The sequence below is a fragment of the Schistocerca serialis genome, chromosome 3 (assembly GCF_023864345.2).
Source record: "Schistocerca serialis cubense isolate TAMUIC-IGC-003099 chromosome 3, iqSchSeri2.2, whole genome shotgun sequence".
Lineage (NCBI taxonomy): Eukaryota > Metazoa > Arthropoda > Insecta > Orthoptera > Acrididae > Schistocerca > Schistocerca serialis.
In genome coordinates this window covers 299,992,307-300,064,395 of record NC_064640.1, presented here as the reverse complement: position 1 = coordinate 300,064,395, position 72,089 = coordinate 299,992,307, and the positions used below count along the sequence as shown (strand labels likewise).

At 41.8% G+C, this 72,089-nt stretch overlaps 1 protein-coding gene across 1 annotated transcript; it reads left to right on the top strand.

The window, feature by feature from the left end:
• Window positions 1–27,226: 27,226 nt before the first annotated feature.
• LOC126470091 (innexin inx1) lies at window positions 27,227–55,283 on the top strand. Its single transcript, XM_050097638.1, has 2 exons — window positions 27,227–28,011; window positions 50,416–55,283. The coding sequence occupies exons 1-2, from the start codon at window positions 27,499–27,501 to the stop codon at window positions 50,986–50,988; spliced, it is 1,086 nt and encodes a 361-aa protein (XP_049953595.1). The 5' UTR covers window positions 27,227–27,498; the 3' UTR covers window positions 50,989–55,283.
• Window positions 55,284–72,089: the final 16,806 nt, after the last annotated feature.

The window sequence follows — 72,089 nt, the reverse complement described above, 5'->3', positions numbered from 1 at the left end:
CACCACCCGATGGCGCAAGTCAAGGAATTTGCAGCCTACACGGCCACAGAATTGCCTGAGCCTCCGATTCAGACCCTCACTCGGCTCTGCACCAAAGTACCACAGTCGGTTCTGTCGACTATGCTGCAGATGGTGATCCCCGCCTCAATCTCGCAAGCAACACTGGTGGTCAACCATTTCCGCTAGCCGCCTGAAACCAGAGAGAATCGCCTCCGATTCAAAGCGACACACGTCATTGGTACGGACATGGGCCACCACCTGCAGTTGTCTGCACCCCGTACTCTACATGACATCCGGAAGCATCCTTTCCACATCCGGAATGGCTCCCCCCGGTATGCACACGGAGGGCATTGGAAATTTATGGATTGTAGGACATATGGTAAAATAATTAATCAACAGAAACGCGGAAGCATTTCCAGCGTCAGTGTATGTTCATAGGAATTCTGAGGAATTTCAATAAAATGAATAACGTAAATTAATACTGGACAGTGGCTACATTTTACAAAAGCATACATTCACAACACTACAGCGTAATTTCATGCCACATACGTGTTTAAGAACGTTTTCATTTTGGTTAATTTCAATTGCAACACCGTAACCCGATTTCTTGTCACTCGCAGAATAACATATTTTCATACACCAGGAAAACCGAATAAGTTTATTTCATTTCATAATTTTTTCATGGAGACTGCAATTCCAGCTTGAAATGACAAAGACTTCGACTTTAAATCTGGTGGAGCTATCATTAAAACACCTAACTAGTGTTCTGGAGGATCAGAGTACACCAACTAATGTGAATGACGAGTTACATCCTCTGTGAAGGTTACGGCTAATTTTCTTGGCCGTCCTTGTCCTGTTCCTCCTTGTGGTCCGTCTCTAACGACCACATCGTAGACGACAAGTTAAACGCAAATATTCATACCTTATTTCATGCCCAGTGGACGAATTGGCCTTGCACGTAGCTATCAGACTGAGAGGCACCCACATGCCTCGCTCATACTGTGGCATCAAGCAGTCAGGCCTGCAAGATGAGTGGTCTGCCAAGCGAGTGGACTCATTCTTATTTATCGAGTAACATGAACTCTAGTACTCACAATTAAGTTACAAGTTATTCTCCTGTTTGAATATTACGCAACGGAAACGCACATCTGACTATTAGTAATTTACACAACTCTGACTGTTCACTACGCACTGGCAATACCACATTTTCTTTTTTATTTAACGGCTTTGATCAACACGTGGCCATCGCACACATTATAAATTTTGGATATCATGACAACATACAATTCGAAGGAAAAGGCCACCAATCTTTTTCTTTTCACTATCTTATTTATTCCGATAAATTCTATAACCTAAACACACAAATTCTATAACCTACAACAATAACACATGAGAAATTCCGCCCAGAGGGCAATGCCTTACATTGGTGATTCTCCATCTTATGGTCTCGTAATTATTTAACGCTACAGTGCACTTTCTGGATAGGATGGTGGATCTTTTGCTATATCTCACACTTCGACTCTCACAACCATCATCACGAAACTTTCCTCCAGACCGAGCGGTACAAAAGGAACATGCATAACCCACTACCTCTGAAACTACCTTGCTACTCTCCCATGCAAACCACACATACTTAAATTACATGACACACATCACACTGCAACGTGGAATACAACACAAGGAATAGTCACAACATTATAATCACATCACTTTCAGCTTTCCCACTTCAATTAGTATTCATCCCAGTTTCACATGACACTGCCCCACTTCGTAACTTTTCTTTCCTACTACGAACTCTGGAGGATATATGCACGTCTTCCTGTGCAATGCAAGCCAAGTGGCGTTGCTGGATAGACGGCTGACTCACCTTGCTTCTCTCTCAGAGTATTATAGTTTGAATCAAGCGTCACACGGAAACATGACACGCAAAGTAATATTAACAACATATTCATCACACATGCGAGTCCTCAACTGATACCATGGACAAGTACTTCTCTTTATCCTTTGTCTCATACACAGATTGAGACTCACACAGTACTCACCACGTGGAAGTACTCGTCTCTAATTTCAAGTCCTGCATACGCCATTTCTTAAATATTTCCAACTTATAGTACACACGCTAGTAATTCAGCTTAACTTAAGCACTCGGAAGTATTTCAACTTATTGCTACAAGTGGTTTCATTGTGACCGTTGGTCACTTCCGAAGATTACTACGATCCCCTTAATATTTAATTCTCCCCACAAAAGTTCCTGAAATAGAGAAATTATTATTCTAAACTACTCTTAAGTATTTCACATGCATACCATATCTCCACTCTTTTGTCTTTACGGAGCACACCTAAGACAGGTCTTACCAACACTAGATCCAGCGGCGGAGTGCTGAAACATGGCCGTTCTTCAGGTCCTCTCGCACCTCTGACGAAGTGGGGGAGCACCTTGCTACCGTATTGGTCAGCCACATTTCAGGCGCTCAAAGCTCCGGTAAATTTCATCTCTTTGGTTCCACCAAAGGTGACCAAAAGATCGTCTGAAAGATGATCATATATTCACATTCAGTATCTGCGGTTAGCAGACGAACATACACTCATTCATTTCACAGATCTCACCAAACTGGATGTAGGGATTTATTTTGTGGGAGTGCACATGTGATCAATTAAATAAATAAATTGTCATTCTTTCCCACACTGGTATCCGGTTTCGCTGTATTAATTGAAAACATCACACTGAAAAATATTTTTTGGAATGTAAATCGTAAGTCACAATCATATATTATCGTGAAGTTACAACTCGTCCTGTACTTTGCTGACACGGAAAGTATTAGGTTGCTGCATAGATCCTAGCGTTTTGTTTTGAATGTTGGTGTTCTGCATTCCACGGATTTATTTATCGATCGTCATTTTTTATTTGCAGTTCACTGAAGCTGTTCGATTTTACACATTGTTATTTGTCATTTGAGATGTGGACGCTATAAATGGAGTGCATAGTGATCAAATCGGAAGATTTCCGACGTATTCTTCCGTTTGAGTTTAACAGAGGAACAATTACAGCACAGGTAGCCATACATATTTGCGCCTTGTTTGAGAATAAGGCCATTGGACAGAGCACTGTAAAAAAAATGATTTTCTCTTTTTAAGAAGGAGTCCTTTGACATTAGTGACTCTCGACGTTCAGGTTGGCCTTGAGGATTTGATGAAGATCGTTCAAACGCATTAATCCACAGTGATCCACGTCACTGTACTCTAGAACTGGCAGATAAGATGGTCTGTGATCATTCCACCATCGTGCGATGTTTGCATGTAATGGGGAATGTTCAGAAATCGGATATATGGGTTCTGTATGCTCCAATCCAAAACCAAAAAATTCAGTGGGTGGCCATATGTGCATCTCTAATTGCTCGTCATCAACTGGCTCGTGAACAACACCAACCATTCCTATCATGTATCGTTACTGCTGACGATGAATGGTGTCTTTATCGTAATGTAAGGAAAAAGAAAGGAATGGTTGAGCCCAACCAAAGCAGCCCCTCCATGTACAAAGACCCGCATGCATCCACATATGATATTGTTAGTAGTAGGGACATGGGGTTGCAAGGATTCTTTTGATATCAAATTGATATGCTAATTAATTAAATTGATCAATTAACTATCCCCCCCGACCACGCACAACCCCACCCCTAGATGATGTAACGTGTTTTTATCAGCCTGCACGTGGGCCCCAACTCCCTCCCGACACTCCACCCGCCCCCTCTCCCCCACCCCCCACGTACCCAATGGTTGGAATCTCGAATTATGGCGGGAATTCCTAATTTTTGGCGGGAATTTTGAATTTTGGTGGAAATTTCTTTGTCCCTGGGCTGTACTGACGTCCCACTTCCCCCCCCCTCCCCACCCACCCCCACCCGTGAAATGGCGAGAATTACAAACGGCGGTGCCCTTTCTGGGACTTGAACCCTGGTCCTCCTGGAACGAAAGCCCAAGTGCACCCTCTAACACAATAATACTACCCAAGGCGCTTGGAATTGGGGGAAATTAAAAATGGCGGTGCCATTTCCAGGACTCGAACCTGGTCCTTCTGAATGGAAAGCCCGAGTGCACCTTCCAACACATGGAAACTGTCGAGATGCAGGAGAGTAAGGTTAGGTTAGTGTACATTATTTATTTTGGTTGGGAAACTGACTAAAGATAGATCCTAATTACATAATTAATCATAAAGATCAGGACTAATTACACAACTATACACATTGTGCTACACATGGACTGCATAAAATCTATATACAACTCAAAAATTGACGATATCATACAACTGGTGTTATCCTGCTGGGGAAAAAATTTCACAATACCACTCGAAACTAATGACAGACACAGCCTTCACCTACGAGCTGAGGGGAAAAAGGCAGGGGTGTAAGGTACTACCTTTATTCTTTTTAGTGGGAAATACATTCAGCTGATGAGATGCTGGTGTTGGACAAAGAGGAGTTTAATAAGTATATTACCTGTAAGCATACAGCTGATCATCGTTTGATGTCAGATTTCACTACAGGCGCCTGCTCAAAAATCACCCTGCAGCCCAGGTAATCGAAGCTAATGCACACTACCACAACTGATGGAAAGAAAGCATCACAGATCTAATTACATTTCGAAATTGTCGTGGAAAAGCCAGCACTTGTAATGAATGGGTCATAGCGCAACACATGTACTTGGGAAAATTGTCGTCCCAAAAGACTGCAGAGGGGGCAGTAGTTTAATGTGCATTCTCCTCAAGAGGTCATCACAAACTGCTGAAATTCAAAGCCCTCTTATCTCCCCTCATCCCTCCCCCCCCTCCCTCCCTCCCTCCCTCCATCAATCCACCTACAGGGGGGGACACAGGATTTTTCCAATGGCCAGCTGCTCCACTGACATTTGAAGCTGACCACAGAGGGATTCTACAGCTCACAACATACATCTCGCGTAACGACTGCACTATTAAGAACACAATCATAATAACTATGTTATCTTCACATTGCATGAAAAGGAATCTTGAGTCTTCAAGCACACACGACTTGTTGATAGCGTTATACTTTCTGGTAGAAATGCTGTCTGTGATTTGGAATCAAGTCTATCCATTCAACCACATACTTGCATTGGATCCTGTAGATACATCTTTTAATGATTACAGCCACTAGTGAATCATATTTGTGCCATTGCTATATCTCGAAACGAGTCACGTTTTTTGAAGCTATTTACTGAGGACCCCATACAGCAAAAACTCGAGCGCTGTTTTTTAGACAGTCCCTCTGCATCTTGTAACTGCTCCTCAGTCTCTGCCCTGCCCTCCCTGCAGCTTCATCCAAGTGATCGTCCAAATTTAAGTCGGACCTTAACGGAAGTCGGAGAGCGCTATATCCAAGATCTTCTGCATCCTGTGGAGAAACAGGACGAGCTGAGTTAATGCGACAAGACCGCGTTTTGAGTACTCGGTGGAAATGGGAACATGTAGCTCCGCCAACCGTTTACAGTAAATAAGGCCAGCGCTAAACGAAGCTTTCCCTTACAACACGAGGCAGTAGGAAAGATAGTATGAGCCATTACGGTGGTGCTTCTTGTTGAGAAAATTCGGAAGACTCCACATCATACAGGGCATGGAAGAAGGATGAGGATTTTGCTTCTGCATTGCGATACATCTCCAAACTATATACAGATACTGCAGTCTGAAGGATTTCTGCGTCTCTCACAGTGCGGTCATGTCTGTCACCAAAACATTCTCTCCCACCTCGGTATTTTGTACGATTTGACAGAGTAAACCTACGAACTATAAAAACTCCATTAGAGAACTCAATACCAACAACAATAACACCCACGAAGGACTGTCTCCCTCCATGTGATGGATATCTAACACACAAAATAGTGGAATGGGGATGATTATAAGCCAATGGCGTGAAAGATCGTATTTTCTAATGTTATTTCACGTGTCTGGAATGTTTGTAATACACACATGCATGACAGTATATTTACAGACACTGAATTGAACGCGAGAGATGCTCTCAGGTCGTATAATTTGTCCATCGACCTGAAAGAAATTGTTTAACATAGATGTTTTTCCTTCAGAGTTTAAATTCTCGCTTTTTCTTTACTCCAAGGATGGTTTTGAAATAACGAGGCATTCTGCAGTGATTGGTAGTTTTCGCATCAAAATAGTGGAAGTTTTTTTCCCGATTTTGTGCAGGGTTGAAATGTCTCTGCTGATCATCTGTAATCGGTGCCTATTTTGGTGGAAACAGGGCATTTATTATAGTCGCAATTGTGATTTCCTTTTTTAATAGATGCTTGATTATACGAGATGCATTGACGTCAAGTTGAACTGTTCTCCATCGCAGAACAGCAGGCTTCTGTGGGCGTGGGGGCCGTGTCAAGTATGGGTGGTTACCAGACACAACCGCACTTCGACGAGGGATGGGGTGGTGCTCCAAATTTCCCTTTTGTGTTGGGGAAGGGCCGTCGCCTCAAGGCAGGCCGTGTACCGCAAACGACGACAGAGGATGGCGGAATGCGTGGTGAGACCAGTGACCGCAGAGGTGTGGCAGTGGGCCGCAGAAAAACAGCGAAGCGCTTGGTGGAGCAGCTAGCTGTTTGAAAAAGGGACCTGGAGCATTCTCTGGAATTTCGATGTTGTTTCAGAGGGGTCCGGTCTTTCCGAGAAACACGTTTAACACATTGCAAGAAAGAGATGCATTGATGTTCAATACAATTATTCTCAATCACAGAACGGCAGACTTCTAGGGGTGAGGGGGCCGTGTCTACTGTTGGTGGTCGCTGGCTACAACCGCACTCTGGCCAGAGGGCAGCGTGTGGGGGCTATGTCACTATATTTTAGACAAACAAGTTGCACTTGGGGCAGCCATCTGTTTAGATGACTATACATGCTTTTGTGTTGACAAAGGACCGTCGCCTCAAGGCGACCGCAGCCAACTCATGCCGCAAGCGCTCAGCGGAGCAGCTGGCCAGTTGAAAAAGCCTGTCCCCGCCCTCCGTAGATGGATGGAGGGAGGGAGGGAGGGAGGGGAGGGATGAAAGAAGGTGAGAGGGCTTTGAATTTCGGCAGTTTGTGAGCGCCTCTCGAGGAGAACTCACATTCAGCTACCGCAACCTCTGCAGCCTTTCGGGAGGACAATTTTCCTTAGTAGGTGTATTGCATTATGACCTGTTCATTACAGTTCTGGGTTTTTCATGACAATTTCGAAGTGTAATTAGAGCTGTGACGCAGTTTTTCCATCAGTTGTGGTAGTGTGTATTGGCTTCGATTACCTGGGCTTCAGGGTGATTTTTGAGCAGGCGCCTCTAGTGAACTCTGACATCAAACGATGCTAGATACTGTCCTCAGCTGTATGCCTACAGGTAATACACTAATTAAACTCCTCTCTGTCCAACACCAGCATCTCATCAATTGAATATATTTCCCGCTAAAAAGAATGAAGGTAGTACCTTACACCCCTGCCTTTTTCCCTCACCTTGTAGGATAGAGTTTGGGTGTGTCTGTCATTAGTTTCGAGTGGTATTGTGAAATTTGTTTCTCAGCAGGATAACACCAGTTGTATGATATCGTCAATTTTTGAGATTCATTGCGATTTTAGGCAGCCATGTGTAGCGCTATGCGTATAGTCCTGATATTTATGATTAATTACGTAATTAGAATCTATCTTTATGTCAGTCTCTCAACCAAAATAAATAAAGTACGCTAACGTAACCTTCCTCTCCTACATCTCGACAGTTTCAGTGTCTTGGGAGGTGCACTTGGGCTTTCCATCCAGAAGGACCAGGGTTCGAGTCCTGGAAAGGGCACTACCAGTTTTAATTTCCCACGAATTCCAAGAGCCTCTCGTGGTATAATTGTGTTAGGGGGTTGCACTTGGGCTTTCCTTCCAGTAGGACCAGGGTTCAAGTCCCAGAAGGGGCACCATTTGTAATTCCCGCCATTTCGTGGGTGAGGTGAGGGATAGGCTGGGACGTCAGCACAACCCTGGGACAAAGAAATTTCCACCAAAATTTGAAATTCCCGCCAAAAGTTAAGAAATTCCCGCCAAAATTCGAGATTTCAGCCATAGGATATGTTGGGGGAGGGGGAGGAGGAGTGGGAGTGTGGAGATGTGGGGGAGGGCTGGGGCCCATGTGAAGGCTGAGAAAAACACATGACATCATCAGGGGTGGGGGCGGGTGTAGTTGGGGGAAATAGGTCAATTTGATTAATCTGCATATCAATTTGATAACAAAAAATTGAGCGGTTCCATGCCCTCTTTTGCATGTCTCCTCTCATTTTCATCAATTTTATTAATGTTCTATGTCATTGCACGGTAGTAACAGACCGAATAAGGTTACTGTAATGAGAGTATTTGTACTGAGAGCTCAAAAAATACTTTTCACTTGATTCCTAAACATATTCTTTTACTTCCCTGGATGGCCTGTGCGAGGTGAGCATCGGAGGACGCGGCACACTGCGTTTCTGGTTGGGAGCTGCAATTTCCTGAATTCTGAGGGGTTTGTACAATAGGCTTAAGCGCCTGGCGGAAGGACTGACGTCGGTCGAGTTTCGCCTATTGTATGCAGGGCGAAACGACCTGCGAGACGTCTGAGTGTCGCCGCAAGTTTACGTGTTTAGCGTTGCGGCGCGTCCAGAACGAAGATTCCTGGCACCGACTGACTGCATTGCCCTCTTGATTCTGAGAATACTTGTGGACTGTGTCCTGCTGGGTGCAACTGTCTGGCAACTGCAACTGTGTGGTCTAGGCAGGTTGTTTTCGTAGCCGTTCAAAGGGCAAGTTCAGTGCCCTCAGTTGAATAGCAGAGGCATGATTGATCAACTTAAACTGAGGCTAGTTGATGTCATAAAGCCATGATCGAAATTGGAGGGAATGGTCGCTATTGGCGCGAATGATGTTCTCAGACAGTGTGGGGGAACTTTGGAATTAGAACTGAATGCAGATTTGCAGTTTTTCGAGGAGAGTAGGGAGTTGAGCAATGCTGGCTTCGCTCTTGCATCGCATCACAGAGGGGATTTAGGATCTGAACTTCCTCGGAGTCAGACGGTCTTGCGACTTGGTCGCTCGCTTTCGGAAGAACTTAGAATTCTCGGACAGCCTTTGCGGCCATGGGTTGACGCAGAGTTGCTGCACGACAGAAGTCGGCGCCTACATCATCAGGACCCTGACTACCAACGACGTGCTGCAGATTTCAGCACTGGTACAGTATTTTGCGGCTCCGGCATTGTAGGACCTTATCAATTTTATACTGAATCCCTCAGCAGCTCCCGCATTCGCTTTGCTACAAGTCCACCTTGCTTGTTTCTCCAAGTGATCCCATTTGAACTCTCACTACTAATTGCAATACTGCTATATACACTCCTGGAAATGGAAAAAAGAACACATTGACACCGGTGTGTCAGACCCACCATACTTGCTCCGGACACTGCGAGAGGGCTGTACAAGCAATGATCACACGCACGGCACAGCGGACACACCAGGAACCGCGGTGTTGGCCGTCGAATGGCGCTAGCTGCGCAGCATTTGTGCACCGCCGCCGTCAGTGTCAGCCAGTTTGCCGTGGCATACGGAGCTCCATCGCAGTCTTTAACACTGGTAGCATGCCGCGACAGCGTGGACGTGAACCGTATGTGCAGTTGACGGACTTTGAGCGAGGGCGTATAGTGGGCATGCGGGAGGCCGGGTGGACGTACCGCCGAATTGCTCAACACGTGGGGCGTGAGGTCTCCACAGTACATCGATGATGTCGCCAGTGGTCGGCGGAAGGTGCACGTGCCCGTCGACCTGGGACCGGACCGCAGCGACGCACGGATGCACGCCAAGACCGTAGGATCCTACGCAGTGCCGTAGGGGACCGCACCGCCACTTCCCAGCAAATTAGGGACACTGTTGCTCCTGGGGTATCGGCGAGGACCATTCGCAACCGTCTCCATGAAGCTGGGCTACGGTCCCGCACACCGTTAGGCCGTCTTCCGCTCACGCCCCAACATCGTGCAGCCCGCCTCCAGTGGTGTCGCGACAGGCGTGAATGGAGGGACGAATGGAGACGTGTCGTCTTCAGCGATGAGAGTCGCTTCTGCCTTGGTGCCAATGATGGTCGTATGCGTGTTTGGCGCCGTGCAGGTGAGCGCCACGATCAGGACTGCATACGACCGAGGCACACAGGGCCAACACCATGCATCATGGTGTGGGGAGCAATCTCCTACACTGGCCGTACACCACTGGTGATCGTCGAGGGGACACTGAATAGTGAACGGTACATGCAAACCGTCATCGAACCCATCGTTCTACCATTCCTAGACCGGCAAGGGAACTTGCTGTTCCAACAGGACAATGCACGTCCGCATGTATCCCGTGCCACCCAACGTGCTCTAGAAGGTGTAAGTCAACTACCCTGGCCAGCAAGATCTCCGGATCTGTCCCCCATTGAGCATGTTTGGGACTGGATGAAGCGTCGTCTCACGCGGTCTGCACGTCCAGCACGAACGCTGGTCCAACTGAGGCGCCAGCTGGAAATGGCATGGCAAGCCGTTCCACAGGACTACATCCAACATCTCTACGATCGTCTCCATGGGAGAATAGCAGCCTGCATTGCTGCGAAAGGTGGATATACACTGTACTAGTGCCGACATTGTGCATGCTCTGTTGCCTGTGTCTATGTGCCTGTGGTTCTGTCAGTGTGATCATGTGATGTATCTGACCCCAGGAATGTGTCAATAAAGTTTCCCCTTCCTGGGACAATGAATTCACGGTGTTCTTATTTCAATTTCCAGGAGTGTAGTTGGGAGATTAATATTTGATTCATTAGGACCTCCAGTCATTATCGTCAGTCTATCGCATCACAGAGAGTTTGAGCCCCTTGTTCTCAAGCCAACTCTTATTCACATAATATTTCAGTATACCATATCCTTTAACCTACTGTGTGTGTCAAAAATCATGTGCATTTATGTTCTGATATATAATAAATCTCAGTGTGATATTTAATCCGCATATCATTTCGTAGATATAGGCAGAATCCCATTTCCTGTTGTTTATTATGATAAAGTTCTCTTTTTTGAGTAGATTACGTTTTTTATTAAATTATTGAGAGTGTGCACTCCTTATTTTACCGACTAGCAGGGTCCACCATCATTTCCTTCCATTACCGTTGTGCGCATAATTAATTGGCTGGTAGATAAGGAAGGGGTCGAATGCATGTCTCGTTCTCATGCAAGATTCGTCTGAATTAAAGAGGTACAAACTTTTCTCCACTTCGGCACCTCGCAAAGTGTCCACTTAACCCCATCTCCCTACTACTATTGTTATAAATTTGGTGGAATATCGACGGTGTAGTGTACTAAAAATTTCTTCCCTGGGGTGTACCCATAACTGCTGACATTTATTGTCAACAGAAGCGTCTTGCAGATGCAGTCCGAGAATCATGACCAGTAAGACTGTGTGAAATGATGCTATTCCAGGACAATGCTCATCTGCATTCCGCTAGACTGACAAAAACACTATACAGGAGTGAGGCAGGGAAGACATTCTACTCCCACTTTATTCACTTGATCTTGCGCCCTCAGATTTTCACCTCTTTGCTCTCTATAGAACTACCTTCAAGGAACTTCCTTAACCTGTGAAAATGACTCCGAACATTTCTCGACTTCTTCGTCCCAAAGTCACGTGATTTCTACAGTCGCTGAATCGAAAAGTTATCCCAGCGTTGGCAGACTGTTGTAAATAGTGAAAGAGAATATGTTATTGATGAATAAACTGTCTATGTATCTGTTGTGTTTATCAAATTTACGGAAAACTCTACGAGCTAATGCACCAGCGTAATAGCTGACAAGCGTGATGCTAGAGTCCTAGATTTGAAACGAATGAATGACATTACCCCCTCCCCCAATCCAAAATCTGTTAAGAGAGGTACATCTACATTATATCTGCATGTATACTGATCAGCCAAAACATTATGACCACCGACCTACTATCCATATATATATACCAGTCCAGGAGATATCACCGTCGCCAGGCGTGAATGACTTCTAGTCAGACACAAGCATGGTGCATGAAGTATCAGTGAGTGTGCTGTCCTTATGTAGAATAGGGAAGGCGCGCTCTGTCTGAGTTTGACCAAATGCAGGTTGTGATGGCCTGAAGGCTCGGCACGAACATTTCGGAAACTGCACGACTTGTCCGGTGTTGGAGGAGTGCTGCGGTGAGTGTTTTCAACACGTGGCCAAATCAGTGTGAAACCACTACCAGACGTCATGGGGTTGGGCGGCCACCCCTCATTACAGATGTCGGACGTCGTAGGCTGGACGGACTGTTAAAAACAGGCCAGGTGGCGAACTGTGGTGGAACTTGTGGTGTCACCGCCAGACACCACACTTGCTAGGTGGTAGCTTTTAAATCGGCCGCGGTCCATTAGTATACGTCGGACCCGCGTGTCGCCACTGTCAGTGACTGCAGACCGAGCGCCACCACACGGCAGGTCTAGAGAGACTTACTAGCACTCGCCCCAGTTGTACGGACGACTTAGCTAGCGATGCAACACTGACGAAGCCTCGTTTATTTGCAGAGAAGATAGTTAGAATAGCCTTCAGCTAAGTCAATGGCTACGACCTAGCAAGGCGCCATAGCAATTGATAGTTATCGTATGAAGCATGTCTCATCAAGAACGATGTATACAAATGATGGATGAAAGTTAAGTATTCCAGCAGCTACGTACTTTTCTTTATAGCATTCATTCCGTATCCTGTTTCAGACCTCACGCCAGCCTGCTTGAGTTTAACGCGCGCATTTCGGCCTTCTCTAGCTATATAACAGAACTAACATCAGACTTTAATGGTGGGCAGAGTACAAATGTGTCTGAACATAAGGTGCACCAGACACTCCTAATGATGGGCCTCTGGAACCGACGACCCATGCATGTGACAATGTTAACACAATGTCGTTGGCAACTATGACTGAAATTGGCATGTGACCATCGGCACTGGACCTCGGAGCAGTGGCGGAGCATTTCATGGTCTGATGAATCAAGATAACTTCTTCATAATGTCTCTGGGAGGGTGCGAACCCATCGTTTTCCAGGATAACGGCTCTTTGACACCTGTACTGCAGGAGGGAAACAAGCTAACGACGGCACTATTATGCTCTGGGGAACATTCACGTGGGTAAGCATGTGCCAGTGGAGGTCGTGGAAGTCACCATGACGGCCAAGGAGTATCGTACACTGGTTGCACACCACATAAACCCCTCGATGACGATCATGTTTCCCGACGGCAATGGTAGTTTTCAACAAGATAACGTGCAATGTCACAAGGCCAGGAATGTGGTGGAGTGGTTCGAGGAACACAGTGACGAGTTCCAACTGATGTGCTGCCACCCCCCCCCCCCCCAACCCGCCAACTCTGAAACCAATCGAACACATCTGGGACGCGATTGAATGTGGCGTCAGAGCTCATCGTCCCTCTCCCTGGAATTCACGGGAATTACGTGACTTATTGTGCAGTTGCGGTGCCAACTCCCTCCACCCTTATTTCTTCCATGCCACGGCGTGTGCCCTCTGTTATTAGTGACAAAGGATGTCAACAGGCTATTAGATGGGTGGTCATAATATCCTGGTTGATCAGTGTATATTTCCAAAGGCTTGCAACCCTTTGAAACTGGAGCGACATCACTGTTGACTGTAGTTAACGTTTGTAAACAGTATAGTAGGAAGAAATCATCGAGACGAACTGAGCTTTCTTGACAGATATATGTACTTCACTCCATGCTGCTTCACCTCTATGTCTGAGATGCCAGTCTCTTGGCAAGCCACGAGCAGATGATTGCAATAGGTGATAGATCTGGAGAACATGCAGGCCTGGGCAACAGTCCATCACTATCTATATCGAGGTAGATCAGGACAGCATCGGCAAATTGTGGTCTTGCGTTATCTTGTTGGAAGATAACGTCATGGGAACTTCGAAAACAGGGCACAGCCACCGGCCTTAACGCATCACAAATGTGGTGGCTGTTGTCCAAGTGACCGATTAGGCGAACCAGAGGTGGTCGTGTTGTGTATACAATGAAATCCCATACCACAGTGCCTTTTATGCCGATGACGAATGTAATCTGGCGCACTCTCGTTCTTCTCGGAGCCTCCACACATGGATACGTCCTTCATGATGCTGTAGGCTGAACGGAAACTAATCTGAAAAGATGACGTGATGCCACTTCTGTGGCTGTCTCTTGTCACACACACACACACACACACACACACACACACACACACACACACACACACATGAAATAAGTGCTCCCCAGTATAGAGACCACAAAAAGTTTTCACCAAACATTCAAAGTTAGCACCACTTTGTACAGAAACAAAATGTCGAACAAGTGAGTGACGACAATAACGCGTCATATCTCTATGAGTACGCTGACATACAGGGTATAGGCAAAACAATGTGAATACCTGTACTTACTTGGGAATGGCTTATTAATAAGGCGTTGGACCCCACTTTCCCGTAATACAGCTGCGATTCTTCTTGGAATACTGGCATATAATGGTTGTATAGTCTCCAGTGGAATTCATGCCTCTCTTCGATCAGAACCTCTTCTAGAGTCTGTGCTCCAACATCGCCCACAAGGGTTCGATAATGTTCAAGTATGGGAACTGTGCTGGCCAGGAAAGACGCTGAACCTCAGTTGCGTGCTCCTCATACCACGCTTGTACTGTCCTGGCTGTGTGAATGGGTGCATTATCGTCGTGAAATATGGCATCATTGTTGGGGAACAACGTTTCAATCATGGGGTACACTTGATCACCTAAAATGTTGAAAACAATGATGGGACCAACAGAATACCAAGATATGGCTGCCCATACCACCACACCTTCACTTCCATGCTTAAACGTTGGAATCAAGCAGTCAGGACTGTAGGCTTCTTTTGGCATTCTGCAGACGTAAACCCAGCCAGATGTTGGAAATAATGAAAACGTTGACTCGTCGGACCGTATGACGCGTTTCCACTGATCAGTCGGCCAGCATTTATGCTCTCGACACCATGCTTTACGTTTCTTTGCGTTGGTTGTCATCACTAATGGCTTCTATACAGCAGCTCGTCTACGAATATTCGCTTTATGGAGTTCTCGGCGAACAGTGTCGATAGATACGGGATCTCGAAGATGGCTAGTCAGCTCTAGAGTCGCTTTAGCCGCCGTAGTTCCGTGTTGTTTTCAAACAATTCGTGTTAGCGTACGGCGATCTCTATCATTTAGTTTTGATTTGCGCCTACTACTACGTTTACACGATGGTGTCTTTTCATGTTTTGCGTAGGCTGTCATGATTGTTGAAACAGTTGCTCTTGAAACATTCAATAAGTTGGCTGTCTTGGTTACTGATTCTCCAGCTAATCAGGCCCCCACAATCTGCCCTCTTTGGAACTCTGTTAGGTCTCCATTGCACGTCGACATCGACCTCTGAATGCAAATACGAGGTGAGTACTGCTCGTAAAAAAACTGCACTGATATCTAGTCCGTACTGGACACGCACGGTCCAGCACGACACGTGCCTTACCTAGGTTGTTGACCGTCAAACATAACCATGACATTACTACTACTGTTTACATTATTTTACCTATCTTCTGTAAGTGTTTCCTCAAATCTCGTTTTTGTGTAACAATCTTGTGAAAATGGATGAGACTGAAGTATAGAAAGATGTGGCAATCAATACATCTACCGATGAGCCAAAACATTATGACCACTGGCCACCGCGAGACTGAATGCTGGCCGGCCGGAGTGACCGAGCGGTTCTAGGCGCTTCAGTCTGGAACCGCGCGACCGCTTCGGTCGCAGGTTCGAATCCTGCCTCGGGCATGGATGTGTGTGATGTCCTTAGGTTAGTTAGGTTTAAGTGGTTCTAAGTTCTAGGGTACTGATGACCACAGACGGTAAGTCCTGTAGAGCTCAGAGCTCCTGTAGTGCTCAGAGCCATTTGAACTGAATGCTGTCTCGTGACGCTGAGGGAGTGTTACGCGGTAAGGGAAGTATTAGAGCCGAGTAGAGACGAATGGGGAATCATTCTAGCGACGATAAGTGGCGCAAATGGGGAAATACACTCACGTTAGCGGCTTTTACAAAGGCCAAATTGTTTTGGCACAGCATCTCGAAAACGGCAAAGCTAGTCGGCTGTTCACGTACTACTGTGTTCAGCATCTATAGAAAATGGATGAAGGATCAAGAAACCACGAGAATGCCACAAGAAGTTCGACGTCCATATCTCATGACAGAAAAGAGGGATCGAATGCTTGCACGTTCTCTAAATCCTCTGACATCGAAATAAGTGTCCAAGGAATAGAAAAGCAACTGAAATCACTCAACAGAGGAAAGTCCACTGGACCTGACGGGATACCAATTTGATTGTATACAGAGTACGCGAAAGAACTTGTCCCCCTTCTAACAGCCGTGTACCGCAAGTCTCTAGAGGAATGGAAGGCTCCAAATGACTGGAAAAGAGCACAGGTAATCCCAGCCTTCAAGGAGAGTCGTCGAGCAGATGCGCAAAACTATAGACTTATATCTCTGACATCGATCTGTTGTAGAATTTTAGAAAATGTTTTTTGCTCGCGTATCATGTCATTTCTGGAAACCCAGAATCTACTCTGTAGGAATCAACATGGATTCCGGAAACAGCGATCGTGTGAGACCCAACTCGCTTTATTTGTTCATGAGACCCAGAAAATATTAGATACAGGCTCCCAGGTACATGCCATTTTCCTCGACTTCCGGAAGGCGTTCGATACAGTTCCGCACTGTCGCCTGATAAACAAAGTAAGAACCTACGGAATATCAGACCAGCTGTGTGGCTGGATTGAAGAGTTTTTAGCAAACAGAACACAGCATGTTGTTATCAATGGAGAGACGTCTACAGACGTTAAAGTAACCTCTGGCGTGCCACAGGGGAGTGTTATGGGACCATTGCTTTTCACAATATATATAAATGACTTAGTAGATAGTGTCGGAAGTTCCATGCGGCTTTTCGCGGATGATGCTGTAGTATACAGAGAAGTTGCTGCATTAGAAAATTGTAGCGAAATACAGGAAGATCTGCAGCGGATAGGCACTTGGTGCAGGGTGTGGCAACTGACCCTTAACATAGACAAATGTAATGTATTGCGAGTACATAGAAAGAAGGATCCTTTATTGTATGATTATATGATAGCGGAACAAACACTGGTAGCAGTTACTTCTGTAAAATACACTCCTGGAAATTGAAATAAGAACACCGTGAATTCATTGTCCCAGGAAGGGGAAACTTTATTGACACATTCCTGGGGTCAGATACATCACATGATCACACTGACAGAACCACAGGCACATAGACACAGGCAACAGAGCATGCACAATGTCGGCACTAGTACAGTGTATATCCACCTTTCGCAGCAATGCAGGCTGCTATTCTCCCATGGAGACGATCGTAGAGATGCTGGACGTAGTCCTGTGGAACGGCTTGCCGTGCCATTTCCAGCTGGCGCCTCAGTTGGACCAGCGTTTGTGCTGGACGTGCAGACCGCGTGAGACGACGCTTCATCCAGTCCCAAACATGCTCAATGGGGGACAGATCCGGAGATCTTGCTGGCCAGGGTAGTTGACTTACACCTTCTAGAGCACGTTGGGTGGCACGGGATACATGCGGACGTGCATTGTCCTGTTGGAACAGCAAGTTCCCTTGCCGGTTTAGGAATGGTAGAACGATGGGTTCGATGACGGTTTGGATGTACCGTGCACTATTCAGTGTCCCGTCGACGATCACCAGTGATGTACGGCCAGTGCAGGAGATCGCTCCCCACACCATGATGCCGGGTGTTGGCCCTGTGTGCCTCGGTCGTATGCAGTCCTGATCGTGGCGCTCACCTGCACGGCGCCAAATACGCATACGACCATCATTGGCACCAAGGCAGAAGCGACTCTCATCGCTGAAGACGACACGTCTCCATTCGTCCCTCCATTCACGCCTGTCGCGACACCACTGGAGGCGGGCTGCACGATGTTGGGGCGTGAGCGGAAGACGGCCTAACGGTGTGCGGGACCGTAGCCCAGCTTCATGGAGACGGTTGCGAATGGTCCTCGCCGATACCCCAGGAGCAACAGTGTCCCTAATTTGCTGGGAAGTGGCGGTGCGGTCCCCTACGGCACTGCGTAGGATCCTACGGTCTTGGCGTGCATCCGTGCGTCGCTGCGGTCCGGTCTCAGGTCGACGGGCACGTGCACCTTCCGCCGACCACTGGCGACAACATCGATGTACTGTGGAGACCTCACGCCCCACGTGTTGAGCAATTCGGCGGTACGTACACCCGGCCTCCCGCATGCCCACTATACGCCCTCGCTCAAAGTCCGTCAACTGCACATACGGTTCACGTCCACGCTGTCGCGGCATGCTACCAGTGTTAAAGACTGCGATGGAGCTCCGTATGCCACGGCAAACTGGCTGACACTGACGGCGGCGGTGCACAAATGCTGCGCAGCTAGCGCCATTCGACGGCCTACACCGCGGTTCCTGGTGTGTCCGCTGTGCCGTGCGTGTGATCATTGCTTGTACAGCCCTCTCGCAGTGTCCGGAGCAAGTATGGTGGGTCTGACACACCGGTGTCAATGTGTTCTTTTTTCCATTTCCAGGAGTGTATCTGGGAGTATGCGTGCGGAACGATTTGAAGTGGAATGATCATATAAAATTAATTGTTGGTAAGGTGGGTGCCAGGTTGAGATTCATTGGGAGAGTCCTTAGAAAATGTAGTCCATCAACAAAGGAAAAAAAATGGTTCAAATGGCTCTGAGCACTATGGGACTCAACTGCTGAGGTCATTAGTCCCCTAGAACTTAGAACTAGTTAAACCTAACTAACCTAAGGACATCACAATCATCCATGTCCGAGGCAGGATTCGAACCTGCAACCGTAGCGGTCGTGCGGTTCCAGACTGCAGCGCCTTTAACCGCACGGCCACTTCGGCCGGCATCAACAAAGGAGGTGGCTTACAAAACACTTGTTCGAACTATACTTGAGTATTGCTCATCAGTGTGGGATTCGTAACAGGTCGGGTTGACAGAGGAGATAGAGAAGGTCCAAAGAAGAACGGCGAGTTTCGTCACAGGGTTATTTGGTAAGCGTGATAGCGTTACGGAGATGTTTAGCAAACTCAACTGGCAGACTCTGCAAGAGAGGCGCTCTGCATCGCGGTGTATCTTGCTGTCCAGGTTTCGAGAGGGTGCGTTTCTGGATGAGGTATCGAGTATATTGCTTCCCCCTACTTATACCTCCGAGGAGATCACGAATGTAAAATTAGAGAGATTCGAGTGCGCACGGAGGCTTTCCGGCAGTCGTTCTTCCCGCGAACCATACGCGACTGGAACAGGAAAGGGAGGTAATGACAGTGGCACGTAAAGTGCTCTCCGCCACACACCGCTGGGTGGCTTGCGGAGTATAAATGTAGATGTAGATGTAGACGGCGATCTGCGGCTGATCTGACGACAGATTACGATGCTGGCAGAGACACACATGCTTCGGAGTACACTGTTCAGCGCACATTGTTGAACATAGTGTTCCACTGCAGAAGGGCCTCTACGTGTTCCAGCTGTTGATCCAACAGCATCGTCAGTTACAATTGTAGTGTGTGCGGGATCACCGAGATCCGACAGCGGATCAGTGGAATCGTGTCGCCTGGTGTCACGAACCACGTTTCTTCTTAAACCAGGTCGATGGTCGTGTTCGGATACGCCGTCATCCAGCGAACGGCTGCTCTTAAGATGCACCGCGCCACGGACGCAGGCCGGTGGGAGCTGTATTATGTTGTGAGGGGCATTCGTCTGGGCTTCCATGGGACCTGCAGTAGTAATCGAAGGCACTATGACAGCTGCGGATTACATTAATATTATTAGGGACCACCGGTTAACCCCTTATGCTTGATATCTTCATCAAAATCGATGGCATCTTCCAGCAAAGTGACTTTCTGTGTCACAAGGTCAAAATCGTACTGCAGTGGTTTAAGGAGAATGATAGGAAACTCACGTGATGTCTTGGCCAGAAAATTCGACTTGTCTGAATCAGATGAAACACATCTGGGACCCCATCGGGCGCCAGCTCCGTGCCCACAAACAACTCGCCCGTAGAACACGGGGATTGTGTGACCTCTGCGTAGGCATCTGGTACCAAAAACCTCTGGAAACCTACCAAGTGCATTTCGGATCTGTGGCACGCAGAATTACTAATGTAATGCGTTCCATTGCTGGATGAACACGCTACTACACTACTTGCCATTAAAATTGCTACACCACGAACATGACGTGCTATACACGAGAAATTTAACCGACAGGAAGAACATGCTGTGATATGCAAATGATTAGCTTTTCAGAGCATTCACACAAGGTTGGCGCCGGTGGCGACACCTACAACGTGTTGACATGAGGAAAGTTTCCGACCGATTTCTCATACACAAACAGCAGTTGACCAGCGTTGCCTGGTGAAACGTTGTTGTGACGCCTCGTGTAAGGAGGAGAAATGCGTGCCATCACGTTTCCGACTTTGATAAAGGTCGGGTAGTAGCCTATCGCGATTGCTGTTTATCGTATCGCGACATTTCTGCTGGCGTTGGTCGAGAGCCAATGACAGAATATGGAACCGGTGGGTTCGGGAGGGTAATACGAAACCCCGTGCTGGATACCAACGGCCTCGTATCAGTAGCAGTCGAGATGACAGGCAACTTATCCGCATGGCACGGATCGTGCAGCCACTTCTCGATCCCTGAGTCAACAGATGGGGACGTTTGAAAGACAACAATCATCTGTACGAACAGTTCGACGACGTTTGCACCAGCATGGACTATCAGCTCGGAGATCATGGCTGCGGTTACCCTTGACGCTGCATCTCAGACAGGAGCGCCTGCGATGGTGTACTCAACGACGAACCTGGGTGCACGAATGGCAAAACGTCATTTTTTCGGATGAATCCAGGTTCTGTTTACGGAATCATGATGGTCGCATCCGTGTTTGGCGACATCGCGGCGAACGCACTTTGGAAGCGTGTATTCGTCATCGCCATACTGGCGCATCACCCAGCGTGATTGTATGGGGTGCCATTGGTTACACGTCTCGGTCACCTCTTGTTCGCATTGACGGCACTTTGAACAGTGGATGTTACGTTTCTGATGTGTTACGACCCGTAGCTCTACCCTTCATTCGATCCCTGCGAAACCCTACAGTTCAGAAGGATAATGCACGACCGCATGTTGCAGGTCCTGTACGGGCCTTTCTGGATACAGAAAATGTTCGACTGCTGCGCTGGCCTACGCATTCTCCAGATCTCTCACCAACTGAAAACGTTTGGTGAATGGTGGCCGACCAACTGGCTTGTCACAATACGCCAGTCACTACTCTTGATGAACTGTGGTATCGTGTTAAAGCTGCATGGGCACCTGTACCTGTACACGCCATCCAAGCTCTGTTTGACACAATGCCCAGGCGTATCAAGGTCGTTATTACGGCCAGAGGTGGTTGTTCCGAGTACTGATTTCTCAGGATCAATGCACCCAAATTGCGTGAAAGTGTAATCACATGTCAGTTGTAATATAATATATTTGTCCAATGTATGCGCGTTTATCATCTGCATTTCTCCTTGGTGTAGCAATTTTAATGGCCAGTAGTGTAAGTAGGCGGCCATAATATTTTGGCTCACCAATGTATAAATACAGCAGAAAACGGAAACACGCCAAAGATGCAGAACTGGACTGAAAGCATAAGTACGAGACGCGTACAATCACCACTCTCACGAATAAATATTTTCCAAATTAACAAGTCCTTTAAGCAAATTCTTCCGACTACTTTGCAGATGACATGCTGTCGAGCAATAAAAGGCATAAAAACAAGCCGACCTGTATAAATTCACTTACACAAGTAACGTAGTTTCAGACAGAAATCGAGACCCACAGGTGATGACACTAGGTGTCGAAAACATGTTTGGGTAAAAACTCGTAGTAAAAGAAATTCAGAAGTCGTTTTTTAAAAATTTGATTTTAATTCGCAAACACGGCAAAAACATCAACAGGAGCTTCGTAGCCCAGCAATAGTGTTGTTGTTGGGTGCGGTGCTAACGACGCGTAGCTCTGGTACTGCGTCAAGGGGAACCATCATAGCGGTCGCCGTGCTGAGTCCCTGACGATCCAGTTGTCGTCGCACTGCCCGTACGCGTACTTATCTTGCTGTAAACTAACCCATTTCCTGACTAAAGTTACCAAGTAATACCCGTGCGCGTATTTTACACGTTAAACGAAATGGTTGGTAGTACCGGCGACTGTTAACGGTGGACGGCAGTCAAAACGACGAAAGGAACGAAAGAGAAAGAAGTAAAAAAAGGAACCGTTATCGAAGTGGCCAGAAAAGGTTAGTAACAAAACTGTTCATATTTGTAGGTTACGTGTGTCATTTGTACGGTTTGGGATGTCTGCAAAACGGCCTAGAGAGCGGTGTGCAGACTACATGTCCCTTTTTGCCACATCCGCACGACGCAGTAAGGCAAAGGATAACACAGCGGCTGTTAGGCATCAACAGGGCGTTTGCGGCATGGCCAGGAGCTTGTTTGTGTCGTCTGTGCAGAGCATTCGTATAAAAAATAGATCCAGTGAGAAATGAAGGAACAGAATTTCTGAGACAAGATATACCAGTGAGAGCTGATGGTAAAGAATTGAAGCCGGGAGGAATTAGTGCTATGGTTGCGATATAATTCTTTTGGTGTAGTTCGGTTACAAGATAGATCACACAAATCTAAAGGCTGTGAATACAACCAAGTACTTAGGGATTACATTTATGACTAACTTAAATTGGAACGGTCACGCAGATAATTTTGCGGGGAAAGCGAATCGAAAACTGCGATTTATCGACAGAACACTTGGATAAGAACTACACAAGAACTCATAAAAGAAATTCTGACAGACACAAAAGCAAGAGTGAGATTCAGAGGAGAACTGTCAGAAGAATTGGAGATCACGACTGGTGTTAAACAGGGAGATGGATTGTCACCATTGTTATTCAATATAGCACTGGACGAAGTGATCAGGCAATGGAGAGCAATAAACGAGGAAATGGGAATACCAAAGACCAATGTGGGGGACAAAAAGGACAACAGGGCTCAAGTGGACTGCCTAGCCTTTGCAGATGACATAGCAATAGTAAGTGACACGGAAGAAGACGCAAAGACAAAACTCGACAACTTAAGTAAGGTGGCCAGAAAGGTGGGACTGAGGATCGCCTATAACAAGACAAAGACATTAAATACCACTGCAGACTGGGAAAGACCGGAAGGCACTGTGCAAATGGTGGTCAAATTTAAATACCTGGGAGAATTTATAACAGGAAGGAACAGGAGCAAGGAGGGAATAACAGAGAGGGTGAAGAAGATGAGGTCAGCCTTCTGCATGACGAAAGAGATATACAATAAACAGAATATATCCACAGAGGCAAAATTAAGCCACTACAAGGCAACGGTGAGGAATGCAGTATTATATGCTGCTGAGACGATGACACTAGGAAGAAATGGGGCAGAACAACTAGAGAAAGAAGAGAGAAAAATACTGAGAAAAATACTAGGTCCCAAAGGAGGCGGAGAGAGGTGGATGCGAAGACCTAGGGAAGAATTGTACCGGCACATGAGAACAATATCCGGGGAAATCAGACTCAAAAGGGCAAGGTGCTGGACATGTGGTTAGGATGAGTATGGACAGAATGACGAAGAGAGTGTGGTAAACAACAGGGAGGACAAGGGGAAAGACAGGACCCAAGTGGGTTGTTGAACTTCGGAAGGACTGGTTGGAATTGGGGATCAAGGTTGAAGGAAAGGAAAATTGGAGGAACAAATATACATCGCCCAATATGCCGGAGATCAATGACAGAAAAGAATACAGAAAAAGATTAGAGTGTCACCACTGGAGCCAACAGGAGAAACGGACACTGAAGATCTCGGAAGAATAGCGGGAGAGAAGAAGAGCAAGAATGAAGAGGTTCTGGGAGAAGAAGAGGAAAATGCAGTCCAAGAAGGGGTTACTCGTGGCCCTACAGAGGGCGTAACGCAAGAAGAAGAAGAACACTTGGAGGATGCAACAGGTCTGCTAAAGAGATTGCCTACACTATACTTGTCCTTCCTCTTGCGGATTATTGTTGGGCGATGTAGGATCCACACCAGACAGGATTGACGGAGGACATCGAAAACGTTTAAAGATGGACAGCTCGTTTTGTACTATAGCGAAAGCGGAGAGTACCACAGGTATGATACGCGTCATTAAAACAAAGGCGTTTTTCATAGCAGCAGGCTCTCCTCGTGAAATTTCAATCACCAATTTTTTCCTCCGAAATGTTTTGTTTGTGCCCATCTGCGTAAGGAGAAGGAGCATCATAACAAAATAAGAGAACTCAGAGCTCGCACGGAAATATTTAAGAGTTCGTTTTTCCCGCACTCTGGGCGAGAGTGGAATGTAAGAGAAATAGCTTGAAGGTGGTTCGATGAAGCCTCTGCCAAGCATCGTGTTGTGAACTGCAGAGTAATAATGTAAATGTATGTGAAATTATCGTTCTCTTCGTCCATCAAAGGTCGACACCTAATCCATTTCTTTATGCATAAACCTAACTGTTCATCTAATTAAAGTTGGTTCTGATGTAACACAACACATATTTCTAGCAACACCATTAAATGCTTAAAATGACCCGTCTCGTTTCATTCTAATAAGTTTACTTTCGCTTTTGATTCCATTTTTGGAAATTATGCCTGACATTACAAATATTATTGAGAATCAGGACTACCTTTTGTTCGCAGTGAGATAATATGTTTCCTGGGAGGTTTCTTAAACCAGCTACCCCACCTCGCCAGATACAAGACGGCTCCTCTAAATTTTGACATGTTTTGCAAAGAGCCTAGCTATGTACCAAGATAGCATTTCGTCGTCTGCTAGTCCATCACAAGCAGGGTGCGCGGTGTTGAATTGAGAAATGAGGGGAAACTGCACCAGTTGTCGCAGCTCAGCTTCCAGCGAACTGTCCCTGCTTGTCCTAGCTGACATTCTGGGAGCAACATGGGTCCTAATTTGTGCTCGTCAGTGACGTCATCGCATGACTACAGCACTTAGTAAGTCCGAACGACGCTTTCAACAACAGTGCATTGTTTCAGCAAGTCAAACACACGTTTTGGTCTCGCCCTTTTCATGATCAGTGTGTCGTTCATACTCATTCCACTCTTTCTATAGAATTTAAATCAGGAAACTATAGCGCAGTGGTGTAACTAGGGTAACTGGCGTCTGGGGAGACTTTTCAGTCTCCTTGCTGCATCTGCTCCATCCCTCTTTTAAAGAGCCCGCATATGCTATCAAATTCAACTGTTAGTCTCCTATATTTGATTGGGTCAATAATGTAAAATCACAATGTACCTGTTTTTCATTATTTGGTGCGAAAGTAATTTTAAGTCTGGAACTCTTTAGTTTCTTGTTTCGACAAGAAGTCACCAAACTTCTAAATAAGAACTCAAACTATCGGAACAGTCTTAACTTATACGGTGTTACAAAAATGGAACGAGGAGGTGACGAATAATAAAATGTTGTTATAGTTTGGCTGTTACTAATCGTTAATTAGTTCTTGCATTCCTTGGAAATCTTAATATTTAACGTTTTATTCTTACTGAAAGAAAACAGTCCTAATATTAAATTTAAAAAAAACTGCATAGCGTTCTTACACACAGAAAATACAGCGAAAACTGAAGTTTAACACAAAAGCAGTTTTTCCGTTGCTTGGTAATTGTCTTTTTTAACTTACAGTTTGTGAGAGCTTGCTACACCTTCACCATATTCCTAGGCTTCACAGGAATAAACATTTCAACTGTACGGAAAAGGACACGTCACTCATTTTAATGACATTTCACTCTTTAAAAGTATTAGTCTTATTTCTAGAATTTGGAGATATCTTCATATCAGTTTTTTTCTAACAAACGCAATAAGACAATGTAATAAACATGACTGCCCCTTTGCTGCAACGAACGGTTGAATTACATTTGATTTACAAGAACAAAATAAAAACGGAGATTTTAAACACTTAGTAACTGAGAACAGGAAACAATGGTTTTTTTACCCTGGAGAGGTAAGTCTTCTGCAGCTGCAAGATGATATCCGTGGAGTAGTCGCGCGCATTTTGTTCACAGTATCAGAATAATTTGTCTTGAAGTAACTTTCCAAGCCGGAAAGGAAGGAAGGAAAATTAGTGTTTAACGTCCCATCAGCAACGACGTCGTTTGAGTTAAATTGCTATCTCGGAAAGGGAAAGGATAGATAGCTTGGGTAACTGGCATAACACATTTTGTACACTGGAATCTGACGGCTGTTTATCATATCACTGTGTTTGGTGCCCCGTGCATTCTCTTGTTGAAAGTTGTTCACGCATTCTATTTCCCATAAAAAATAAAATTTGCAGGGTTCGATTAGCATCCAAACTAACTTCAAGAGTAAATATATTTATATGTTCGAATAATTAAAATTACTATGTTATTATGACATGCACGAAGAGCTACTCAGGGAAATCACAAAGCTCTTGTATTTGGCTAACCAGGCCAAAACAGGAGCCCTCATACTCCCATTTACGAATCAAGTTTTTGATAAGTAAAAAGCGGACTGGTTTTACAGTGTGATGATGGTCCTGGCGAGTGTGACTTCCGCACATATATTTCACAGAAAAGTTTCCAAGATACCACAGAGCTTCATTTCAATCCTAAACACGATCTTACTGGAAGTGATAGTATATTGATATACCGGTAACTAGCAAAACGAATCAGGACCGCGTTTATAAACCTTTTTTAGCAACATTGCGAAATGTTTAACTGGTATCACATCTCAAACATTACGCCGCGTTTGAGGGTTGCACACACGTGAGTTCGAATCGTCGCGCCAAAATGAGTAAACAATAACAAACCACCCCAGCTGACGCGGAAGTCGCCTTGTCCAACACGTCCACGCAACGTCATTCATCAACAACGCAACAAAACAAAACATAATTCGGTACTGTTAACAGGTGACTTTTTTGAGAAGTGATGGTACAGTTTTACAGCACAGGCAACGGTATGAGTTACGGAAAAGCTGTAGCATTCTCCATGTGATTTGTGCGGCGCCTGGCGCGAGGCTAGCGAGTAGAATGGATCCCGCGGAGTGGGGAGGGTAGTGGTGGCGACCGCTTCACGCAGTAACTGGAATCACTACGAGAAGAAAGCGTGTGGCGCTCGGTGTAGCGTCCAGTTGCAAGCGTGGAGTGTGGTGGCAGTGTGTGCGTTTTCGCTTGTGTGTCGAACAGCATTCGCGGATGTAAATATCGCCTACACGGGGAAAAGAGCTTGTTACAGTTCTGCAGACCAACGGAAATGCTAAAAATTTTGTGTATTATCAGGAACTGCTGAGAGGAAATTAATTCAGGGGTTGTTTTCTGACGCCATCTTGATCGTGTGCTGTCAACATGTATAAATTATTGGGAGGGCTGAAGGAATACCTGAAGTGGCAGGACATCGTTACTGATAATGCCATTTTCAGACTTCATAACTTGTTCACCACAGTTTTGCTACTGACATGTTCTCTCATTATTACGGCCACGCAGTATGTTGGCAACCCCATACATTGCATTGTAAATGGATTACCAGTCAGGCCAATAAACACGTATTGTTGGATTACATCAACGTTTACGATGCCGGATGCTTTCCTAAGACAAGTGGGCAGTGAAGTGGCACATCCGGGAGTCGCAAACGACTTCGGCGACGAAGATGCCAAGAAGTATTACACTTACTATCAGTGGGTGTGTTTCGTGCTTTTCTTTCAAGCTATGTTATGCTATACTCCGAAGTGGATATGGGACAGCATCGAAGGAGGATTGTTAAGAACTCTGATCATGGGTTTAAATCGTGGACTGTGCCAAGATGACGAGAAATGTATGAAGAAGAAGGCCTTAATTGAATATCTGTTACGTCATATCAAGGTTGGTGCTGTTTAATGTAAATGTCTAAATTTCTTGACTCATTGTTGCTGAAGCACTGTTGCAACGTTCATTTGTTTCGATAGGAAACGTAATCGCAACATCAAAACATGTGAGAAGCGGTACCGTAATTTGATTATGTAACAACTTGCTGTATAGTTAAAAGGATAGGTAGATGATTTGATAACCCGTTTTTTATAGTCATGTCCCATCTAAACAATACATAAATTAAACAGAAAGGCCTTGACTGTCAGATAGTAACAGGCAAATTGAGATAACTACCTTTCCAACGTTCTACCTGGTTCTGTAATAAATATGATACTATTGACAGCTGCGCTCAGAGCGGAAACTAACACGCGCTACTGTACCCTATGAATGGAAGACAAAGTTGTTGAGACAATCAGTTGTGTTTGCGTTGACATTAATCTCAGATAATCATAGCCTTTAATATAACCAGTTTCTAAGTTAAATAAACTGGTGCTGTCTGCTTTCTGATGATACTGAGAAAGAGTACATGGAGGATTCAGATGTTTTCAAGTATTATATATTCTCACACAAGTAATTTTCATTTCTTACACGTGAGTGGAGAAAAGCTGCAGGAAATGATTTCATACACAAAAAATACAAACACTAGAATATTGCGAATAAAATGTTTATTTAACGTAAACGTGCATGAAAATGATGTTGATTATAATCTTTTGAATTCGCTAGTTTTTTCGTACATATTCTGGACTATATTATATGGGCCATGTCATTGTTAAAACATTTATTTATGATGAAAACCAAAGGAAGTGCACCTACCTGAGAATATACACATATGTCATAATTAATATCTTTCGTAGTTTTTGTAATTGTGTTCCATTCGGCAGTAATATGAGAGATTTTAAATCAGTGTATCATAATTTGAGACAGAAATAGCGATTCCAAGTATAAGACAGCATTTTCATAGGCTACCCTCTCGTACCTTTACGCAGAAGTATAATTCAACAGTAAATATTGTTGAATGTATTATAGACACTGCGGACAAGTGGAAAATGTTTGTGTTACAGAATTTGTATTAAGAGGCACAGACAGTGTTTAGTATTGAACGGCAGAGTATCATAAAACAAGTGTATATTTGATTTTGACTGACGGTTCTTAAGCCAATAATAACGCTGCAGAAACAAGAACTGTAGCCATGTTTTATGAGTGACATAGGTAAATATTTTTCCTGGAATCTGTTTTGTTGTGTAGATATTGATTATGAGCATCTGTGGTGGATATTGACGATGAGCATCTGTGATAATATTATGAAGTCTCATAAGCATGATGTTTGCTGAGTAGTGGCCCATTTCATGTGTAGTCTTAATTTGAAAGATTCATACCAACCTTAACAATCTATACAGTTACCCAAGTTTAGTTGTTAGCTTGCTGGCTGCTGAAATAGATTTTTTATTTGTGTATTGAGAATGTAGTGGAATGGTCTGGAATTAGGTCCACTCATTCTCACCCAGTAATCTGAGCAGCCACTGCTTGAATAAAGAAGCCCTCTTTCCATGTATAGGGTGCTAAAATATTATTCAGTTGATAGCCTGGTAGCAGGATTTATTTGACATTCATATTCATTGGCTTTGCCAACTCATAACCAAATTATTGTCTTCCAACATAACCTAGATAAAGATTACAATCACTCTGTTCAGTGAATAAAAAAAATAAAAAAAAGAGAGATCAAGTAATTTTACTCATGGATGATTTATAATAGAGGAAAGTGTGGAACAGACTAGGAGTAAGGCTCTGTTTAAATGACATGTTTGCTATTGAGTGTACTATTTAAACCTATTATCATTTCCTCATTTTCGATAGAGTGGTTAAGATGCTGAAAATACATTAATTGTAACATTAATCACTTGAAAATGACTTGCAGGTCACATCTGCAGTTGTGGAAATTATAATACATAGCACATTAAAATGGCAAATTATTTTAAAAAAATAAGTAAGATTGTATTTCTAAAACAGGTAAAAGACACAGCTGTATTTGATACACATATGTAATCTGTGAGCCACTTTAGTGCCCCCACAAATCCTTTTCACTTACATATGCTGATGTGGGCAGAAAGGCTGTATTGCCCCTCTAGGCACCTGGGTTTATCTAATTTTAGTGTTGTGGTTACCACAGGTGACACTTTTGGGAGGAAATGCTATGTTTCTTCAGCCATTTTGAAATAAAGACTCACAGAATTTTGAAGGTTCTCTGTGATTAACAATATCTTTCCTGCAACATCTCAACACTGTGTTTGTTGAACATTTCTGTGATGCCCTTGCACTGCGTAAATAAATGCATGATGTATTGTGCAGCTCTTCTTTGAATGTTTTGTATCTCCTCTGTTGATCTGTAAGGGACATCCAGCGAAAACAAGACAGAAGGAAAAAAGTAAGTAAATCATTTATTATTTCAAATGTAATCACCATAACTGTTAACACATTTACCACACTGTGAGACAACATCGTCATTGCCTTCACAGACAAATGTTTGTGATCGCCTACGGAACCATGAGTGTACCCAGATGTGCACATCTTTGTCTGAAGCGAATTGATAGAGTTGAATGTCTTTCTTCAGGTTTCTAAAAATATTTAAAGTGCATGGGGAGAGATCAGGACTGTATAGAGGATGTGCGAGGGCTTCGCAGAAAAACTTCTACAGCTGGCACATGTATCCCCAATGTTTTTCAGAGTATGCTGCAGAAGTTTTGCTGGGAAGCCTTTACACATCCTCTATAAAGTACTGATCTCTCACCATACAATTTCCATATTTTTGGAGCCCTGCAGAAAGGCACTCACAGCCATCAATTTGCCTGGGTCAAAGAGGAGTGTGCCTGGACACAGTAATGGTTCTTCAGGCAACTGCAAACATTTTTCCATGAAGGCAATGACCATCTTACCTTGTAGTGGGATAAATGTATAAACAGTTATTGTGATTACTTTTAAAATAATAGTTTACTTGCATTTTCCCATGTGTCTCATTTTCATTTGATGGCCTCTTACAACTTAAGTGTCCAAAAGCCTGGAAAAGCACTCAAGGATTGGTTAGCTGTTAGTTTGATGACTAGCCTCATTTGTGTGATCATTATCACCTCAGCATCCTCCTTTTTGTTTCCAGTATTGTGTGGCCATTCTGCCTTAAATCATTATGGACAGATACTACTAAGTACTTGAAACTTATGGTGGATTACCAGTCACATCGTCAAACAATACCAAATCAGTTCATCTGCTTCATTTGGGGATACCTTCATAGGACTGCAAACATTGGATTAACTGAAGCTTTTGATACCACTTTATCAGCTCACAACCAAAATCACCTAGTCCCCTGACTACACTGCCTATCAGTCTGTCACCACAACCTACTTAAAAATTGTATAAAAAATGTTGTCAGTGTTCTACGCTTTTCCTGTCTGCACATCTGTAGTGTCACACATCTCAACGTTATTTTGTAACACTATGAAGTGACATCAGATGTTGGGTATCAGTAAGTTCAGTTGACCTCAAGTATTATCTGTCATGTCCTTTATATTCATGGTGAACAGTGAGCCTGCTATAGGACCACATTGTACACAGGATTCTACCTGAAAAGTAGCAGTGATTCATAAACTACAGTGTCAATTTTTAGCTTCTAAAATTTCGAAATATGTATTTACAGTTTTTAAGACAACATTTTCATATTTGTTTGTCAGCTTTATTTCCAGTAATTGTGATGACAGTTTAGCAGTATGATCCTTGTTAAATGGAAAATTTCATGCTGAGGCATTAGTCGAGCTTACATAAACATAATTCACCTCCAACATCATTTCCACTGCAGCTTAACAAATCCCAGCAACTGAGTACACTGCTTTGTACATTCCCAATAATAGTGCCTTGCAGTATTATTTTTCACACTGAAATGATTTTACAGTTGAAATCACAATTGTGTTGATCATAATAGATGTTGCCAGTTAAATGTGAAAATATTACCTTTCAAAATAAAATTCTACTTGATTGTGAACACTGTTCAAGGAAAAAATAATCTGTTTTATTCTATTACTCATCTCGTTTCTTGTTTAGACTGAATTTATGTGACCAGTTTTCCTGTGAATTGCTCAAATTGGCACAAATTTATGCAACATCCAAAACTTATCTACGATGACCCATTATTACCATTATGATACAATACGTAAGTGAGTTGCAATGGTAATAATTAAAACAAAGGCATTTTTAATTGTGGTGAGATATTTCCTAAAATTTTTAAAAACCAGCTTTCTTCTTTGTATGTAAAAATAATTTATTGTCACCGGTTTACACGAGGAGAAATGATCATTTTAATAAAATAAGAGAAATCAGAGCTTGTACAAAAAGATTAAGTGTTCATTTTCCCCAAGTGCTGTAAGAGTTTGGAACAGTAGAGAAATTATCTGAAGTGGCTCAAAGAACCCTCTGCTAGGCACATAAGTGTGGCTTGCAGAGTGGTCATGTCGATGTGTTTACTTCTTGTGCATCAGGTACCTTCTTTCACTGATTGCTTTGTGTATCAATTCATAGTTGCTCTTTTTTCTAATGTAAGAAAAAAAAATCTTTCTCTCTTTAGTGTTCCGAAACTTAAGGAATGTATATGAGGACTCAATTTCTGATGTGCATATCTTCTTTTCATGACAACAATTTATTTGTACCATGGATGGTAATAAATGTAAGGATGTCTGAACTTTTGAAGACAATGAAATATATAATGACCTAAGTAAAGAAGTTATCAAAAATACCTCATTCAGTCAGGTATGGTGGGATTTAGTGTATTTTGAAATAAGAAACCTGATGTAGCTGGATTGTTCTCATCCCAGACCGTCATGTTAACTCCATGCAAAAGCTCTAGAACCAAGTGGTGATTGAACATTTAGGTGTTTGGTTTGACTCTGATCCCCAGTCTGACATACTTCCTACTGCCGTAAAAGAGGTAAAAAAGTGGAGTTAGATGGGTGAATATTGGTAGACACATCACATCACTCACATCAAAGACTGGTAGGCCTGTTGTTTTTCTCATATGTTTACATTATTTAGTTCTATAATTTTGGAATTGGGCATGTGCATGTGTTGTAATAATGAGAGATATTTCTCTCTTTCCCTGAATTGTAACTGTCCTGTACTTCCTTAATCGCCGAAATGCGAAATGTGCTTAAAGCCATGCTTTGTTCTGGTCTGTGGCCCATACCTCAAAAATTTAATTGTGATTTGGGGGAGGGGGCTGGAGTTTGAGAGTAAGAAGAGAAAGAAAAGGGGGGGGGGGTTGTAGGAGAATGTGTATCGGGAGAAAGGACTTAGAGGAAAGCATCTAGTAGAACTTTAATAATCTTAGCTGAGACACTGGAATGTTTTAGATGGATTATGGATTGATAGTAGGCCTACAGAGATATCTAAACAAGATTTTAAACCGCAAAACATTATAGATTCTGATGTGGATCACCCATAATTTATTGGTTATGATCAGCAGATATAAACTGAAGAAATTGCAAGAAGGCAGGAAAAAAAGGGAGCATTAGACGACGATTGATTAGAAAATGGACGGGAATAAAACAGGATTTGAATGGGATGACCACATAGGCAAAAAACAAGGGCCAGTAGAAATCCTTGAATAATATGAAAGATAATGAATTTAACTGAGAAAACATAAAAACACAGCAAGTGGAACAGGCAGAAGTCAAGATGTCTAAAAGATTAGAGTGAGAAGAAATGCAAAATGGCAAGGCAGAAATTAATAAAGGATAAATGTGAAACTCTAGCAGCGTGAATGATCATGAGAAAACTGGATGCCAACCAGTAGAAAATTGAAGAAATCTGTGGAGAAAAGAATGTAGCAGTAAGAGTATCATGACGACGACAACAACAACAATGATGATGAAGACGATGACGATGTTTGGTTTGTGGGTGCTCAACTAAGAGTATCAAGAGCTTAGATCACAAGCCACTTGTAAGCAAAGGAGGGAAGTCTTAAGGATGGAAGAAATGCATGTAATGGCTGTACAAAAGAAACAAGCTTGAAAGCAATATAAAGGAAAGGGAAGAGAATTTAGATGAATGTTAGCTGGGACATATGATAATGTGAGAATAATTTGCTGGAAGACTTAAGTTGAAACAAGGTACATGGTGTATACAGTGTTGTCAGAATTATCAATAAAACTAGTTCCTTGGTATCTAAGGTATGTGACAGGAAAAATACCCTAATTTCTGTGCCAAAGGAGATGGGTGTTGATAGGAGTGTATATCACAGAACTGTCACTATAATAAGCCATGGTTGTAAAATAATGACATGAATTAATTGTAATACAATGGAAGGACCGGCAGAAGCTGAGCTCTGGAAGATCTGTTTCGGTTCTGGAACAATGTATGAACACAGGAGGCAGTACTGACAGTATAACTAATATGGAAGATTCATACATTTAGAGAAAGCTTTCTACAGTGGAGACTGGAATAAACCTTTGAAATTCTGGAGGTAGCAGGAATGAAGTAGAGAGAGCAAAAGATTATATAAAATTGGTACAGAAATAAGACTGCAATTACAATCCAAAGACACAACGTGAAAATCGACAAAGGTACCTCAAAGCTAATGGAATGTCGTGGAGTTAAATCAGGTAGTGCCGAGGAAATTAGGAAATGACACACTAAAAGTAGTAGATGAGTTTAGCTGCTTGGGCAGCAAAATATCTGATGATAACTCAAGTAAAGAGTTTATAAAATGCAGACTGGTGGTAGCAAGAAAAACATTTTTGAGGAAAGAGAAGTTTGTTAATATTGAGTATAAAATTGTTTGGATGTATTTTATGGAGGTGTTTGCCTTGTATGGAGGTGAAATGTGGACAATAAACAGTACAGACAGGAAGAGGGTAGAGGAATTTGAAGTATGATGCTAGAGAAGAATACTGAAGATTATGTAGGTAGATCAAATAGCTAATGAGGAGTATGGAACTGAAATGCAATACAATGAAATGTATGCGGTAACTAGACTGAAATGTGGACAGTTAGTTAGTTATTTGCTTGTTCTGTGGATCATAATTGCAAGATCTCACTATGATGTGTATCCAGTCAGTTTTATGGCTGATTTCCTGAAATATTGTTCTTATGAATGTTGTTGTTTTCAAACTGTGATTGATTGTTCACAAAAAACTTGATAAGGGCTTAAATCTGCTGAAAAGCTGTTGTCAGCATGCCCAACTGCTGAAACAGCTGTGTGCAAGAGATTCTAGAACAGACATCAAATATTACTCTTATTACACACTTGTGTGTGGCAACTGCTTTCCTCCTTAGTGGTGAGTTATCTGAGGGTGTGATGGCTCTAGACATTAGTGAATGAAAATAGGAAAAGTAAGTCTGCTTTGATGTTTGTATCTACAGAATCTGATTTTATCCACAATGCAAAAGTTGGGTTACAGAGCTTAGATATTTAAGGTGATTTGTAAAATGTGACTTCAGCTTGAGGTTCTTTTCACTATAAACATCTAACAATGTTGGTTTTTTCCTTAAGCATTGTTTATAAAGGTTGGTACGGCATTGTGCAGTACTGAATTACTGTGTCATCAGTGAATCATCACTATGGTAATATGGGGAAAGTGGGTGGTGAAATAGGATTGTACACGGAGACCAAGGTTTGAATACAACAAGCAGGTTCAAATGGGTGCAGGTTTAAGTGTTTAGAAGGTGTAGTCATAAAGTTTTTTCACCTGAAAAAAAAACCAGGTTGTGACCGCAAAACATGATTGTGATGTTTTTCCTTCTATACAAATTCCACATTCAGTGCGACACATTTTTCACAAAGACATATGAATTGGTGAAGCCCTTGGGTATAGAAGCATGCATTTTGGCAATTCAAGAAGTGTTATTCCTCGAGAATCATCTCATTGTTAGTTTTGGGAATGCCTGCCATGTAATTGTTTCTTCATCTTGGTAGGAGAAGGTCATTGGATGCTGTGCTAGGAGATATGCAGGGATGGGGGTTGAGAATTTGATAGCCCAAAGAAGTAGCAAGTGTGACAGTATCCTGCAGAATCAGCTAACACATTATGGAGCAAAAGCACAGCTTCCTGCAACCTTGTCAGGAGATTTTGGGGTACACTCATGTGATGGTTTCCCCCTTATGAACATGATCTGGTAAAAACACAGCATGGCAGTCCCAAAAAACATTCATCATCTTGCCTAATGATGGTTGGGTTTATGCCTGTTCTGCTAGTAGTGAATTCACATTTCCAATGCTCCCTTTTCTCCTTCACCTGAGGCCAAAGTGATAAACTGAACACTCGTCCATAATGAGGTGGTTACAGAAGTCACCTGTATAATGTCTGAATCAGCTGCAATGTTTATGTTGCTTCTTCGATTCAGTGGAGTTTCTGAATTGGTGTGAGCAGTTGCAGAATCTAGTGGGTGATAGCTTTTACTGAGCGAGGTGGCACAGTCGCTAGCACACTGGACTCGGATTCGGGAGGACGACGGTTCAATCCCGTGTCCGGCCATCCTGATTTAGGTTTTCCATGATTTCCATAAATCGCTTCAGGCAAATGCCGGGATGGTTCCTTTGAAAGGGCACAGCCAACTTCCTTCCCTGTCTTTCCCTAATCTGATGAGACCGATGACCTCGCTGTCTGGCTTCCTCCGCCAAACGACCCAACCCCTGAAAGCTTTTGCTGTATTTAGAATGTCATGCAAAATACTTAAACCTGACCCACGACTGATTTTTACATGTTACGCTTTGTCTCAGTTGTAATATACTGATCGTATAGTGTCGGGGCCTTTACTTCCCTTGTAATATCTGGTTCCTCACAGAGGTGGTCTACCACTTCATTCTTAGGCATTGAGATAATATGTTTGACTGCAGTGGTAGTATTTGTACCAACTAATGGGCCAGCCGCTGTGGCCGAGCGGTTCTAGGCGCTTCAGTCCAGAACCATGCGACTGCTACGGTCACAGGTTCATATCATGCCTCAGGCATGGATGTGCGTGATGTCCTTAGGTTAGTTAGGTTTAAGTAGTTCTAAGTCTAGGGGACTGATGACCTCAGATGTTAAGTCCCATAGTGCTTAGAGCCATTTGAACTGGGATGCAACATTTGTTTTTACCCCTCTAGCAGCATGCTACAGTGCCGTGGCAAGGATATTTCACTGTGTAACAGGACAGCAGACATGGGAAAAACCAAACACCCCAGTGAAGGCATCAGACCAGATTCCCCCTGAAGAAACTAACCAGGTGGCAACTGTACACATCTTGGAACCAGACAGAATCCAAATACTGTCCTGCAGAATATTCAAGCATTCCTCCCACAAATGTCCAGCATTTTCCTGATGATAAGGTAGATGTCTGACAAAGACTGCATTTCACCTTACTACACTATTTGTCAATTGTTGACAGGTCAGGCAATATTTCTGGATGAGGTTTGGTGTCTGATATCTTCCAAAGCTTCAGTTTCGATGGAACAGCATATGGACTTGCTCACTACTGTGAGGGTGTGCCGAAAAGTATTGTCTCAGAATTTTTTATTCTGTTCCCATGGGTATTACTCGGTCATGTTTCCTGCTTCACTGACACAAGTTGTAACCCTCAGCCACTAGAGGGCTCTGATTTGTAGCATATAAGGTGACAGTATGTAATGTAACTGTGCAGATACATGAGAGACAGTGCTGTAATCAAGTCTCTAAATGCAGAAAAGTTTGTCTACCATGGAGCACTCTCTCCTTCAGCATGACAATGTCAGACCACAAAAGTGCGTTGTGACACCTGCAACAGTCCAGTGAGTTCACTGTCATCAATCATCCTCCGTGCAGTTCCGACTTGACACCATCCAATTTCCACCTGTTTCCACAACTTAAAGAACTCCTTTGAGGGCTTCACTTTGATAGTGATGAAGTGGTGCGAGCAGAGGTGAGGTTGTGGCTCTGTCAACAAAATCAAACATTCTATAGTGATGGTATCAACAAGCACGTGTCTCATTGGGAGAAATGTGTTCATTGGCAAGGTGAGTATGTTGAGAAATAAGCTTTTAGACACGACGAGTAAAGATGTGAAATGTTAATACGGTTAGTTTTATTTAAAATGCATTAAGAGTTAACACAGAAAAATTGGAGGCATTACTTCTCAGCATGCCCTTGTAAAAGCTCTACAAATGGTAGATGTAACATACTGCTTTCAGATTGAAAAAGCAACTCTCATAGAATTCAGTCAAATGAATGTATCATCAACTTCTCCTTCTTATATTAAGAAAATTATGTATTCTCATAAAAACTCATCTGGTTCTGATGTTGTTACCATCAGAGTACTAAATATTTGTTCCCATATAACAAGTCCAGGCATATCTGAGATAAGTAACACATCACTATCTCAAGGCATTTTTTTTTCAGAGAGACTGAAATATGCCACTCTCAAACCTCTCCATTTGAAAGGTGATAGGAGAGATGTGAAAAACTACTGACCTGTTCCACTGATAACATCATTTTCCAAAATGTTTCATAAGGTTGTGTATTGTAGAATAGTATTTCCCTAAGCAAGAATGTTATCCTCAGCAAATCACAACTGGGGTTTCAAAAGGGTTGTTCTACTGAGAATGCGATTTACATGTTCACTCACCAGATTTTACAAGCATCAAATAATAAAATAGCACCAGTTAGTGCATTCTGTGACCTATGTAGAAATTTTCTGTCTGAAGTACAGTATTCTCCTAGATAATTTGAAGTTATAGGGGATTGATGGTATAGCCAACCAATGGGTAATGTCATACATAACCAAAAGAATGCAGAGCAGAAAGTTGTGCTTAGTAATTCAGCCAAAATAGTCTGGAGACATAACTCTGACTGGAGAGAGAACATGTATAGGGTTACTCAAGGTTCAGTCTTAGATCCACTGTTGTTCCTCATATATTTAAATTATATCCCATGTAATATACAACAAGCAGTTAACTAGTTTTATTATTATTATTATTATTATTATTATTATTATTCAGAATGCACTAGTACTGTATTCATCCCAAGCAAGTATATATACAGAAACAAAAGTAATAATAAATAATGTTCTTAAAAGTATAACTGACAAATTTGCTCTTAGAATCATTGCAAATCTTGCAGAGAGACAAACCAGTAAGTTAACATATTTTGCATATTTTCATTCAGTTATGTCATATGGAATAATGTTCTGGGCAGCTCAGTTTTAAGAAAGTCTTAATCACTCAAAAACGTGCTGTAAGAGTAATCTGTGGTGCACATCCACAATCTTCTTGCAGACATCTGTTAAAGTAGTCGGGCACTCTGACCACTGCTACAGCATATTTATTCCCTCATGAAATTTGTTGTAAATAATCCACTGCAGTTCAAAAGAAACAATTGCATACATAATTGCAATATCAGAAGAAAAATGACATTTGTTACTCCACATTGAGATTGCCTGTAGCACAAAAGGGCTGCACAATGCTGCAAATAAAATTTTTGATCACTTACCCAGTGCTGTAAAATCTCTGACAGATAGCAAAGTAAAATTTAAAAACCTGTTGTAAAAGCTTCTCTTTGACAACTCCTTCTATTCCATAGAAATAATTCTATTACTGTAATGTGTAAAAGACAGTGGGTAGGAATTACCAAGTCACATCTGCATATTTAAAAAAAGGGCCACATTTAAAAATTAATTTGTGTTGTGTTAGTAAAATGTCTTGTTTCACAGCATTAAGATATATTGCACAAATGAATCGTGGAACAGGGAACTAACTAAGATCATTGTAAACTATGTATGCACTGAAAGTGTCTTTGTGTGTAACTAATGGCAACACATACTGCTGGATGCACAAAATTATGTTGTACTGATGTTAACACTCACTACGACTGTTTATTCACCAAGACAATTAAACACGATTCCTGCTCCCAGTGCATATATGTCGTGCAGTTTGATTTGGAATAGTGTGCAGGCAAGCGACTGGAGCTCCATCTTGCTCAGTTGTGGGTGCTTGATTTTCAGATATATAGAGGGTTGGCTTCTAGGTTCCATAGATAACTGCACTCATGAAAATGCCACATTAAGGTCAGCAGCTGTTGTTTACCAATTATCTCTCTTTACATTCATTAGATTAATGTTTTGAGCTGTATTAGTTGCAATGTAATATGCAGCTTGTGTTTATCCATTCTGAAGTTCACTAGTTGTTTAACAAAAGTTCAGGGCAAGTTGTTAAACTGACCATGTAAAGTCTTGAAAATACACCACACTACGTCAAACGAATGTTTCCACATGATGATGTGCAACTCTTTCTTTGTTGTGACACGTAGCAAGATGAGATGAAAGCTGTTGAATGTTTTTTTCTGTTATAATGACAGTTAATACACCCTGTATCATCATGTTTGATGACACTGTTGGTTTTTTTTACTGACAAGTTGAGAATGATAGACCACTTTAAATACAAATCTGGTTAACTGGTTATCTGTATCCACCATTCCACATGCTTGCTTGTGACAGTGTGCAAACTGTGAACACACTTGGCAGTGAAAAGTTCAAAAGCATACCATTTTTAGAGACTGCTGTGACTTTACACTATATGCGAACCACATGCTTGCCACAGTCTTTTAACAAAAGACCAGCAGAGACTGGATCCAGACCAACTCTTCTGTGTTCTTTCATTTACAGCAACAGTAAAATTTCTCCAATAAATGGGATCAATTTTATCCATTATTTTCAGGTAATCCCTGGCAATTTTTAACTAATTTTGGAAAATATGACATATGTCACTTAGAAAAAATATTTTTGTTCTCTTCTTTTATTTAACCGGCTGAGAGTGAAAGCTTCTCAGTTGTGGGGTCCTGGGTTCAATTTCCAGCCTGATCAGAGATTTTTCTTTGCTTGGGGAAGGGATATTTGTTTTTTCCTAATCATTTCATCTCATCTGCATCAATGTGAAAGTTGCCGAAGTGCCGCCAAATAGGAAGACTTGCTCCTGGCTGCCAAAGTGCCTCGCATGGGGTCTCCCAGCCACTAATGCCATACAAAATTATTTTATAACACTGTTCCGGGAAAACTGTGATCTATTAATATTATAAGTTATTTAGTAAACACAGTTCTGATCGCATCTAAGCTTTTAATTTCTATTTTTAGGTGACCGGTTTTGATCTTTTAAGAGATCATCATCAGATCTACACTCCTTGATGGCAGTAGGAGTGGCTGATGTGGAGCAGATCCCCATCAGTGCTGGGGTGGAGTACAGTGCTCAGTTCTGCACCATACTAGCGCAGATGGACCTGCTACACGCCAGCAAATCCTACTGTCATCAGGGAATGTAGATCTGATGATGATATCTTATAAGACTGAAATCAGTCATCAAAAAATAAAAAACTTAAATGCAATCACAACTGTGTTTACTAAAAAGTTATAACAATGCCATACACTCATTCATTCAGAGTGATTAGTTCTACTTTTAGCATTAGTGGTTTGAGTTAGGATGTGCAACCATCTTCAGTGAGTGTTGCAGCATGGGAAACCACATAACACAGACACACATGCATCTTTGTGTTGCAGGCTGATTGTTCAGATACACTGGTATTGCATACTGTGAATAACACATGTGGATCTCTCAAGCAATGTTTACTATTTACAGGATGTAAAACAAAACATTCAAGTCTCCTGCACAACTTTTATCTGTATAAAATATTTACTGTGGCTATATGGTTTATGTATGCAGTATCACTCAAGATGTAATCATGTTCAGGGCATGCTATGCTTGAATGGCCCTTAAGTTATGTATAATTTGCTAGCTTCCTTTATCGTATTGCAGTTTAAATGAACAACAGAGTACACTTACACTAAGCTGCTCCAACACAACTTAAACAAATCCAAGAGTAAAATTTTTTATTGAGATACAATTCGTATAGAGCATAGAGTGAGTTGGTACACTTATTAAGACACTATGGATTCCGGAAAGAACATAGATTAACTGATAAAATTCGTTGTTTGATATAGTTATGACTAGATTTTTTCTTTTCTCTCCATGTGGCTAGTTTTTTTCTTCATATTTCTCAAACTAAACCTTGATGTTAATGCAAAAGGCCATAACTTCTTTTTTTTTATCTTAAATGAGTTGTTTCTCATAATTGTTGGACATTCTATACTTTTTTGAAGTATTAATAAAGATGTGCACTTACAACATTTTGGGAGTTGCCTGGTGTTCGTTCCTTTTCACATTGAAGCATATTTTGTGGGAAGAAGCAATATTAGTTTATTAAGTTATGGTGAGTTTTCATTCTAGGTTGAGACCTCTTCCTTGTAGCAAGTATTTTGTCATCCGTGGAGTTTGCCTACAATTGTGGTCTGGGGTTCGAATAAGTAGTAAGCTCTTAAACACTACGCTTAGCTGTCTGTCGTGACTTTTTAAGCAGTCACTTGAAATACTGATAGTATTGCTTGCTAAGGACCATCATGCATTCCTTGCAACATAGTTGCCATCTGATAGAGATTAGAAGCTGCAGGCCTATAATTACGTAATTGCAGATAGTAAGATAAGGTCTTTTTTTCACAATACAACAATGAACTCTGTCAACATACAGTGTGCATTAAAACAGCAATGACTAAGAAAAGGATACTCTTTTGGGGTCATATTGTCCATAGGGGCTCACATCAGTGATCTTCAGCACTCTCTCTAGACAGAAGGCGATGTATGCAAAGTATGCAAGAATAGTTGGGAGATGCCTCAAGGAACTAGAAATTGACTAAAACTTCATTCCAGACACAAAACAATACAAATTGCCCATAAGAACATCAAATTCTCTCCAGTCACTAACAGAGGTAAAAGTTTGCCTGAAAATTGGAATTTAATGGGCCCAAAAGTGAAAAATACCCATAGTGCCAGATGAGGGAGCAGTAGACTAAGAGGAAAGCTCAGCAGGAATTAAGTGGTCCATTGTAGGCCTAATCAAAATCTTACAATAAGCATTATCTTGTACATCCATTACAATTTTCAATGACAGTCAAGTTTAATATTTAATGAACTGTGTGCTACAAATTCACATTATATAATTATCTGAAGCTATAATTCTGACTGGGGAGAAATCATGCATTGGTTTCCCAAATGTTTGATCTTAGGTCCATTACTGTTCCACATATATGTAAATGATCTTCAGTCTAGTATACAACAAGCTGAACTAGTTCCTTTTGCAGATGATACTAGTATTGTAATCAATTTGAGCATACATACAGAAACAGAGGAAATGATAAACGAAGTTCTTAAATGTGTCATTAACTGATTTTCTGCAAATGGTCTTGGCTTCAATTTTAAAAAGACCCAACATATTCAGTTCTGCACATCTATATGTACTACACCAATGATAAGTGCAACACATACTGAGGAAATACTAAGTCGGATGGAAACTTCAAAATTCTTTGGGGTCCATATTGATGAGAATTTAAATTTTAAAAAAAATACATTTTGGAACTCCTAAAACAACTTAATTCAGCCACATTTGTGCTTACAAGGGAACCTCCCCATCGCACCCCTCTCAGATTTAGTTATAAGTTGGCACAGTGAATAGGCCTTGAAGAACTGAACACAGAGCAATCGAGAAAACAGGAAGAAGTTGTGTGGAACTATGAAAAAAATTTGTAAAATATACAAACGTAGTAGTCCATGTGCAAGATAGGCAACATCAAGGAACATGTAAGCTCAAGAGCGCCGTGGTCCCGTGGTTAGCGTGAGTAGCTGCGAAACGAGAGGTCCTTGGTTCAAATTTTCCCTCGACTGAAAATTTTACTTTCTTTATTTTCACAAAGTTATGATCTGTCCATTTGTTCATTGACGTCTCTGTTCACTGTAATAAGTTTAGTGTCTGTGTTTTGCGACCGCACCGCAAAACCGTGTGATTGGTAGACGAAAGGACGTGCCTCTCCAATGGGAACCGAAAACATTTGATCACAAGGTCATAGGTCAACCGATTCCTCCACAGGAAAACACATCTGATATATTCTATACGACACTTGTGACGGCATGTGCGTCACATGACAGGAATATGTTGTCGACCCACCTAACTTGTACACTTAGCGAATGGGTAAAAAGATTCTTCTACCTTACCCGATTTAGGTTTTCTTGTGGATGTGATGATCACTCCCAAAAAAGTGATGAAAACATAAGAGTTTGTCACATAAACTGAAAACAAAAAATTAAACATTTCACTGGAGGGAAGATTTGATCCAAGGACCTCTCGTTCCGCAGCTACTCACGCTAACCACGGGACCACGGCGCTCCTGGGCTCGCACTATTCTTGATGTTGCCTATCTTACGCATAGACTACTCAGTTTGTATATTTTACTAATTTTTTTCATAGTTCCACACAACTTCTTCCTGTTTTCTCGATTGATCTGTGTTAAGTTTTTCAAGGCCTATCCACTGTGCCAACTTATAACTAAATCTGAGGGGGGGTGCAATGGGGAGGTTCCCTTGTTAGAAACACTGCAAATTCTTAGGCGAGAGAATATTTTCATTAAGTAATGTCATATTGAAAATGTTCTGGGGTAACTCATCTTTCATTGCACAAAAACAGGCTGTGAGAATATGTGGCACTCAACCACGATCATCTTGTACACATCTGTTTAAGGAGTTGGGCATTCTGACTGCTGCTTCACAGCATGAAGTTTGTTATAAATAATCCACTACAGTTCAAGAGGAACAGTGAGGTTCATAATTACAATACCAGAAGGGAAAATGACATTCATTACTCCACATGAAGGTTGTCTTTAGCACAAACAGGGGTGCACAATGGCGCAACAAAAATTTTTGATCATTTACACAGTGATATAAAATGTACAACAGACAGAAAAATAAAATCTGATAAGAAACAGAGAAAGTTTCTCCTTGGGAACTCCTCCTATTCCGTCGAAGAATTTTTGTTGGTAGGTGGGGGGGTAGGAAGTACCGACACGACATTTTTAACGAACACTTTGATGTATCAGTAGCCCAAACTGGAAAAACACATTCTGTTAATCAAGCCATGTTATCCCTTCAAAATGCTATTAATTAAAAAAAAACACAAGCTGATTAAAATATCTCCTGTCACAGTGCATGAAATTGAAAGTATAATTAGAGAGATCAAAAGCAAGAATTCTGTTGGCATTGATGGTATCTCTTAGAGATTACTGAGGGAATGCTATAAGCAAATAAGCAAAATACTGTGCTGTGTATCCAATGAACCCATCCAGCACAGGATTGTTCGTGAGGGGCTAAAGTATGCTATTGTCAGACCTCTCTATCGGCCTATCTCCCTTTTAATAACCTTATCTGAAACTCTTGAGAAATTGGTTCACAAAAGACTTATTGACCACCTCATTCATTATGCACATGTGGCTGGCAACATGATTACCCCTGTCCACAGGCATCTGGCTGGTGTGGTATGATCATGAACACTGAAGCTAAGCTGTCTGACTGCCCACGTGTCAGCTGTTTGCTCACCTATCCTTGTGGGTGCCCAGCTGTCAGCTGACAGGTACACTAGTTGGAACAGCCTATGATATAATGTTAGAACTGAGCCATAAATGTTTACAGTCACACTGCAATTACATGTTTGAGTACTCTTCACAGTTTTAGAAGAGGAAGGAGTAGAAAATGAGATGAATGGAGAAAAATGAGAACAGAGTTATTTACTTAAGGTTTCCAACCTTTCATTGATTCCTGAGTTAGTTTGTTTATTTATCTTCTGAGAAACAAACAATACAAAGTACAAGGATTCACATCTTATCTAATGACAAGAAATAAACATTACAAAAATCAAACAGTTGTAGACAGGGACATGGCTAGTTAGTATATTAATAGTAGGTTTTCCCAAAGTACTCCACAATGCACAAGATTGGCATAAGTGACAATGCAAGAAGAGGGCAGAGATCTCTTCAGCACCCCTTTCACAAAACATACTCCACACTGGTGCTGCATTTCTGGACATTAGTTGGCTCTTCGTAACCCCTGAATTGTTTTGGTTGGGTGACATCTAACTTGCAGTGTGGCCATTAGACAGTTCACCTCCAAGTATGACCCTTAACTGAAAATACTTGATTCTAAAATGTCACAACAACAGTCTCAGTTGCCGTGGTGATCCTGTGAATGCCTTAGCTGCCTTTATTAAGGAAACTCTGTGTAATCATCAATCATGAAGGTGCTTGCTGGTATTTAAACTGAGAATGAATGTAAGATGTTTTGGTTTACTCTTTTGTGGGTACTGTTTGTTGAATGTTAGAAACAGCAATTCCAGCAAAACATAGCTCCTCCAGCATAGTGGGCTATAAACAACCTATAATGATGTGGCATGTTTCTTTAATAGCTGCATCCACTTCCCAGGTATGGTGGAAACTGTACCATACATGGCACACACATTCAGCTGTAGAGTAGCAAAAAGCAAATGCAGAAGCCCTCACAGTTTCTTGTTGGGCTCTCCTGTGTATGTACGTTTGTGCACATTATTACTCCTGGTGGCCATTTTCAGCTTATTTGGACAGTGCTGTTTAAAAAATAAGTTTTGGTGCAAGTTATTCCAGGGTTATGTTTTACAGTGTTTTTTCTTTCCGTAAGAGGTTTGAACTTAGATTTTCTTCCTTGTTCCTCAGATGAAAGAGACATTTCTGTTTCCAATCGGTTCAATTTTCTTTGCTTCCTCTCATAATATGTGGAAACAAGTCAGCTCTTAATTGCAACTGGCGAAAATGCCCAGTACAGATAGTTTCACTAGTGAGGTCCCTGCACAACTTTAGATTTTCAACATTATTCTGAGATCTGACCAGGGCCCTCTAGTCTGGACGGGATGGAGGTTTTAAACCAGCGGTATTCTCAGTTCTGTAATGAGCTCTGTTATAGGTTCCATGAACTACAGTGCTTGGTGGAGACTTGTAAAGTTGCCTTGTTTATTGTGTGCTTTCTTTATTTTTTTATGTAAAACTTTGAGGTCCCCTGTTCCTCCAACAGACTGGACTCAAAATATGGGAAATAAGAATCTTAGAAATAAAGCTGCTGCAGTATTAACAACGAAGTCTCAGACCTCAACCCTCTCTTAGAAAGCAGTCATCCACATAGCACTTTAGGAATGGAAAGTTACTGAAACTCATAGTTGAACGTAGGGAAATTTGTGGCACTTGGACTGTGTATCTAAAAGATAGATAACTCCTCAGGAGGAGTAGGATGACTCTTTTTAGCAAAAACAAACATTAGGTGTGATGAGGTTCAAAATGAAATACACCTGCTCGCAAATTTGGACAAGTTTTCTGGATCAGTAGACTTGGACCAATAATCAGATGTTTACACTAACTGTCAAACCACATCAATCATAGACTCATTCAAATCTGATAGCACAGAAATGCCCCCTGTATATGGTTGTAATATTGCGACTTCAGCCTGTACTGTATCAGCTGGGAAAACCACACACACGCTATTGGTGGCACAGGCAAACAGTCTTGCCAAGTAATGCTGACTACATTGTCAACTGCTGCAAATAACTAGTCAGAAAACTCACTCTGAAAGAAATACTTCAGATCTCTTGGTTACAAACAGATTTGATCATTTGAGTGTGTCACCAATGACAAGGGTATAAACAACATTTACTGTTACACAAACAGTTACCATTGGAGGCAAAATTGTGAACAAGAAAGCTAGGAGTGAGTATTTGGGTTAGGCCAAATGTGACGGGCAATCATTAACAATCTACATAAATATAAAATATGAACAGAGATCATTTAGCGCAGATGTGGCAAATGGAGAACAATTATGGTTAAAGCTGAAGATCATTATAAATTGCAGTCTAGATAAAGATGGGCCAAGTAAAGTAATAAAATACGACAAAGATCCACCTTGGTTTAATAGTAAATATTGGAGAATGGTGCAAAAAGACTGCAGGGAAACTGATAGAGAAAACTTAATTGCAACTTGTGCATCCACAAAAAGGTTTGTGTGTTAAGTCTACAATAATTTTCACCAATACATCCTGACAGAAGATGTAAGTGAAATCCTAGGACATTCTGGTCATATGGAAAGTAGAAATATTAAATACTGCCTTTAAAAATATATTTACACATGAAGATAGTACCATAGCAACATTTGCTGCACAGACTAAAATATGAGAGATTGAATCAAGCACCTCAGTGTTGAAAAACAATTAAGTTGACTCAGATGCAAGCAAAACATTAGCCCCTGACAGGATTTCAATTAGATTTGCATACACTGTTGAGTTGGCCACTTTCCTAGCTCAGATGTATTGAGAATGACAGGAAGAGAATGATGGTCATTCCTGTTTAGAAAGGGGTTCAAAAATATCAGATGTTCAGGTCTTCTGACCAATGTTGTTTATGTCTGGCTGTTGCGGGATCCTGTAGCCTATTCCAAGCTGAAAAAATAGGACTTCTAGAAGGAAAGACTCTTCTTTCAAAGATTTGGTATGGATTTTGCAGAAACCTCTCCTATGAAACTTCACTTGCTTTATTTGTACACAATGTCTTGCAAAGAGCAGATGCAGTGGAATAGGTAGTTTCTGTCTTCTTAGATTTCTAAAAGGCATGCAGATGTGCTAGGTTGCTGACTACTGAGATAAGATCGTACAGAGTATCTTCCATAATATCTGGTTGGCTCCATAAATGTATCAAGTATGTTATGTTGGAAACTGAATGTTGAATAGAAATAGAAGTAACATCAGATGTTTTCCAAAAAAGTGTAATAGCACTGCTTATATTCTCCAAATACATAAATGATTAATGAGATAGGACCGGCAGCACTGTAAGATTGATTGTGGACGATGCTGTTGTCTACAGGAAAATATCAGCGTTGGTCCATAGTAAGTAATGCAGAGACTTGGACAAAATTTTCACTTGGTGTGATGAATTGAAGGTCTATTTAAATGTGAATAAATGTAAGATACTGCATGTAATGAAGAGAGAGAACCTATTAGTATCCAGATAAAAGATTAATGGTGAACATCCCGAGCATATCACATATTGGAAGTATTTTGTGGTGCTACTAAGAAGCAATGTGAAATGAGACACACGTAAAGTCTGTGGGATCCTGCCACTTGTCTCGTATAGGCTGCCTGAAGGACGCTGCATTCTCGGATAACTATTCAAGTTTTTATTACAAATAAGCAGACTGACAATACTTAACTTTGTATTTACAACGGGTTGTCGCAAGCGATGGGTGACATGCAAACAAAAAATGTTCTTGGCTATAGACAATGTCCATGTAAGCAATTGAAATGGATCGCTAATAACTGCTGTCGTTGTGCCAGCCTACAACTTTGCTGGTCTGCGAGTCTTGGTCTGACACTGTGGCAGAGGTTGGCAGAAGCGGCACTTATATTCTCTTTGGCTAGAGGGCGCTCCTGTCGTGGTATGGTTCTTGTCAGTGGGCTATTGGCTGACATTTTCTCACAGCCTTCTTTGCTCTCACATTCTTCATCTTTGAGCTGTTACTTATTGTTATGCCGTAACAAAGTCAGTGTTAAGGAGAAGTGAATGGAAAACTTCTTAGAAGGATTGTAGGAAAAAACGCAGTGCATGTGCAAGTAAAGAAGCATAAAAGATGCTAGGGTGACCTGTTCTAAAGTATAGTCCCAATGTTCAGAGTCCTTAACACATAAGCATGACAACAGATATTGGACAAGCATAAAGACACACTGCTAGGATTGTGACAGGTTGGTATATCTCGTATGAAAGTATAAGAGAGATGCTTGAAGAGCTTAAATGAGAATCCTCGAAAAAAAGGTGACATAGTTCTCATGAAACCATGTTGGTTAAAATTATAGAACTGTTAATCAAGAAATATTGCAATCATCATGCTGCCACCATCTTAGAAAGGGCATGTGCAGAGGCGTACAGATAACCATTTTTCCCTTGCTGAATGCATGAATGGAATAGTACAGAAAATCACTAACACTATTGCAAATTATCCTCTGCCATGCACTGTTCAGTGGTTTGTGGAATGTATATGTATATACAGATCTAGAGGGGGTGTCTAGTGCATTTAGCTTCTCCTGTATTGGCTTTTGTAATGGTGATACGCTCGTAAGCATAAATGAAAATTTGTGTCATCCTAGGAAGAAGCAGCAGTGAGAAATCATTTGCTTGAATTCATAGAGAATTCATTACTTTCAATCTTCTGCTTTCAGGGTGTTGAAGGTTGCTCCCAACATTTCTGGAGGTTGCTGAATTTGAAACAGTGTCTTCATCAAATTTACTTCTTGTATGCTGTAGTATCATATGATCATAGAGATTCAACAATCTTCAGATTCAGCTTAGATATAAGTAATAATATCTTGAGTACCCATGTCAAAATGCTGTGTACTACTGGATACTGTGTTGATTACTGAAGATTATTGATTGAATACTTGAGAAAAAGCATTAGCAGTAGTTTAAGGGTCATTGCATCTACTAATAATGTGTTTTCTTTCTCTGCAGAGACACAACATGTACGCACTAAAATACTGGTTCTGTGAAACTTTGTGCCTGGTAAACATAATTGGCCAGTTGTACCTAATGAACCACTTCTTTGATGGAGAGTTCTTCAGCTATGGCTTGCGTGTGGTGGCATTCTCAGAACAGTCTCAAGAGGAACGTGTTGACCCAATGGTTTATGTGTTTCCGCGTGTAACGAAGTGCACATTCCACAAATATGGTGCTTCAGGCTCTATACAGAAACATGATTCACTTTGTGTACTTCCTCTCAATATAGTCAATGAGAAAACTTACATTTTCCTGTGGTTTTGGTACATTATACTAGCAGCACTTTTATCTGTACTAGTTGTTTATAGAGCAGTTATTTTAGCTGTACCTTCTGTACGGCCAATACTATTGCATGCACGTAACCGTATGGTACCAAAGGAGGTCACAAATGCAATATGTCGTAAGACAGATGTTGGAGACTGGTGGATTCTGTATATGCTTGGACGTAACATGGATCCTATGATTTATGGAGAAGTTATAGCTGACCTTGCGAAGAAAATTGAGACTCCTTCGAGTAATAATCCTTGACTGAAGTGTTACTGACTCTACTCAAAAATTCAGTTGTGCTTCATACTCAAGATGTTGACTGAATACGGTACTGCCATACTGTGTTGTCACTATTATTGCACCTGGTAATTAGAATAAATTTGTAATGAAATATTTTGTGTTGTTTATGCTATTTCAGTTGGCTCATTCTGGTTTTCTAAAGCATGTGGCATGTGTAATTAATCATTTTGAAGGCAATTTAGGATTGTATGTGATCTGACACAGAGTCGGCTTTTTATAATTTATATAATTTTTGTGTGTGTAACTGTATTACAACATCAGCTATAATTTTCAGTAAATGAAACACCAATTGAAGAGTATTATTTATATTATTTTCTTGTAACTGTGCAGTCATTTCCTGCACATTCGTAAGACACTAAGATACATTTCATACATGTATTTCATACTTGTTTCATTCCACAAATTTTAAGGAATTATGTGACTGACGTGATTTCCTTCCCCATCTTCTTGCCTCAGAGTTCTTTGCTTTGAAACTACTTGTTTCTAAAGTGAAATAAAATTATGTATTATCTACTGGTAGTAAGTACAAAATTTTTAAAATCTTTGTCATTTATAATCTCTTTTATAAAGTATAATCAGCTATTTTTGATAAAAAAATTTACATGTATTCAGCATTGATGAACTTTGTATTAACTGTTTGAAACTATGACTGTAGATTTTTTTATGGCACAATTGCTAATGCAATGAATTAAAGATCTGTTTCTTGTACAGCTGTTTAGTGTTCAGTGTATGATCTGAAAATCTCCTGCTAAATTCCTGTACAAATGTAATAACACAATAATTATGCAGTGTTGGCAGTGATGTTATCAAACAGACTGTCCAGAAATGCAAAGTGAGCATAATAATGTAAGCTTTCAATGTGTTCCTGTTACTGGAAGGAGAGCTAACCTTTCATATTTGCTCAAGTTGAAAATGAAGCAGTGATACAGAAAACTGACTGACATTACCTAAGAGCTTTGCTCTGTTGGTGAGTACATCACCACTGATTATAATTAAATGGAAACTTGGTGCAAATTTCTGTACAAATCATTTTGGTGTGAAAACAACAGATTTGTAATTAGTGATTGCATACATGCTTAATACATTTCATATATGTAATATCCACTGCCTATGATTGTTCTGTAATGATTGTTATATTGTCTGTTTCAGTATCATGTGATAGCTTGTGCGAATCTTTTTTCAAAAGAATCTTGCCACATAGCTCACATGTTTAACAAAGCGTGCTTCCCACTGCTTAAATCTGAAATGTATTCAGAACTACTCCATTTATAATGTTAGAAGGTTCAGTAAGATTTTCTTTCGAACCATTTTCTAGCCTCTGTTATTTTGAGGTGATGGGAGTTTACTATTGTTAAGACAAAGTTTGCACATTGTAAAATTACAGAATAGGGCAATTTTGTTACTATAAGTCTGATACAAGTATTTACAGGAAGTACGATTTCCTTCATTATTTCCTATTATATATGATATTATAGACTTCCACTTTTCAGCTTTCCCATGAGATGTCTTTCATCGTACTGGTAGTTGTTATATTTAATACTGAACATAGCATGTGTAAACCAAAAACATCAAAATAAAATAATTAATAAAAAGAGAGAATGCATGTGCAGAAGTATCACAGATATTCTAGTTGTAATATGAGGATCATCTAAATTTTACAGACACCACTAACTTTTCAAAGACAATGCAACATAAATTGTAGTGACATCACTCCCACAAGAATACTACTTGTTTTAATGGAGGTACCAGTGCTGTGGTTGGTAGCTCATTTGTCTGGTTCAGGGAGAGGCGGGGTCACCAATGCTGCCATTGGAATGGTTTATTTACAGTGGGTTTTGTGTTTTTTTTGTACCAGGGGTAATGAAAAATATACATTATTTAACTGCACTGAGTAAACTATTCTGGCATATTTAAACAGAATTTCTAATGAAGTTGACTGTGTATGCTTGGATACTCCTATGGGAAACATATTGCCAAGCAGGAAACATTGACTTTTTGTGAGCAGGATTTCATGTAGCATTCATTATCAAGCTGTAAGACCAGTTATTGATAGTGGCCCTTTCTCTCAAAATTTTCATCAGTGTTTCACTGGAATTACTGAGAGTGAATGAATCTATCAATTTATTAAACTGTTATGTTTGATCTTTCTTTCATTCTTAACGTGTACTATTAATAGCGTAATATTTTCCACAAGTTTATGGCGGTCTTATAAAGTCTTAGTTTAACATTTTACCGTGTTTAGTCACATTATTCTCGGCAGCCAGAGAAAGTTAGTGGCAATCTAACCTTTTCAAAATACTTTTAAGTTTTGCATGTGATGACTAATCACCTATATTTACTTTGGAAATTATTTTTTTTGTGCCTGAGTGCCATACCTGTCACCACATTGTAACTCAGGATGAAAGAGTTGTGTATGCTTCCTTTCTGTGACTTGTGTAAATTTTAATGTTTTTATTGTCATCTTTCAATAGTTTGCATTAAAAACTACCTGTAAAATACACCCTGCCTTGCCAGTTTACCAAACCATTGGTTGTTACTCTGGTGTGCTAATCAATCAGTGTGACCCATCTTGTCTTGCAAGCACGCACACTGCACTTTAAATTATACAAGGTCAATTAATTTAACATTTTTCTCAACAAAAATTTCAGTTTGTGCTTCATTTTTGCAGCTGTGCATTTAATAGTTCCTACTATGATAGCTGAAAATGGTATGCACACATAAAATACATATTGTGATGTCAAGTTGTAGGCCTTCTAGTCTTTGTTAGTATTGGTATATACTCCGTGCTGCTTCCCAGGCTTGATACTATTAGCAGTGTGACCTTTTCTCATGCAACGATGTCTGCCCTGCATAAAGTAAGCAATTACGACTTGAACACACTACACAGCAGTTATCTTTAGTTATTACAGCAAAAGCGCTCTGCAGAAAAGACATTCTGAAGATCAGATTTAGACATGCAACTGTCCCACTAATAAATTTTTGTGTTGGTCATACAGCCTTAAAAGTGTGGTCCTGAACAGTTACAAGAATTTTCAGTTTATTGATAACTTTGTCAAGTTAATGTTTTTTTTAATGTTCTCTGTAAACACATAAATTACAGTTTCTTTATTTTTTTATGTATATCACATTTCACTGACTTACATCAGACTGATTGTAAAGTTTCTGGAAACTGACTGAACATTATAAGACATTGCACAAAATGTGTCTCTTTGAATGGGAATTGGTTCATAGCACATCATCAGTAAGTTTTGTAAATTTCTGATATTGTGTCTAATCTCCTATTACGTGTCAGTGTGTGGAGCTTTATCTGGTTTGTTTGTTCTCTCTCTCTCTCTCTCTCTCTCTCTCTCTCTCTCTCTCTCTCTCACACACACACACACACACACACACACACACACACACACACACACACACACACACACACACACATATGCACACTTGCATGGGCACTTTTTCTGTGTTCCATTATGCACATGGAGACCGGCTTCACTGCTGAAGAATAGTAGTAATAATTGAGATCATATGAAATTAGAAGACTTAGGAAATCTAAAATGGATATGACGCTAGGTCATTGGTGTTACTGTCATGAAGACAGAAGGAGACTGTGACAGCTGCTGGTTGATAAGTTGCTTTGTTTAAGATTTGGCACCATATGGATTACATTCTCCATTATTGCTACCTATAAGTTAAAAAGTTTAAGGACAAATTTCTTTCAGTGTTTTTATAGACATTTTTGTAACAGAAACTAAAACATTTTAATCATTTACAGATTTTGAAATTTATACAGTCACTCTGACAGTCTTGCATTGAATACAAACTTTAAACATGACTACAGGATTGCTATATTACATTAGTCTTATCTTAATGTGTGTTAATTTTCTACATTAAGTAGCAGCAAATAACCTTCAATCCATGACAAGTTTCTTTAACAGAATGGTAACTCATTAGTGCAGCAGTTTTCATTTCTTTAGTTGTGACCCGTTATTGTGAATGTTCGTTGGTGTTTGCACCACAAGTTCTCTGAGATTGGTATATTCTGTGCTTGTTACACCAGTGTTGGTGCTTCAGTTCTGTAATAAGTGTTGGAAGATAATTATAATTTGAACTAAAAGTTCCTGAATTTTAAACATTTATTTATATGCCACAGAGAACTCTTTAATTAATCAGAACATATTTTCCTGTGTTAGTCATGCCAAAATAATTGTTATTTTTAAACATATTGTATAATTTTTTGCAATAAATAAGGTTTAAAATTATCTGTTTATTAATTATTGTTTTGCAGCCTCTGACTAATTCACTGGTTGAGATGCTTTTGCATTTAATGTATGAATGAAACTGAAACAGATACATTCTGAAACAGTAGCAGTTCCACCATTCACTGTAATTATGGTTTATTTTCCACTATTGGACAATTTAGTTTATTATTCCATTTTCAAGTGGCAGTTGACATGCATGAGGACAAGCCATCAAACGTTCCAGCTATCAGATAATGACAAGCAAACATAAAACTTCTGACTACAGTTGTGCATACAATTGTTATAAAACAGTGTAAAAGTAATAGCAGAAATGAGAACATTGCCACATACGGTAACTGTAATAAAATTATAACAGGAGTGATACCTGCTTGTAGAATGGTAAAGAGTCTGAAATTTTGTCTTCATAACTTGTGTGTTGTCAGCTAAAATCTGATACCATTAATAAAGAAATATCGTAAATAATGCACCATCTGCAGATGACAACTGCGGCCACATGAATTCTGTGGAGAGAGAGATGCTGTATAATATTGTTGTGGTTGTGGTTGTGGAGATGGAGATGAATAAAACAAGTAGACTGTCACTTTTGTTCCATTTCTTTGAAGTTTGTTTAGACTGAGCTGAGAATGAGAATGTTGTTTTAGTTAGATTCACTGAAAGATACAGGTGGAAATTAACAACATTTAAGCTAAGAAAGTGAGATAGATACAATCCTGGTACACTAACTTCAAAACATCACTTTTTTCAGATACAGCGTTTCTTCTGTATACAATGCGAACTGAGTTTCCTCCTTTCCAACTATTCCTGTTTAGAGCTTTACTTCCAGTAAGTCCAATAGTGATTGCTCTCCATGAAGTACAGAAAAAGTATGTCGTAGATATTTGCATAAAACCAGCATTACACATGATTTTAATAATAATGGGGAAAAACTTTGTATGTAATCTTCATTGGTGATGTGCTGGTATCTTAATTTATTCCTGCAATGTTCCTATGACAGTGGTACAACTTTTGTGTTCTAGTAAATTGTCTTCCAGAATTCAAAGCACACTGTGGCCAGAGGGTTGAAACTATGTGTTTCTGGAAAAGACCTACAATTGCACGTCTTCTGAAAGAGAGAAAAAGCATAAAGCTTGAATATGTATATTTATTGGGAACCTGTGACCTTTTTTGTGTAAAAAAAATTATACTGCTAACGATTTTACATGTAAAGCTGCCCCAAATTTTTCATTTTGAGTTCTCCTGTATGCTGACTTGCCAGTCCCCATGTCATAATTTTAATTGGTCTGTGTACCAAATAAGCACAATATGACTTGTTTCTGTCAAGCTAATGCAGCATCTGTTTTAGTATCTACAGATGCATTGAGTTAGCATTCTGCTGGATCACACTGTGCTTTACATCATATCCAGTTTATGGTGATACTGAAGAACAGATTTAGGTCACAGCCATTCACATTTAAGACTATAAGTACTGAGTGAGGTGGTGCCATGCTAAGACATGGGGCACATATGTGGGAGGATGGCAGTTCAGTTCCCCATCCACCCATCCAGATTTAGGTTTTTTGTGATTTGCCTAAATCATTTAAGATGAATGCTGAGATGGTTCCTTTTAAAGGGTACAGATAATTTCTTTCACCATCTTTCCTCATTCCTGAGCATATGCTCTCTGTCTGAGGATCTCCTTGTTGATGTTGGAATGTCAACATCAAATCTTCCTTTTTGAGAGACAGTTCATGTGGTTACAAATTTCCTTTTTTCCTCTTTTCCCAATCTTCATCTAGATCACTGGCCTGAAACGTTTGTTTTCCACTTTCATGATTAGGTGTGAAAAAGATATGGCAACCTATCCTATTTTTATCCATTTTGTGAAAATTCTCTACTTAGATAGTGAAGGTTTGGAAGGAAAGGATGAAACGTGAGTGGAAATTGAATTATTGTTGAGAAAATGAGAACATCAACTTAAATTTAATATTTAGCAAAATTCTGAGTCGGAGACATTGTATTGTAAGTGTTCGATCTCCTGACACATCTCCCTAAATGACGTACCTGACTTAAATTTTGTCACTTCCATCTTTACAGTAACCCCCTTACTGGCCAATGAAAGATTTTGAAATTCCTAAATTTTGACACCTTGCAAGCTGTGGTATTTCTTGTAATTTGAAGGTGGGTGAACAAGATTACACGTAACTACACACATCTGTTTCTACAGTATCTTCACACTTAAACCAGTGAAAACTTAGATATTTTATCAACACATTTGTTAGAATTTTTAATAAATCTAATGGTTCATTTAGATTTTTGTATCATACAGCAAGGTGGTAATTAAGTGCCTACTTGTTTATTTGTGTGACAACACTCCACAGATATGCATGGAAATGAACTGTATAGGCAGTATTTTTCACTCTCCTATGGTTGCTACATTAAATTGTTACTTAAATTGAATGTAGTGGAAGGGCTTATGACATAGTTCTGAAACAAGTAAAAACTCTATGGGAAGCAAAGGAGTGGCATATTTCATACACTACCACACATTGAACGTAAATGGCACAGTAAATGTTGTAGGGTGGAAAAACTGCATTTGTAGCTTAATGCACTGCACCATATCTTGTGAGACAGAGAAGTTAACCAGAACTGGATCATGTCAGCACAGCGTATCACCTTTGGTCTGGCACAGCAGTCAGCATAAGTGTGGTTTTTAGGCTGTTTTCTGCCCGCATTCTGTTTAAAATTTGGGATAGTCCCCAATCTCCATCCCAGAAAAAACTACACACAAACAGTTAAAATATCATAAGGCATAGAACTAAGTTCACACAGTACAGAGACAAGATAACACACACAACTTTCCTCCCTTATGTTAACTGGTGATTGTTGCAATAGTAAGTGCAGTTGGTCACAGTGTTAAAGTAAATTTGCCAAATCGTGAACAACAGTGGACCCTGGTCCTGATCAGATTGATTTTAGGAAAGAACAAGTGATGATGTAGGATGCAAGGGTACATCACCTAGAAACCAATACACCTAGATCCAGTAGAAAAAAGCATAAATGGCATGGTGAGTGTTGTAGGGTGGAAAAACTGTTTTTATAGTTAAATCAGAGGAAAGGGTATTAAAACATCAAGGAACATGCACATGTCAGAAACCAGTAATTCAGACTTAGGCTATATGGAATGTAATGGAAATAGGAGACAGGCAACCAGCCCCAGAACAGGATAAGACCACTGATGAACTGAATGAAAGGCCAATAAATGACGAGTGACAGGTAGAAATATATTTAATGAACATTTCTCAAATATAATAGAATGCATAGGGACAAACAGTTCAAGAGAAAAATCGCAGCAGTATAATAAAAAAGTAACTCTCATAAAATTCACTCACAATTAAGAAAATTATACATTTCTCCACAATAAAAGTTCATCTGTTTTTGATGGTGTTTCCAATAGAGCATTAAAGATCTGCTCCCATATAATAAGTGTGGTCTTGTCTGAAATATGTAATGTATCGCGAACTCAGGGCATTTTTCCAGAGAGACAGAAATATTCCATTGTTAAGCCCCTCTCTAAGAAAGTTCTCAATAACTACTGACCTGTTTCACTGCTGACATCCTTTTCAAAATTTTTGAGAAGGTGATGTTGTCTATGAACAATAATATCCTCAACAAATCAAAGTTTGGGTTTCAGAATGGTTGTTCTACTGAGAATGCCATTTACATGTCCACTCACCAGATTTTACAAGAATTAAACAATAAAATAGCAGTAGTTGGTATTTTCTGCAACTTATTTAAGGCTTTTGGCTGTGTGAATCACAGTATTCTCAAATGTAAATGGAAGTTTTACAGTATTGATGCTGTAGTTAACCAATGGATAATGTTATATCTATTCTAAAGAATGCAGAAATAATCTGGAGACATAAATCTGATGGGAGAAATCATGTATGGGGTTCACCAAGGTTCAATCTTAAGTCCATTATTGTTCCTTACATGTGTCTACAATCTTCAGTCTAATATACATCCTGGAATCAATTAGTTCTTTTTGCAGATCACACTAGCATTGTAATCAGTCCAAGGATATGTACAGAAACAGAAGTTATGGTACACAAAGTTCTTAAAGGTATGATTGACTGGTGTTCTGCAAATGGTTTTACACTCAATTTTTAAAAAAAGACTCAACATACTCAATTATGCACATCTATAGATACTACACCAATGATAAGTGTAACACATGGTGAGGGAATAATAAATCGGGTGGAAGCTTCAGAATTCTTAGGTGCCCATACTGATAAGAATTTAAATTGAAAAAAAGACCATTTTGAAACTCCTAAAACAACTTGGTTCAGCCACATTTGCACTTGGAATCATTGCAAATATAGGGGAGAGAGAAATCAGTAAGTTGATATATTTTTCATATTTTCATTCAGTAATGTCATAGGGAGTAATGTTCTGGGGTAACTCATCTTTAAGAAAGAAAGTCTTCATTGTGCAAAAACACGCTGAAAAACTAATATGTGCAGTTCACCCACAATCATCTTGCAGATATCTGTTCAAGGAGTTGGGCATTCTGACTACTGTTTCACAGTATATTTATTCTCTCATGAAATTTGTTGTAAATAATTCACTCAATTGAACAGGAACAAAAATGTACATAATTACAATACCAGAGGGAAAAATGACTTTCATTACTCCACATTAAGGTTGACTTTAGCACAAAAATGGATGCAGAATGCTATAACAAAAATTTTTGATCTCTTACCCAGTGATATAAAATGCCTGACAGACAGCAAAATAAATTTTGAAAAGAAACTGAGAAAGGTTCTCCTTTACAACTCTTCCTATTCTGTAGAAGAATTTCTAAACTGTAATGTGTAGAAGGTAGTGGATAGGAGTTACTAATTCAGTGTCTGTATATATTATTTCTTTTTGGGAAAAAAAACGTAGAAATTTTCAGAATGTAACCATATGTACAAATTAATTTGAGCTGAGTATGTAAAATGACTCATTCTACATCATTGTGATCTATCACGCAAAATGATCCATGAAACATTAAAGTAAATAACTAGCTAGCTAGCTATTCAATGAAACACACAGACAAAAAAAGTGAAGCACCTGTAAGGGAAGGAGGAAACAAAATGAAACTCCATTGTAGCGATAATAAAATAGTCAAATTTACAAGGAACTGGGCAGTTTGAGTTCACTTACCAGTATGATGATGCACCCCTGCAGGCCTTGATGCACCCACTCATTCTACATCCACATTGACATCTACATCCATATACTGCAAACTACCACAAAGCACATGGCAGAGGGTACGTCCCATTGTAACAGTTACTAGGGTTTCTTCCCATTTCATTCACATATGGAGTGTGGGAATGTCGATTGTTTGAATGCCTCTGTGCATGCTGTAATTATTATAATCTTGTTGTCATGATCCCTATGTGAGATACACATAGGGGGTTATAGTATATTAATTGAGTCATCATCTAAAGCCAATTCAGGAAACTGTGTTAGTAGATTTTCTAGGAGTAGTTTACATCTGTCTTCAAATAATCTGCCAGTCCAGTTTCTTTAGTAGCTGTGAAGGGGTGATCTAAAGCTGCTGTATCCTCTCCTGAGTAAAGCTGGTTCACAACTATTGTAACTTGTCATTAATATCCTGGATACTATCACTGGGATGGAGTTTATGTCTGAGCTGTACCTACACCATTTTCTTTTAGTGACTGATCTGGAGATCTTGCTGCCCATATGAACACCTTAACAGTAAGCAGACAGTTCACAGAGACACTTACCATGTGTGGACAAGCACTGTCCTGTTGAAAAATGGCACAATACTGTTGCATGAGAGGTAACACATGAGGTTTCAGGCTGTCCATGACGTACCATTGTGCCATTACAGTTCCCTCGGTCACTACCAGCCGTGACCTGAAGCCATGCTCAATGGCTCCCCACACAGTGTCATTTGGAGCAACACACTGTGTCTCTTGAAAACACTATAAGAATAGGACCACATCCCTGGTTGCCACCATACCTTACCTGAGGTAGAGAAGAATTTTGATTTACTGCTGAACACAGTATGACACCATTCATTAGCAGTTCACACTTACCAGTCATAGTACCATTCCAAATGCAGCTTTTTGTGTTGTGGTGTTAACAGCAGCCCACAGGTGGGATGTTAATCCTCTAGTCTTGCTGCAGCTAGTCTCCATCCATTGTTGTGGGATGACACACAATTTTGAGGTGAGTCCATTACTTGTTATCTGATGGCAGGTGCAGATGTGAATGGATATGATGTCCTTGGTGCACAGTACTGCTATCCTCCCTTGTGAGCATCAGACACAGTCAACAAGAATCCTGATGATGAGTAAGTTTGTCCTTGTGTTCCAATGCGGTCCAACATCAGGCCACTGTCACATCAGATGCCCCTTACATCTGGGTATTGAACAACTCAACTAGATTGCCAAATGGAGACCCACAATGAAACCCCTTTCAAACTCTGTTGGGTGCTGTTAATGCAGTCTCACACAAGTACATGGCTTCTCCATGCCATGATAGTGATCACTCGAGATCTGACACTGTTCACGCCCCTTAGATACCCATCATGCCTAGCAACAACTTTAGATATGAGCAACACTAATTAACTCTTGTGGTCATTCTACCTGTTGCAGAATGTTGCAACTCTAATAATTTACATACTCACCAATGGTGTGTACATGCACTACATTAATTTGACAGTCGATCATGTCTTCTGGGTGCTTCACTTTTTTTTTAGGGTCGGATGTTGTTGGATTTCACATGTGATGAATTGTTTGGCACGAGCTCTCTGGGTCAGGTGCTTCTTGAAGACAAATGCCTCAGTTTCTTCAAACATAGACTCATGATTATAGTGCCAGCTATATACTGCTGCATGTAGTTCATGCATGAAAAATTAATGACTGTTTAGCATTAAATAGGAGGGTATTTCTGTATCATTTAGGTGATAACTGCTGGACCGTATCGGGATTTAACACAGTGTATCCTCTCTAGAATGTCAAATGTTATCTCTGAATATTTTGAGGAGGCTCAATTTAGACATACTGAATATTAGGCTAACATCAAGGGCTTCCACAATGAAAATGTTAGTATTTCTATTTGGTTGTTATACACTGTGTTGGCCATATTCTAGAAGTTAAAAATGCTGAGTATAGTATCCCTCTCTGGGGGGGGGGGGGGGGATATACCATGAACGTGCCGTGTCACTGTAACGGTTTTGCACAGGCAGTTTCTTAACATAACGTGTTTGTTTTGGTGCTAACGGCCAGCATTTTATTTCACAGATAGACAAAGAGAGGATGAACCGAGTGTTTTAAGATGTTTTTTCTTAGGGCCGGTAAATTATTAAAAACGTGTGTTTCGCCACTACGCTGTATCAGTGGCATTAACATAGCGGCAAATTGCCTCTGCAGCCGGTACAAGGACGCCCGTGCTCTAATTTGTCGGGGGGAGGAGGAAAATCTGGAGGTATGGAGAATTTTCAGTATTTTAGAAGACGAATAGCAACTCGTAAGTAGCCATAAAAACGTGCCTATTCCGATTCTGTTAAAAACCTGCGTAATATCGATCTTTGAATCATATTCTCGAAAGGGAAACACCAGACTGCACTGAATTTTTCGTTTCCCCGAGAGGTCGTGGTTGGGAGGGGGTGGGGCGGAGCGGCCCGTCGCCTTGCCCCCGCCCCCCCTCTCCACCCAACCAGGGTATGGGCGCCCTTGAGCCGGTATGATGAGGTTGGCACTCGTTAACCGTGCACTCGTGCTTAGCGTTAGTGGTATACAAAGGTCTGCTGTGTACGCTTTCCTTCAGTTTGTTTCATTGACAAGACAGCACAAAAAAACGGACTTTCGAAATTCATCTTACGGAAGAATGGAAAAAGAAAGTAAACTGCCACTTACACATACTGCAGGCCTACAATACAAATTGAAGATGTTTCGAGAGGTAGAGAGAATTATGGAGGACATAGCAAAATCATTCTCCGACGGAGCGAAGTATTTAGGAAGGAAATTGGCACAACACGTTGAAAACAATGGACAAAATAGTATTGATGGAAGAAAGGCAAGTAATTTGTTTTAAGTAATTTGTTTTACAGCCTGCGTTACATTTTTCTTGTGAGGCCGAACTGATCGTCACATGACTACAGCGGAGAATTGTCATACATTGATGCTATTAATTTTACGGTTATGTGGACGCTCTACTTACATGAGCTGCTACTCTTCCTACCCCCATATCTCTCTCTCTCTCTCTCTCTCTCTCTCACCACCACCCCCCTCCCTCTCCCCCTCTCCGTCACTCTGCCTGCCTGCGAGACTGAATGCCAGCTGGTGGAGTTGCGGGAAAGGAAAGTATATAAACGGAGTAGAGACGAATGTGGGATCATACTACGGACACAGAACAGAGAGTATATTCTGTGCTAGGGACGACAGGACAGTAAATGGGGGAAATCCACGGACATGCGTGGGTTTTACAAAACGCAGATTGTTAAGCGTTGGAACCTGGGAACAAGCATATTGGAAATGGCAGACATGATCTGCTGTTTGATTGCTATTGCTGTGGGAAACTGCAGAGAGTGGTTGAAGGGTTCTGAAACCACGAATAGGCGAAAAGGTGTCAGGCGTCCTACTCTCGTCACAGAAGGTGGAGGCCACAGGCTTGCGGACTCTGTAAAGCAGGACGCGGCCAAGCTTTGCACACGTTGCATTAAGTATCTACCGCCAGGTAACTTGGCTGGCGTAGCGTATTTTGTTTGAGCACTGTGTGCAGTCATGAATAAAATTCAGAGAACGTTAAGTAACTTCAAGCCTGAATTGAGATTTTCACTTTGCAGCGGAGTGTGCGCTGATATGAAACTTGCTGGAAGATTAAACCTGTGTGCCGGACTGAGAATCGAACTTGGGACCTATGCCTTTCGCGGGCAAGTGCTCTACCAACATTTTTTTTATTTTTTCTATTTTTCCCACATAAACTGAAAATAAAAAATTAAACTTTTCACTTTTTTTACATTAGCGCTTTTTTTTACCGCTTTCCTAACAAAAGAAATAAAACAAAATCAATAGCCATTCCTACTTGGCACAGCCACTTGTGTCCCTGCCAAACAAAAATGAACACTTACCTCTTCAGGCGTAGCCTTCCTAACTATACGTAACCACCCTCCATCTAAAATGTGAAGAAACTACACTATACGGGAGTAACGTGTGTGCATCAACCCACAAATACAAGATGAAAGGAAGGGTATTTCTAGTAGGGTGCGGAAGGTATTTTTTATTGTTTTTGTTTTTATTTTTATTTTTTCATTTATATAGATATCAATGTGCGAACAGTCATAGTTAATCATGCTTGGAAAACAAAAACAGAATGAAGACACCATACGAAGATAGTAAACATAAATAACATGAAAATAAGCTACCACTTCGTAGTTAGGCTTCCCAGCGACTGCGCCCACTGATAAAGATTGTTCAATATATGATCGTTTGCAGTTCGTTCTGACCTCATCTGCCACTGCCTGGAACAATCCAGCTACACGGCGGGCTGTGAAAGGCACTCCATAGGTAGTTTGCGAATCATTGTCGATATCTGGTGTGCCCGGAAATAGCATGATGTCTTTCTTGCAAATAGAGCCAGAAGTCAAGCAAATTCTTTTGTCCGTCACGACAGAGGTAATGGACCGCATGTCCACGTGTCCAGGTGACGAAGTTGGTTCGAGTATGGGGTAAAACGTCTCATCCGGGAACAATAACGTGCTTGCAGATATATGCTCCGGCCTAACTCGTAAGAGATATGCCAGCATCTGCCGCACTAGGTGCCAAACCGGTTCCGCCTCTCCACAGTTGAGGCGGTGCTCGTCAGAATCTACTGTATTACAACCCACACAATTGGGAGATTCTGCCATGTGGATATTGTAGAGACATTCTTGCGTCCCAAGCTTCCCATTAACGACTACGTACCATTGAGAAACAACATCGGAATCAAGCATGGCATCGTGTACAGTCTTGCACACCACGCGCCACCGTACGTCAGGATATTTTAGTTCGACCACATTTAGGGGGCGCCGTTGCAGCATATCGTGATATAGGCGTCGAGTTGTGACCATTCGTGGTGTCGTGAGCGCTACACTGCAATAACTTTGTTCTAAATAGAAACGTCCTATATAAAAGAGGGGCGCTGGGATGTCCTGTAGCGGCACCGGCGCTCTTAGTGAAGCAGGTCGTAGCGCTGTCAGAAGCAGACTCGTGAGGCTCGTAGGACAACAGCGCAGCAGACAAAAATGTGAGCTAACATAGAGGGCAATGGCCCTATCGTGGACGTTAACTAGGCCGAGACCACCTTTTTCCTTGGGGAGAGTAAGAGATACGTATTTGATCTTCAGTAACATACCAGCGGTGACGAAGTATCCCAGCGCTGCCATAATGCTACAAGCCAAGGGTTTCGGAATGGGTAGAGTTTGGGCGACATGCGGTATGCGGGACGCAAGGTATACATTGGCACAATACGCTCGTTGAACGATGTTGAGGGATCGCAACCGCTGATGTGCAATTCCGGCCCTAATTTGGTTAAGAAGGCGTCGATAATTGAGCGTCGTCGCGCGTCGCATGTCGTTCTTGAAATCTAAGCCCAAGCAGCGGACAGTATCACTGAAGCGTAAGGGGGCAACGTGTTCCTGCGGTAGCCCAATCCCGATGCTCAAGGCGACGGACTTGTCAACGTTGATTTGGCTACCAGGAGCTGTACCGTAGGTTGCAATCCAGTCCAAAGCCGCGGCCATATCGTCAGCTCCACGTATGACGATCATCAAATCATCCGCATATGCGATGCAGCGATAGATGGAGCCGCCGAACTGTATCCCAGTGAGCCTGTCTCGGAGACCACACAACAAAGGTTCTAAGGCCAATGCAAATAACAATGTTGATAATGGACATCCCTGTCGAGCTGATCGGCGGATCGGAATGGGTGCCGTCAGTCTTCCATTAACAAGGACTCGAGAAGTAGTCCCATGTAGAAGGCGTGTCAACACTGTGATAAAGGGGTCGGGGACTCCATGCGTCGTAGAACGGCCGTGAGCAAAGTGTGGCCCACACGGTCAAAAGCCTGGCTAAAGCCGATAGACGCCAGGGCTGCCGGCAAACGTCTCACCCGTGCAAGGGAGATGAGATCCCTGTAACGACATAACGCAGTTCTGATGTTGTTGGGTCCCCCCCCCCCCCCCCCCCCCCCCGAGGACGTCTGATCGCTGGACAGGACGTGCAATAGTGTGCTGCGAATACGTTCTGATAGCAGCCTCGAAAAGATCTTGAAGTCGCTGTTCAATAACGTTAAGGGGAGATAATCGCGGACATGATTCCGTCCCTTCGGCTTATGGATGGGGACAATCAGCCCTTCCAAGAACGGTGCAGGCAACGGTATACCCGGGGACATCAATTCCTGACAAATTTCAACCCGACACGGTACCAACAGTTGTTTAAAGGCTCGATAGAACTCTAATGGTAATCCATCGATTCCTGGTGATTTATGGGGAGCACCTTTACCAACGGCGTCGAGCACTTCCTCTTCTGTCACTTCTTCCAGTAAAGTCGGTACCATGTCTGGTGGAACAGTACCGTGGACATGTGCTGAAACGGCGTCTACCGTCGCCATATCAGGGAGCACTGCTGAATGAAGTTGAGCGTAATGCCCATAGAAGGCTTCTGCTCTATCTGCTTGTTCTACCACGTGTCGGCCGTCGTCCGTCGTCACGTCGGTTACCAGTGCCCTACGGCGCCTCCTGCGTTCTAGGAGCACGTGGTGCATAGATGGCCTTTCTGATTGTATCGTGTTTGGAGTACGCGACCGTATAACAGCGCCCTGTAAATGATGCCGTGCTAAGGAGACGAGCTGCGCTTTCGCGCGATTGACTATGATCTGCCTGTCAGGTGAGGGCTCCATAGCAAGACATTCCCGTAGGACGGTGTAATAAAAGTTTTCCGTGCTCCTCCTCCATGACGCCGCTTCCCGGCCGTAAGCCATGAAGGTGCGCCTAAGAGCAGGCTTCGTACATTCAATCCACCAACTGAGGGTCGATCGTTAACGACCACGACGCTGTAAGGACGCGTTCCACGACTCTTCGATAGCACCTTTACATGTCGACTAGTCCAGATGGGCGACGTTCAGTTTCCAGGGGGGCCTACTGCGCCACACACGTGCAGGTTGGAGCGCAATGGTGCAAATATAGGCTGTGTGGTCGGTGAATCCAGTGAGCCAGAGCTCTGCTCCTCTCGTCGCCGTCGAAAGGGTGCTTGTGACGTAAATCCTGTCTAACAGATTTGATGAGTGACTTGTTTAATGTGTGTAACAAGGAGCAGGGCCATGGATGTGGCGCCACGTGTCGATCAGGTGGAGGTCACGCACTAGCATTTCCAATTCCGCACACGGCACGTGATGTGGCTGCTGACCAGACGGAGATAAAGTACAGTTAAAATCTCCTCTGATCACCATATCGTCTATGCGACCCATAAATAGACGCGTAATATCTTCCCAAAAAAAAGCGGGCCCGATCTCTCCGTCTCCCTGATCCTGAAGGGGCATATACATTGATGAGTCGTACACCGTTGACAGTTACTGCCATGGCTCTTGAACTCGGTAAGTACAGTACGTCCGGAGCCGCCAAGCCGTCCCGTAGCAGGACAGCCACACCACAATCGGTAGAAGACGCGTGGGAGATGTGAGCGGTATATCCGTAGAAGTCAGGGAAACAAGCGACACATAATTCCTGTAAGAGGGCCACGTCGATGTCCGCCGCATCGAGCATGCGTTGTAGCATTGTAAGTTTGTGTGGTGCCCTTATCGCGTTCATATTGATTGTGGCAAGGCGAAAGGTGTGTACTGCCTAGCCTCTTCACCTAGGGTAGACGCCATGACAATCGAAGGTAACCGCAAGAGATGCCGGACCCACCGAACCCTTTACAAATTATGAGTCTTTCACGCTAGGAGTGGCATCCCCAATGCCACTCCCTCCGCTGTCACCCGTGTCCTCCCCAGGAAGTTCCTCAACATCGTCCGAGCACAGTGGGTGCACAACGATGCTGTGTAGCTGATCGGCACCTAAATCTTCTCACGCACGTCGTCTCTGGTAGAGGTAGACGGAGCGCCATCTATCGACGCGACCACCTGCATCTGTGGTGCAAGAAGTAACTGGGCACTCGTAGTATGGGAAAGTGAACCGTCTACATCACTTAGATCCTCAGCAGGCGCAGCATCCACGCCGCCTGACGAGATGTCACCTTCTTGACCGGCCATGTGTAGAGGGCAATCGTCAGAAGGGGTCCGCCCACGTCGCTTGCGTCGTCGGCGCGAACGTTGCTTCCGAACGTGGACATCCGTATCCGAATGTGGGAGGCAATCCAGCGTCGTATCACCTTCCGCTAGGAAAGCCGCGGTCGGGACAATGTTCGCGTCCACGTCCATCGCGTCCTGAATGTTATGTTGCGTCTGGATTCCGTGGGACTGTTGCAGCTGTTGTTGCTGTGGAGGGGGCGACATATGGGTTGGCATCGGGGGTCCTTCCTCTTCCTCCCTTGGTCCTTCTGACGTCGATGGATATGCCTGATCGCCCGTTTCGTCCTCATCTATGGTGCGCATCGTCGTCTGAGCTTACGTGAGGGGCAGGATTGTCGTCCCCGTCGGGGACGTAATTCTACTTTGTAAGCTGCTCGATCGAACATGGCCTTCCTTCCCACATTCGGAACAGGTACGCGGTTGACCGTCGTACATTACGATTGCTCGACAGTCACCGATGTTCAAATAGGACGGCACATGTTTCTTGAGCTCAAGTTTAATTTGGCGCACACCATTGTAGACCTTATACGTCGAGAAAGTTTGTCACTTTCCTGCAACGTGGCTGATAACACTGCCATATGGTCGGAAGGCGTCCTTGACAACTTCCTCTGGGACCTCGAAGGAGAGCTCAGAAACCCTTACAGTCCTTAGACCCATGCCTGCATGATCCACCGTCACTGCACCGATATGCCCGTCGTAATGTTTGAATCTGAGTGGGTTCGAGTATTTAGACATCACTGTCGCGCAGACCTCTGCACTAGTCATTTTAACATAAACTACGCTCGCCGTTATCGAAAAATGTATTCCGACGACAGTCGCCGGATCTACACGTAGATCGTCGCGTATGAACTGTTATATTTCATAGGCTCGAGGACGCGCGTGATCTGGTTGGAAAGTAATTTTGATCGTATCGTGGCGCCATAGTCGCACTGAACTTGGAACAAATACCACTCGCGCCGCGAGAAGGTAAACAAAAGCAAGCGCTCACGGTCGCGCACGGCGGGGCGCAGCCGACGTCCTCGCCCCACCGCAGCCGAAAGCAGACTGATGAGCTACCCAAGCACGACTGACAACCCGTCCCCACAGCTTCAGTTCTGCCAATACCTCGTCTCCTACCTTCCAAGCTTCACAGAAGCTCTTCTGCGAGTTCGATTCTCGGCCCGGCACACAGTTTTAATCTGCCAGGAAGTTTCAACTTCAAGCCTGTTTTTACCGTTAGGCAAGACTAGGCGGCCTCCTAGGGCGGCAAAAATTTTTAGGGCAGCAAAGGGTGGAAGAAACTGATTTCAAATCAAACAACGAAAAAATTGAGCAAATGAGAAGAAAATGAAAAAGAGAAAAAATTAAAACTCCGAATTTTTTTTCAAAAGCATAAGGAACAGTTACTTAATAAATCCTTAATTACTTTGACGAAAGTAAACACATTGCCTTTACCTACCTCAAAACTAAAGCAGCCGCTACTGAGTACGAAACGGGAAAACAATCCATCTCCGTCGAGCGCTGGAGCGGGTCTTGTGCGCTGGCTTGCGATCGCGTTGCGACTTTATACTATACCTCCCTCGGTCTCTCTTTGTTTTTGTCTGTGCAGATGATCTGTCAAGCGTCAGTTGTAATGGTGGTTCGGTTGATGGTTTTTAGTTCTACTATTATTTCCTGTGGATAATTGCTCACGTATTCACAAGCTAGGATTTGTACTTCTCTTGCAACATATGTGAAAGGAGTAGAAGGTTAAGTGAAGTTCTTGATACCTATAAAATAAAAATGAGTTGGTGTCGGTCTGCAAGCCTGTCTCTTGAGTGACTGAGACTCACACCACGAGAAAAGAAGTACACTGTCTTTTCTAAAACAAATGAATAGTCATTTTCTTAAATAACACTCGGATGAGAGTGTAATGACTTGTTTATCGACTGGACATAACTGTAGAAATTGTGTGCCATGTGCTTTCAAACTGTTGTCTCAGTACAATTTACAAATTAGAGCATACTGCAATCTCTATGTTGCATACTCCACTCTGCTGACCGTTGCATTAACACAAGCACCTTGTGAAAGGACATCTTTTGCTTTAAAATGTATAGAGACTAAGCTTCGTGCACTGTTAGGACAAGTTGCTCTTAGAAGCGTTCGTAATCTTGAACACTGAAACAAGTATTATTAATAACTTTGATGTTGTATTTCATGATATAGTTATAAATTAGTTGCTGCGTCATTCGAAAATTTGACGAAGTTATTGATTATTCATGTTTCAATAAAATTAACCATGTACAATAACAATGCAGAAACAATTTCTGTATTTTTTAATTTAATCATTAAATTATAATTTACATTACAGTTTTAAGTAACTATATCTTATATCAAATAAGAATATTAGAACATGTAAGAATTCTTCGCTAAGTATGCTCCGAACCCTAATTGCATGCCTTTCTTTCATCAAATAATTAGCTGGAGGGGTGGGACGGGAGATATAGAGGAGATCGAAGGTAGTAAAAAAGAGGGGCCGTCATTTTTCAGTTCTCGCTTAGGGCGACAAAACACTTGGCAACAGCCCTGCACCACTTTCACATAACTTAAGCGATGTAAGCGCACTCCTGGAAAGTTGTCTGTACGAATGAATGTTATGTATTCCATACTGAATTGGCGTTAGGAGTGACATTTCATGGCAATGATGGGAGTATATCGAGATGTAAGTAATATGTTTACAACATACTGCAAATGGTTCAAATGGCTCTGAGCACTATGGGACTCAACATCTTAGGTCATAAGTCCCCCAGAGCTTAGAACTACTTAAACCTAACTAACCTAAGGACATCACACACATCCATGCCCGAGGCAGGATTCGAACCTGCGACCGTAGCAGTCCAGCGGTTCCGGACTGCAGCGCCAGAACCGCACGGTCACCGCGGCCGGCACAACATACTGCATCCGAATCCTGGGTGAATGTGTGAGAGTGAGTGAGTGATTCGATATGTATCAGAGGCTGGCTGAGTTGGCACAAATAACAATAATAAAAAGAAAAAATCCTATGCTCTACATGTTTATCTCGTGCTACAGCTCTCCTCTTGTGAAGCTTAGTACGCATTGTAATACATTGTTGGCGCATTGCCACAGTTCTTTGTCGCTGACCCAGCGGTGCCACGCAAAGATCGTGTCCACATCTAGGTTTGATTGAAGTAAACCAGAAAGCTGAAAGTTGACTCATCTACTGCGCTGCTGAAAGAACAAATTGTGAGTAAACAACGCAAAGTTGGTTAAGTGGCTGAAGCAGTTTTACGGAAAACGTTTTATTTGCAAATTAAAAAAATGAACACCTCATATTTTGGACTCCCATGTTTTTTCGCTGTGCAATTGTTCTCAGGTGATTGCAGGGAAATTATTTCTTAAAATTATTTGTTTCTATCAAGTTGTTAGTCTCACATCACAGCCTGATGACAGGAGGTTATCTTTCCGTTATTGGTCATTGCAACGCTGTAAAGTTGTGTAGCTCACCGC

Excerpts from the sequence above, each read along its gene's own strand:
- LOC126470091 (XM_050097638.1), top strand. The coding sequence starts at position 27,499 with ATGTATAAATTATTGGGAGGGCTGAAGGAATACCTGAAGTGGCAGGAC. Across the intron at positions 28,012-50,415 it reads ATCTGTTACGTCATATCAAG|AGACACAACATGTACGCACT; the intron begins GTTGGTGCTGTT and ends CTTTCTCTGCAG.